Source organism: Nicotiana sylvestris, chromosome 1 (genome assembly GCF_000393655.2).
Source record: "Nicotiana sylvestris chromosome 1, ASM39365v2, whole genome shotgun sequence".
Classification (NCBI taxonomy): domain Eukaryota; kingdom Viridiplantae; phylum Streptophyta; class Magnoliopsida; order Solanales; family Solanaceae; genus Nicotiana; species Nicotiana sylvestris.
In genome coordinates, this window is record NC_091057.1 from 142,979,342 (window position 1) to 143,051,430 (window position 72,089).

A 72,089-nucleotide genomic window follows, 5' to 3' on the forward strand; every position below is an offset into this window, starting at 1 on the left:
GATGATTTATTCGACCAGCTTCAGGGAGCGAGAGTGTTCTCCAATATTGATCTCCGTTCAGGTTATCACCAGTTGAAGATCGGGGACCTAGATATTCTTAAGACAGCTTTCAAGACTCGATACGGTCATTATGAGTTCTTGGTGATGTCTTTTAGGCTGACCAATGCCCCAACAACGTTCATGCATTTGATGAACAGTGTGTTTCGGCCTTATCTTGACTCGTTTGTCATAGTCGTGATTGTTGATATTCTGGTATATTCGCGTAGTCAGGAGGAGCACGCTGAGTATTTGAGAGTTGTGTTGCAGAGATTGAGAGAGGAGAAACTTTATGCAAAATTATCCAAGTGTGAGTTTTGCCTCAGTTCAGTGGCTTTCTTAGGGCACGTGGTGTCCAGCGAGGGTATTCATGTTGATCCGAAGAAGATAGAGGCGGTTCAGAGTTGGACCAGACCATCCTCAGCCACAGAGATTCGTAGTTTTCTTGGTTTGGCAGGTTATTATTGCCATTTTGTTCAAGGATTCTCATCTATCTCATCGCCCTTGACCAAGTTAACTCAGAAGGGTGCTTCATTTGTATGGTCGAACGAGTGTGAGAAGATATTTCAGAAGCTTAAGACAGCTTTGACCACAACTTCAATGTTTGTTTTTCCATCAGCTTTAGGTTCATATACCATGTATTGTAATGCTTCAAGAGTTGGCATTGGTTGTGTATTGATGCAGGGGGGAAGATTTATTGCTTATGTTTCTTGTCAGTTGAAGCCCAATGAGAAGAACTATCACATTCATGATTTGGAGTTGGCTGCCATAGTTCACGTGTTGAAGATTTGGAGGCATTACTTGTATGGCGTATCTTGTGAGGTGTTCATTGATCATCGCAGTCTTCGGCACCTGTTCAAATAGAAGGATCTTAATTTGAGCCAGCGGAGGTGGTTGGAGTTGCTTAAAGATTATGATATCACTATATTGTACCATCCGGGGAAGGCCAATGTGGTGGCCGATGCTTTGAGCCGAAAGGCTGTGAGTATAGGGAGTTTGGCATATATTCTAGTTGGGGAGAGACCTCTTGTAGTTGATGTTCATGCCTTGGCAAATCGGTTCGTGAGGTTGGATATTTCATAGCCCAGTAGGGTATTGGCTTGTGTGGTTTCTCGGTCTTCCTTATATGTCTCATCAGAGAGCGCCAGTATGATGATCCACATTTACTTGTCCTTAAGGAAAGAGTTCAGCATGATGATGCCAGATATGTGACCATTGGTGATGATGGGGTGTTGAGGATGTAAGGCCGGATTTGTGTGCCCAATGTGGATGGCTTCGGGAGTTGATTCTGGAGAAGGCCCATAGCTCACGGTATTCCATTCATTCGGGTGCTGCAAAGATGTACCAAGATTTGAGGTAGCACTATTGGTGCAGGAGAATAAAGAAAGACACTGTGGGATTTGTAGCTTGGTGTCTCAATTGTCAGCAGGTGAAATATGAGCATTAGAGACCAGGTGGCTTGCTTCAGCAGATGGATATTCCTGAGTGGAAGTGGGAGAGGATCACTATGGACTTTGTTGTTGGACTTCCACGGACTTTGAGAAAGTTCGATGCTATTTGGGTGATTGCGGATCGACTGACCAAGTCCACGCACTTCATTCCTATGTGTACTACTTATTCTTCAGAGTGGTTGGCAGAGATCTATATTTGGGAGATTGTTCGGTTGCATGGTGTCCCAGTTTACATCATTTCAGATTAGGGCACTCAGTTTACTTCGCAGTTTTGGAGGTCTGTACGGTGAGAGTTGGGTACTCAGGTTGAGTTGAGCATAACTTTTCACCCTCAGACGGACAGACAGTCCGAGCGCACTATTCAGATATTGGAGGACATGTTGTGTGCTTGTGTCATTGATTTCAGAGGGTCATGGGATCAGTTTTTACCACTTGCAGAGTTTGCTTATAACAACAACTACCAGTCGAGTATTCAAATGGCTCCATATGAGGCTTTGTATGGGAGGTGGTATAGATCTCCAGTTGGTTGGTTCGAGCCCGGTGAGGCTAGACTATTGGGGACAGACTTGGTGCATGATGCCTTAGAAAAGGTGAAGGTGATTCAGGAGAGGCTTCGTATAGCGTAGTCAAGGCAAAAAAGCTATGCTGATAAGAAGTTTCGGGATGTGTCATACATGGTTGGCGAGAAGGTTTCACACATGAACGGTGTTATGAAGTTTGGGAAGAAGGGTAAATTGAGTCCTCGGTTCATTGGGCCTTTTGAGGTGCTTCAGATGATTGGGGAGGTTGCTTATGAGCTTTCTTTGCCACCTAGCTTGTCGAGTATGCATTCGGTATTTCATGATTCTATGCTACGGAAGTATATTGGGGATCCGTCTCATGTATTGGATTTCAGCACGGTTCAGTTAGATGATGATTTGACTTATGATGTGGAGCCAGTAGCTATTTTGGGTCCTTAGGTTCGAAAGTTGAGGTCAAAAGATATAGCTTCAGAGAAAGTGCAGTGAAGAGGTCGGCCCGTGGAGGAAGCTACCTGGGAGACCGAGCGGGAGATGCAGAGCAGATATCCTCACCTGTTTGAGGCTTCAGGTATGTGTCTTGACTGGTTCGAGGACGAACGCTGTTTAAGTTGGGGTGGATGTGACAACCTGGTCAGTCGTCTCATGAGTTACCGCTTCATTTTCCCCATTTCCGCTTCTTTATGCTTTGTTTATCCGTGTTATGTGGTATCGGGTTGGTCGGATCGAATCCGGAATGATTTATGTAAGATTTGAGACACTTAGTCTCTTTTAAGGAAGCTTTAGTTGGAAAAGTCAAGCGGATGTTGACTTATGTGTTAGAAGGCTCAGATACGGGTTCCGATGTTTGGTTAGCTTCGGGAGGTGATTTGGGACTTAGGAGTGTGATCGGAATGAGCTTCGGAGGTTCGGAGTAGATTTAGGCTTGAATTGGCGAAGTTGATATTTTGGTGATTTCCAGTTGGTAGGTGAGATTTTGATATAGAGGACGAATTCCTAGAGTTGCAGTAGTTTCGTGGTGTCATTTGGGATATGTGTGCAAAATTTTAGGTCATTCAGAAGTGGTTTGGTTGGGTTTTTCATCAAAGGTGGAATTCGGAAGATTTTAGAAAGTTTGGCTTGAATCCGACGTGTTTTGGTTGATTTGATGTTGTTTGAGGTGTTTTGAAGATTGATACAAGTTTGAATAAGGTATTAGGATATGTTTATGCTTTTGGTTGAGGTCTCGGGGTGATTTTGGATTGTTGACGGGGAGTTTGAAACTTTGTTGCAGCTGCTGAATTTGCTACTTCTGGTATTTCCGCACCTGCGGATTGGGGACCGCAAGTGCGATGCCGCGGGTGCGATAAGGGAGGTCGCAGAAGCGGAAATGCATGGGAAGGTAGGTACCGCAGATGCGGTAGATGGACCGCACCTGCGAAGGCACAGGTGCGGAATGTTGATCGTAGGAGCGGTTTTGGCCGTTATGTGAGGAACCGTATAAGCGGTTAGTTGGCCGCATATTCGGTACCGCAGAAGCCGTAAATTTGGCCGCAGATGTGAAATTTTTGGGCAGAAAATATAAATTGTGGCCTACGCGAATTTTGAGCTATTTCACCATTTTTACTTCGGTTTTGGAGCTTTTTGGACGATTTGAAAGAAGGATTTCAAGGGAACTTCATTGAGGTAAGGAATTTGGACCTAAAACTCATTCATATGCTATTATTACACGGATTAAAGCTAGAAATCATGGAAATAAAGGGTGAAAATTGGAAAACTAGGGCTTGGAAACTTAGACCTTTGATTGAGTATTTGAAGGACCATTTGAGGTCGTATTTCAGAACCTTTAATATGTATGAACTCTTGGGGAGATAAGGAATCTATTGATGTAAAAATTATCGAATTCCGAGACGTGGTCCCGGAGGTCGGGTTTTGGTAATTTTGGGATTTGTGTCGTATTTTGATTATTTTCGCTTGGGCTTCGTTCCCTTAGTATATTTTGATGTCCTCGTTCTGATTTTGGATAGAATCGACGCGAGTGGAGGCCGATTCGAGGGGAAAAGGCATCGCAAGCTAGAGATATGACCGGTTCGAGGTGAGTAATGATTGTAAATGATGTTCTAAGGGTATGAAACCCCGGACTTGCACATCGTTGTGCTATATTGAGGTGACACACACGCTTGACGACGAGCGTGGGATCGTGCACTATTGGTGATTGTGACTTAATCCATCCCGAGTGACTATTTTACCACGTATTTGACTGAAATCTATTTGCAATCATCATGATTTGGGCTGAGTGCCATATTTGGGCCTTGTGCCAACGATTTGAACCCTTAGGAGATTTTTGCTGGTATTTCTTCACTACTTTGACTTTATACTTGAACTCAATCATGTTATACTTCACTGTTTTCGTACTCAGCCATGTTTACTCCGTTTTAACACTTAAATGATCTTTTAAATGATAATCGGGCTTAGAATCACTATTTTACTGTTGCCCGAGTAGCTTGTGAGGATTTTGACTGATTAAGGTCGAGGACCTATGTTGTGAGGAAACATTTGATACTGATTATGAGGTCTAGGGCCTGAGACATGTATGCCACGACGTGGCTTGATTGATATGAGGCTGAGGGCCTAGTGATGATGCATGAGGTGGCTTGATATTGTGCTTGGGCCGTAAGGGGCCCCTTCAGGAGTCTGTACACCCCCAGCGAGCGCGGGTACCCATTGTGATGTGAGACTGAGCCCGAGGGGCTAGTATAGTTCTATGTGATTGTCCGAGGGGCTGGTATTGTTCTGAGATGTTGCCCGAGAGGCGAATTTGTTGATACTGTGCCCGAGGCGCGAATCTTTATGTGTTTATTTTCATAATTTACTGTCAATTACCTGCTAAATTGTTGAAAAAGGCTTCTCATGAAGTTAAATTAAATTAAAGGATTTTTACCTATCTTTCACTGGTTTTTACTGTTTTTAATGGTTGTACTGCTTCATTATAGCATGTTTTTGTGCCTTACGTGATTTCCTGCTTTGAGTCTTTATTTATGATTATTACTCTGAGTTGGAGTACTCACTTTACTCCCTGCACCCTATGTGCAGATTCAGGCATATCTGGCACCGCTCCCGAGTGTTGATCATTCCGGCTCAGGCGGATCTGAGGAGTCTCTAGGTAGTTGTTGGCGTTCGCAGCCCGGAGCTCTTCCCTATCTTATTCCTTTCTGTTCTTAGTTTTTGCATTAAACTCTGTAGTTATATATATATATATTTGGAGTATTCTGTTTTGTTAGATGCTCATGACTAGTGACACCCCGGTATCGGGCTGTGTTTCGGTTGTATTCCACGTATTATACTATCATTTGCTTAAACTTTAGTTTATTTATTCATGTTTAGACTATTTCTTAAATGCTTAATTGTTAATAATCGGATAATGGGAAGTGTCGGTTGGCCTTATCTTCACGAGAGGAGCCATTACGACCGGGTCCGGTTTTGGGGTCGTGACATATAAGATCTTAGGTCTAAGGGTGATGTGAAAATTTTCAGTAAGTCCAGTTAGAGATTTGAAACACGAATAATTGGCGTGGGATATGAAGAAGAAAATCAGTTCAGTAATGAGGGAAAATTATATAATTGCCACAAGGAATATGTCTAGCATGTGTAAGAAATACAAAGTGAGTAGTATGATCACCGAGCTTAGTTATTGATGATAAAGTGATCACAGAAAAGCTATAAAATCATGCCTATTTATGTGTTAAGAGGGTAGTGCCATTGCACGAGACTCTAAAATTTAGAGTACATGTCAAATACTAGTTCATAATAATACTATAAGTGTTTTCAGGAAGTGCTTAAGAAGATAATCATGTGTGGAAAGTATAGCTCATGAAAGAGGTAGATAAGAGGACTATGTTGAAAGAAGTTCACTGCTTAGTCAAGGTAAGAGTTCGACTTTCGGACACCAAAGATAGTGGAGTTGTTGTCTTGAACAGGACCTGTTCCTCCTTAGTAGCCGAAGTGTGACGACCCGGTCGGTCATCTTAAGAATTAATGCCCCGATCCCCTATTAACTACTTTCCCCAAGTTTATTTCTGCTATTTCGATTTTCCGAGATGTTCGGTTTTGAGTTTCGGAGAGTTTTGGGACACTTAGTCCCTAAATGAGAGCTTAAGTGTTGGAAAGTTGACTGTAGTCAGAACAGTGTGAAGAAGGCCTCAGAATGGAAATATGATGGTTCTGTTAGCTCCGTTGGGTGATTTCGGGGTTAGAAGCGTGTTCAGATTGTGTTTTGGAAGTCCGTAGCTAATTTAGGCTTGAAACGCCGAAAGTTGAATTTTTGAAGTTTTCGGTTTGATAGTGAGATTTTGATCCGAGGGACAAAATGGAATTCCGATAGTTGCAGTAGTTCCATCATGTCATTTGGGATGTGTGTGCAAAATTTTAGGTCATTCGGAGGTGGTTTGGTTGGGTTATTGATCAAAAGCTTAATTCGGAAAATTTTGGAAAACTTAGGCTTGAATCCGATGTGTTTTGGTTGATTTGATGTTGTTTGAGGTGTTTTGAAGATTGGTACAAGTTTGAATAAGGTTTTAGGATATGTTGATGCCTTTGGTTGAGGTCTCGTGGGTCTCGGGTGTGTTTCGGATGCTCAACGGATCATTTTTAGTTGTTAAAAAGTTGCAGAATTGCAGGTTCAGCTATTGCAGATATTCACTCTTCGCGTTCGCAAGTAGACCCTCGCGTTCGCGAAGAGGCAGTAGAGGTTAGTGAAATTTTAGCCTTCGCGTTCGCGAAGGGCTGGATACTTGTGAACCGCGTTCGCGATTGGGCTTCGCGTTCGCGTAGGAGGAAAATTGGCCCAGTAGAATTTACTCATCGCATTCGCGATTAGAGAAACGCGTTCGCGAAGGCTTGTCTGGGTAAATCATTGCGTTCGAAAGGGCCTTGTCACGTTCGCATAAGAGGACTTTTGGTCAACATCATTTTTGTGCTTCGCAAACGCGAGGCCTTGACCGCGTTCGCGAAGAAGGAATTAAATGCGTGGGCAGAATTTTTAAAAAGTTTATTTCGCGAATTTTAGCCTAGGTTCCTCCATTGTTAGGTGATTTTGAAACTTTTTGAAGAGGGTTGAAGAGGGATTCAAGGGGAATCACTTCGAGGTAATATTTTTGACTTCATAACTCGTTTTTATTTGATTAAGGACCTAATTAGTGGTGAAAATTTTTGGGAAAAATGAGTAATTAGGGTTTGAGTTTAAGAGACCTTTAAATGAGGATTTGAGGTGTCATTTGGACTCCGATTTCAATATTCTTTTTATGTAAAGACTCATGAGAGTACGAGGTTTCTAAAAATGTAAATTTTACTCGATTCCGAGACATGGGCCCGAGGGGCATTTTGGTTATTTTACCTAATTTTGCGTATTAGCTTAGAATTTAATTGTAGAGTCAGTTACTTGAAGTGTTATTTACATTATAAAATTGAATTGAATAGATTTGGGCCATATGGAGTCGAGTACTCGTGGCAATTTTTGAGCCGGTTCGAGGTAAGTGGCTTGTCTAACCTTGTGAAATGTGACGACCCAAAGGGTCATCACCGTAATTCTTCCTTGTTCCGTGCTTCCGAGGCCTTGAAAACTTCGCTTTTAGTTGCCTCGATATTGCGTGCGCAGTCCGGACGCGAAGCCGGAAAGCTTTTATGTTGAAATATGCGAATGTTGCGAGAAATTTGATGAATTTTGATATTTAATACGCATAATATTGACATTGGTCAACATTTTGGGTAAACGGACCCGGACCTATGATTCGACGGTCCCAGAGGGTCCGTAGAAAAATATGGGACTTGGGCGTGTACCCGGACTTAAATTCCGAGGTCCCAAGCCCGAGAAATGAATTTTTGTGTGAAATTGTTTTCTGAAATTAATTAAGGAAAATGAAGAAGAAAATTGATCAGAAAACTGTGGTATCGGGCTCGTATTTTGGTTCCGACGCCCGGTACAAGTCTTAAATATGTTTTAAGCACTATCTGTAAAGTTTGGCTAAAAACGGACGTCATATGACGTGTTTCAGACTTAAAATGGGGAATTTGAGTTTTTATGAAAGTTGAAAGAAAATCATGTGTTTGAGGCTTGATCCTATGTATATGATGTTATTTTGGCGATTTGATCGCACGAGTAAGTCCGTAAGATGTTTTAAGGTTGTGTGCATGTTTGGTTTGGAGCCCCGAGGGCTAGAGTGAGTTTTGAATGGGGCCCGGGAGGTCTTGGACTTAAGAAAATGTAGGTTCAGGTGTTGCAGACACCAGCGCGGCCGCGGTCATTTCCGCGCGGTCCGTGCTGGTGCCGCACGGCTGCGATGCCTTTCTGTGCGGTCCGCGTGGCTGAGTCTGAGGGTAGGGTTCAGGTTAACCAGCACGGCCGCGCACCAAAACAGTGTGGTCCGCGCTGGAAGGGTTCAGAGAAGCCCCAATTTTTCTCCCACTCGGCGCGGCCGCAACACATTCTTGTGCGGTCCGCGCCATGTCCTCAGAAAGGTATACAAGTCCGGAAAATCTTAGTCATTTTTCACTTTTCAAAAACCCAAAACCTAAGAGGCGATTTTCCAAACAACGTTTCTTCTTCAAAACGATTGGTAAGTGATTTCTAACTCATTTTCTTCATTTCTTAACATCTTTTAACATGATTTCAACGTCAAATCAAAGATTTTCATGGGTGAAATTGGGTGTTTTGGGTAGAACCTAGGTTTTCTACAAATTGAGGAGTTGGACCTCAATTTGGGGTCCGATTTCAAAACAACTCATATATTTGGATTCATGGGGGAATGGGTAACCGGGTTTTGGTCCGAACCTCGAGTTTCGACCACGTGGGTCCGGGGGTATTTTTGACCATTTTGGGAAAAACCTTGTAAAATTTATTTTCATGCATGGGGAGTGATTCATTTAGTAATTATTAATGTGATTAAGTAACTTATGACTAGATTCGAGCGGATTGGTGGTGGAATCAAGAGGTAAAGCTATACTAGAAGCGTGAGTTGAGTTTGGAGCATTCGAGGTAAGTGTTTGTTCTAACTTTGGCTTGAGGGAATAGGATTAGGATGATATTTGCTACTTGCTAATGTGGAGTACGGTGTATAGGCATGGTGACGGTTATCTATGCACTGGAGTCTAGCATGACCGTGAGTCTTGATTGCTTTTAATTCGAATAATGTGACACAAGCTCCTTTTTTATTTGATAAGTTTCATATAATGTGAACGGTTGAGGAAGAATGATTTAAAAGGAGAATGTGTTGTGAATACTCCCTTGCCGGGATGTGTAGACTGATATATATATTCTCCCTTGTCGGGATATTTTGGGTTGTTAGCTGTACCCTTGCCGGGTTAAAGGTATTGAGTTGTTATTCTACCCTGAAGGGGTCTACTATATGAAGTCAGATATTACGATCTATATTATGGGATCGTGTGGCACGCCGTCCACTTATATATGATATTATAGGATCGTGTGGCACGTCGTCCACTTATATATGATATTATGGGATCGTGTGGCACGCCGTACACTTATATATGATATTATGGGATCGTGTGGCACGCTGTCCACTTATATATGATATTATGGGATCGTGTGGCACGCCGTCCACTTATATATGATATTATGGGATCGTGTGGCACGCCGTCTACTTATATATGATATTATGGAATCGTGTGGCACGCCGTCCACTTATATATGATATTATGGGATCGTGTGGCATGCCGTCCACTTATATATGATATTATGGGATCGTGTGGCACGCCGTCTACTTATATATGATATTATGGAATCGTGTGGCACGCCGTCCACTTATATATGATATTATGGGATCGTGGGGCACGCCGTCCACTTATATATGATATTATGGGATCGTGTATATATATATATCATGGAAACCGGAGTTTCTTCTATTTATTTCCGATATTTCATTTTTATCTGTTACTCCCTAATAGCATGTCCCCTCCCAGTTTTACTTTGTATTATCTTGTTATTATTTTCTTGCACTTGTTGTATATATATATATACAGGTTAATTATGGAAGGTACTGTCTAGCCTCATCACTACTTCGCCGGGGTTAGGCCAGGCACTTACCAGCACATGGGGTCGGTTGTGCTGATGCTATGCTCTGTGCATTTTTGGTGCACAAATCAGGTAGCAGCTTACGGACCGCAACAGTAGGACTTCTGGGAGCTATCTTCAGTCCAGGGACTCTCGAGGTAGCCTAGCTGGCATTCGCAGGCCGAAGTCCCTTTCCATGTTTTTTTTGTTTGTTTATCTTGTATCAGACAAACATGATGTATTTTCCCTTCAGACATTGATTGTAGTATTCTGTAGTAGTCCGTGAGCTAGTGACACCAGACTCTGGGTAGCATTTTGGTTCAAACTTCCGCACTTTTGGTTTTCAGTTGCTTTAGATTTAAAGTCTTCCGCTTAGATTTTGTCTCGTTTATTATATTGTTTGAAAGAAAGCAGGAAAGGTGTTTTAAATATTTGGCTTGCCTAGCTCCGATAGTAGGCGTCATCACGACATCCGATGGTGGGAAATCCGGGTCGTGACAAGTTGGCATCAGAGCACTAGGTTACTTAAGTCTCACAACTCACGGACAAGCTCAGTAGAGTCTGAGGTATCGGTATGAAGACGTCTGTATTTATCCCGCAGAGGCTACTAAGTTAGGAAAACTTCACCTTGTTCATTCTTGTCGTGCGATTCTGTTTCTCAAGTATTGATTGTCTTTCCACTCTGTTCTTTCACAGATGGCGAGGACACGTGCTTCCTCTTCTACCGCGCAACAGCCTGAGCCCCTAGCAGCAGCCCCTATAGGGGCAGAGGGCGAGGCCGAGGCCGTGCCCTAGGCCGAGGCCGGGGCAGAGCTCAGCCCCGAGCAGCATTTCTAGCGACGGAGCCTCAAGTCGATTTTGAGGAGAAGGTTCTGGTCCCAGCTGTTCCAGTGGGCCCAACTCAGGTCCCATAGGGTTTCATAGCCACTCCAGTGCTTCAGAACGCTTTGGTCCAACTGGTAGGCTTTGTGGAGGGAATTTCTAGAGCGAGTTTGCTTCCCGTAGCTCTAGCCACATCTCAGGCTGGGGGAGGAGTTCAGACTCCCGATACTCGTACTCCAGAGCTGGTAGCTCCTCAGGCTCAGGTTCCAGCAGTTCAGCCAGCCGTGGCAGTTCAGCCAACTGTGGCAGCCCAACCAGGTATTGCGGCTCAGTCCAGCGATGATATGGCTATGTCCGCGGATGCTTTGTGGAGGCTTGATCGTTTCACCAAGCTCTTCACAACCACATATAGTGGCACCCCCTCAGAGGATGCTCAGGATTTCATATTCAGCTGTCATGAGGTTCTACGGACTATGGGCATTGTAGAGACCAATGGGGTCGACTTCGCCACTTTTCGCCTGGCAGGATCCGCCAAGACTTGGTGGAGGGATTTCTGTTTAGCCAGGCCAGCAGGGTCGCCATCATTGACCTGGGATCAGTTTTCAGAGTTATTTCTGGGGAAGTTTCTTCCAGTTACTCAGCGAGATGCTCTTCGCAGGCAGTTTGAGCGTCTCCAGCAGGGTCATATGACGGTCACCCAGTATGAGACCCGGTTCATTGATCTTGCTCGTCATGCCATTGTGATACTCCCCACCAATAGAGAGAGGGTGCAGAGGTTTATTGATGGGTTGGCCCAGCCGATCCGTGTTCAGATGGCCATGAGTGCCAGTAGTGAGATTTCATTTCAGGAGGCGGCAGATGGTGCCCGCCGGATAGAGATGGCACTTGCTCAGGGAGGTGGTCATGGGTCTGATAAGAGGCCCCGTCATTCTGGTAGATTCAGTGGTACCTCGTCTGGAGGTAGGGATTCTTATGGTAGAGGCCATCCTTCGAGGCCCTTTCAGTCAGCTCTCCAGGCTTCTCATGGTACACCAGGTGGTCGTGGTTCTCAGCCGCAGTATTCTGACCAGCAGCTCTTCAGTTCACCATCAGCACCTATCAGTGCACCACCACTTCGTTTTTCTCAGCAGCCGAGGGCTTGTTGTACTTGCGGCGATGTGAGTCACATTGCCAGATATTTCCCTCGAGCTTCCAGCAGCTCGTAGCAGCAGGGTTCTCGCCCGATGATCCAGGCACCAGTTGCCCCACCGCCTGCCCAGTCGGCTAGAGGCGGGGGTAGAGGACATAAATGTAGAGGTAGAGGTCTTAGAGGTGGAGCTCAGACCGCTAGAGGTAGGGGTCAGCCAGCAGCAGATCGTCCCAGGGATATGATTCAGGGAGGTGGGTCCCAACCCCGTTGTTATGCCTTGCCAGCCAGGCCAGAGGCTAAGTCATCAGATGCTGTGATTACAGGTACTATTCTGGTCTTTAATAGGGATGCTTCTGTGCTATTTGATCCCAGATCTACGTATTCATATGTGTCATCCTATTTTGCACCCTATTCGGTTATGCCTAGTGACTCGTTGAGTATTCCTGCTTATGTGTCAACACCGGTGGGTGATTCTATTATGGTCGACCAAGTTCATCGTTCTTGTATCGTAGTGTTTGGGGGTCTTGAGACCCGTGTTGATTTGTTGCTTTTGGACATGGTCGACTTCGATGTTATATTGGGGATGGATTGGTTATCCCCGTACCATGCTATCTTGGATTGCCATGCCAAGACCGTAAACTTAGCCTTACCGGATTTACCCCGTTTAGAGTGGAGGGGGACTTCTGGTCATTGTACCCGTAGTGTTATCTCGTATGTGAAAGCTCGGCATATGGTCGAGAAGGGATGTTTGGCCTACTTGGCATATGTTCACGATTCTAGCGCGGAGGCCCCTTCTATTGATTCTGTGCCTGTTGTTCGGGAGTTTCCTGAGGTTTTCCCTTCAGACTTGCCGGGTATGCCGCCCGACAGGGATATCGACTTTTGTATTGATTTGGCCCTGGGCACTCAGCCTATTTCCATTCTGCCATATCGCATGGCCCCGCCAGAGTTGAAAGAGTTGAAAGAGCAGCTTCAGGACTTGCTTGATAAGGGTTTCATTAGACCTAGTGTTTTGCCTTGGGGTGCGCCGGTGTTGTTTGTTAAGAAAAAGGATGGTTCGATGAGAATGTGCATCGATTACCGGCAATTGAACAAGGTTACAATTAAGAATAAGTATCCACTGCCGAGGATCGACGATTTATTCGACCAGCTTCAGGGTGCGAGGGTGTTTTCAAAGATAGATTTGAGATCTGGCTACCACCAGCTAAAGATTAGGGCGTCTGATGTCCCTAAGATAGCATTTCTCACTCGGTATGGGCACTATGAGTTTTTGGTCATGTTATTTGGGTTGACCAATGCCCCAACAGCATTTATGGAATTGGTGAACCGAGTGTTCAGGCCCTATCTGGATTTGTTTGTGATTGTTTTCATTGACGATATTCTGATATACTCCCGCAGTCAGGAGGAGCATGAGCAACACCTCAGAGTGGTTCTTCAAACCCTGAAGGATAGTCAGTTGTATGCTAAGTTCTCAAAGTGCGAGTTTTGGTTGAGTTCGGTCGCATTCCTGGGTCATGTCTATCAGCAGCAGGTATTCAGGTAGACCCGAAGAAGATAGAGGCAGTCAAGAACTAGCCTCGACCAGCTTCAGCTATGGAGATTCGGAGTTTCCTAGGGTTAGCAGGTTACTACCGTCGGTTCGTAGAGGGGTTTTCATCCATTGCAGCCCCTATGACCAGATTGACCCAGAAAGGTGCCCAGTTTAGATGGTCGTATGAGTGTGAGGCGAGCTTTCAGAGGCTCAAGGTAGCTCTGACCACGGCACCGGTGTTGGTTTTGCCCACAGGTTTAGGGCCCTATACAGTCTATTGTGATGCATCTCGCATTGGACTGGGTGCAATGTTGATGTAGGATGGCAAGGTCATTGCCTATGCTTCGAGGCAGTTGAAGGTTCATGAGAAGAACTATCCAGTGCATGATTTAGAGTTAGCAGCCATTGTTCACGCATTAAAGATTTGGAGGCACTATCTGTATGGTGTGGCGTGTGAGGTGTTCACAGATCATAAGAGTCTTCAGTATTTGTTCAAGCAAAAGGAGTTGAATTTGAGGCAGAGGAGGTGGTTGGAATTGTTGAAAGATTATGACATCACTATCTTATATCACCCGGGAAAGGCCAATGTGGTGGCCGATGCCTTGAGTAGGAAGTCAGCCAGTATGGGCAGTCTTGCTTATATTCCGGTCGGTGAGAGACCGCTTGCTTTGGACGTTCAGGCTTTGGCCAATCAGTTTGTGAGGTTGGACATTTCTGAGCCTAGTCGAGTATTAGCTTGCACGGTCGCTCGTTCTTCGTTATTGGAGCGTATCCGTGATCGGCAATTCTATGATCCCCATTTGTGTGTCTTGAGAGACACGGTGCAGCGTGGAGGTGTCAAGAAAGTAACCTTAGATGATGATGGCTTATTGAGATTGCAGGGGCGAGTTTGTGTGCCCAATGTTGATGGGGTTCGAGAGTCGATCTTAGCGGAGGCCCACAGTTCTCGGTATTCTATTCACCCGGGCGCCGCGAAGATGTATCAGGATTTGAGGCAGCACTATTGGTGGTATAGAATGAAGAAAGATATTGTTGCATATGTGGCTCGTTATTTGAACTGTCGGCAGGTTAAGTACGAACATTAGAGGCCCGGTGGTTTATTTCAGAGGATTGAGCTTCCCGAGTGGAAGTGGGAGAGGATTACTATGGATTTTGTTACTGGACTTCCGATGACTCGGAAGAAGTTTGATGCGGTTTGGGTTATTGTTGATAGGCTGACCAAGTCGGCGCATTTTGTTCCTGTTGCAGCCACCTATTCGTCTGAAAGGTTAGCCGAGATTTATATCAGGGAGATTGTTCGCCTTCATGGGGTGCCGCTATCTATCATTTCGGATCGGGGTACGCAGTTTACCTCGTATTTCTGGAGAGCGGTTCAGCGAGAGTTGGGCACCCAGGTTGAGTTGAGTACAACATTTCATCCCCAGACGGACGGTCAGTCCGAGAGGACTATTCAGATTCTTGAGGACATGCTCCGAGCCTGTGTCATTGATTTTGGAGGCTCGTGGGACCAGTTTTTGCCTTTAGCAGAGTTCGCCTACAACAACAGCTACCAGTCCAGCATTCAGATGGCTCCGTATGAGGCGTTGTATGGTAGGCGATGTCGGTCTCCAGTTGGATGGTTTGAGCCGGGAGAGGCTCGATTATTGGGTACGGATCTGGTTCAGGAGGCCTTGGACAAGGTCAGGATTATTCAGGATAGACTTCGTACAGCTCAGTCCAGACAGAAGAGTTATGTAGACTGCAAGGTCAGAGATGTTGCTTTCATGGTTGGTGAGCGGGTATTACTCCGTGTATCGCTTATGAAGGGCGTGATGAGATTTGGGATGAAGGGCAAGCTCAGCCCTAGGTTTATCGGTCCATTTGAGATTCTTGATCGTGTAGGAGAGGTGGCTTATAGACTTGCCTTGCCACCTAGCTTGTCAGCTATGCATCCCGTGTTTCATGTATCTATGCTCCGGAAGTATCGCGGAGATCCATCGCACGTGTTAGATTTCAGCACTGTCCAATTGGACAAAGATCTGTCATACGAAGAGGAGCCGGTGGCTATTCTAGACCGGCAGGTTCGACAGTTGAGGTCGAAGAGTTTTCCTTCGGTGCGTGTTCGGTAGAGAGGTCAGCCTCCTGAGGCATCGACCTAGGAGTCCGAGTCCGAAATGCAGGGCCGTTATCCTCATTTATTTCCCGACTCAGGTACTTCATTCTTTTGTCCGTTCGAGGACGAACGGTTGTTTTAGAGGTGGAGAATGTGACGACCCAAAGGGTTATCACCGTAATTCTTCCTTGTTCCGTGCTTCCGAGGCCTTGAAAACCTCACTTTTAGTTGCCTCGATATTGCGTGCGCAGTCCGGGTGCGAAGCCGGAAAGCTTTTATGTTGAAATATGCGAATGTTGCGAGAAATTTGATGAATTTTGATATTTAATACGCATAATATTGACATCGGTCAACATTTTGGGTGAATGCACCCGGACCTGTGATTCGACGGTCCCGGAGGGTCCGTAGAAAAATATGGGACTTGGGTGTGTACCCGAAATTAAATTCCGAGGTCCCAAGCCCGAGAAATGAATTTTTGTGTGAAATTATTTTCTAAAATTAATTAAGGAAAATGAAGAAGAAAATTGATCAGAAAACTGTGGTATCGGGCTTATATTTTGGTTCTGACGCCCGGTACAAGTCTTAAATATGTTTTAAGCACTATCTGTAAAGTTTGGCTAAAAACGGACGTCATATGACGTGTCTCGGACTTAAAATGGGGAAATTAAGTTTTTATGAAAGTTGAAAGAAAATTATGTGTTTGAGGCTTGATCCTATGTATATGATGTTATTTTGGCAATTTGATCGCACGAGTAAGTTCGTAAGATATTTTTAAGGTTGTGTGCATGTTTGGTTTGGAGCCCCGAGGGCTAGGGTGAGTTTTGAATGGGGCCCGGGAGGTCTTGGACTTAAGAAAATGCAGGTTCAGGTGTTGCAGACACCAGCGTGGCCGCGGTCATTTCTGCGCGGTCCGCGCTGGTGCCGCGCAGCTGCGATGCCTTTCTGTGCGGTCCGTGTGGCTGAGTCTGAGGGTAGGGTTCAGGTTAACCAGCGCGGCCGCGCACCAAAACAGTGCGGTCCGCGATGGAAGGGTTCAGAGAAGCCCCAATTTTTCTCCCACTCGGCGCGGCCGCAACACATTCTTGTGCGGTCCGCGCCAGGTCCTCAGAAAGGTATACAAGTCTGGAAAATCTCAGTCATTTTTCACTTTTCAAAAACCCAAAACCTAAGAGGAGATTTTCCAAACAATTTTTCTTCTTCAAAACGATTGGTAAGTGATTTCTAACTCATTTTCTTCATTTCTTAACATCTTTTAACATGATTTCAACGTCAAATCAAAGATTTTCATGGGTGAAATTGGGTGTTTTGGGTAGAATCTAGGTTTTCTACAAATTGAGGAGTTGGACCTCAATTTGGGGTCCGATTTCAAACCAACTCATATATTTGGATTCATGGGGGGAATGGGTAACCGGGTTTTGGTCCAAACCTCGAGTTTCGACCACGTGGGTCCGGGAGTATTTTTGACCATTTTGGGAAAAACCTTGTAAAATTTATTTTCATGCATGGGGAGTGATTCATTTAGTAATTATTAATGTGATTAAGTAACTTATGACTAGATTCGAGCGGATTGGTGGTGGAATCAAGAGGTAAAGCTATACTAGAAGCGTGAGTTGAGTTTGGAGCATTCGAGGTAAGTGTTTGTTCTAACTTTGGCTTGAGGGAATAGGATTAGGATGATATTTGCTACTTGCTAATGTGGAGTACGGTGTATAGGCATGGTGACGGTTATCTATGCACCGGAGTCTAGCATGACCGTGAGTCTTGATTGCTTTTAATTCGAATAATGTGACACAAGCTCCTTGTTTATTTGATAAGTTTCATATAATGTGAACGGTTGAGGAAGAATGATTTAAAAGGAGAATGTGTTGTGAATACTCCCTTGCCGGGATGTGTAGACTGATATATATATTCTCCCTTGTCGGGATATTTTGGGCTGTTAGCTGTACCCTTGTCGGGTTAAAGGTATTGAGTTGTTATTCTCCCCTGAAGGGGTCTACTATATGAAGTCAGATATTACGATCTATATTATGGGATCGTGTGGCACGCCGTCCACTTATATATGATATTATGGGATCGTGTGGCACGCCGTCCACTTATATATGATATTATGGGATCGTGTGGCACGCCGTCCACTTATATATGATATTATGGGATCGTGTGGCACGCCGTCCACTTATATATGATATTATGGGATCGTGTGGCACGCCGTCCACTTATATATGATATTATGGGATCGTGTGGCACGCCGTCCACTTATATATGATATTATGGGATCGTGTGGCACGCCGTCCACTATATATATATATATATATATATATATATATATATATATATATCATGGAAACCGGTGTTTCTTCTATTTATTTCTGATATTTCATTTTTATCTGTTACTCCCCGATAGCATGTCCCCTCCCAATTTTACTTTGTATTATCTTGTTATTGTTTTCTTGCACTTGTTGTATATATATCTGTACAGGTTAATTGTGGTAGGTACTATCTAGCCTCGTCACTACTTCGCCGGGGTTAGGCGAGGCACTTACCAGCACATGGGGTCGGTTGTGCTGATGCTACACTCTGTGCATTTTTGGTGCACAGATCAGGGAGCAGCTTATGGACTGTAACAGTAGGACTTCTGGGAGCTATCATCAGTCCAGGGACTCTCGAGGTAGCCTAGCTGGCGTTCGCAGGCCGAAGTCCCTTTCCATGTTTTTTTTGTTTGTTTATCTTGTATCAGACAAACATGATATATTTTCCCTTCAGACATTGATTGTAGTATTCTGTAGTAGTCCGTGAGCTAGTGACACCAGACTCTGGGTAGCATTTTGGTTCAAACTTCCGCACTTTTGGTTTTCAGTTGCTTTAGATTTAAAGTCTTCCGCTTAGATTTTGTCTCGTTTATTATATTGTTTGAAAGAAAGCAGGAAAGGTGTTTTAAATATTTGGCTTGCCTAGCTCCGATAGTAGGCGCCATCACGACACCCGATGGTGGGAAATCCGGGTCGTGACATGGGGGGACCCCCTCCCCCTAGGATATGATATATTTGATAATTGAAATGCCTTTTACGTGAGGTGATGAGCACGTACTTGAGCTAATTGTTGAAAAATCCGGTTTTTTCCTTAAGTATTTCAATTGAGTTCTTTTTCATGTTTTATTCTACCTGTGAATTTAGCCTGTTACTTGTTTAGAAAAGCATGTTTAGTTGACTTAATTGCCTATTTGCTTAAACTTCCTTAATTGCATTACATGAAGCATGTTAGGCTAGAATTAATTGTTTACTTGGTACAAAATTTAGCTTAATTGGGTATTCTTGTGTTCCTGCTGTGTGTTTTTACTTTGGAATTACGGGATGGCATCCCGGAAGATCCCCTGTATGTATTTATGATCTGAACTAAGGTGTGGGATACCAAGAGTTCCCTGACACATATATTGAGGATACCAAGAGATCCTCGGGATATCAAGAGATCCCTAGCATATATTGAGGATACCAAGAGAACCTTGGGATACCGAGGGATCCCTAGCATATATTGAGGATACCAAGATCCTCGGGATACCAAGGGATACCTAGCATATATTGAGGATACCAAGATATCCTCGGGATACATTGAGGATACCAAGAGATCCCAGTTATCATCCTTGTTATGAGTGGTACTTCCTTGTGGTTTGCCTTCATCTCTGTTTCCGTTATTGTACTCTTATTATCCTGTATAGATTCTTACTGTAGATTCTCAATTGCACTGCTTATCTTATCCTGTCATCTTTATATTTTATTTAACCTCAGTAGGGCCCTGACCTTCCTAGTCACTACCCAACCGAGGTTAGGCTTGGCACTTACTGAGTACCATTGTGGTGTACGTATTCCCCTTCTGCGCATGTTTTTCATGTGCAGATCCAGGTACTGCTACTCAGGCCTATCATACTTGAGGAGACGACTGCTCTAGAGACTTCGAGGTACATCTGCCACGTCCGCAGACCGAGAAGTCCCTTTCTATTCCTGCTTTTAGTATTTTAGCCCTTCTGTATTTTTCTGTTCTTATTAGACATTCCGGAGTTAGAGCCATGTAGTGTTTTTTTCTCATCTTGTGGATCCGTGAGTTTCCGGGTTTTGGGATAGTGTATCATATTTCGAGAAGTTATGTATATATGCCGAGCGGCATTTAAATATTGTTTCCTTCTGTTTTTTCAGCTTTAGATTATTTATTCCGCAAGTTAGTTCATTTTTCGCATTTGTTAGGCTTACCTATTCGTAAAGACTAAGTACCGTCACGACAGTTCACAGAGGGAGAACTGGAGTCGTGACACGAAGTGAAGGAGAAATGGCTTGAGGATACCTATTTGTTGCAGCTGAAAAAAAGGGATTCACATGCATAAGATGATGGCTTTTGAACAAGGGGGAGATGATGGTACTTTGAGTTACCAAGACAGATTGTATGTTCCAACCATAGATGGACCTAGCGAGGGAGGAAGATGTTAGAAGCCCGAAATTCCAGGTATTCCATCCACCTAGGTTTCCCAAAGTCGTATCATGATCTTAAGGAGATTTATTGGTGGAACGACATGAAAAAGAAGGTTGCAGACTTTGTGGCCAAGTGTCTGAATTTTCAGCAAGTGAAAGTCGAGCAGCAGAAAACTAAGTGTTTATCTCAGAACACACATATCCTTTAGTAGAGATGGTAAATATGGACCTTATAATAGGATTATCTCGATCATTTTGAAAGCATCATTTTTATGGGCGAAGGTATAGATTGCCAATTAGTTGGTTCGAAATTGGCGAAGCAGAGTTGTTGGGACCAGATTTGGTCAATCAGTTTATAGAGAAAATCAAGTTGATTTAAGAGCATTTGAAGACAGCTCAGAGTCGCCAAAAGTCCTATTCGAACATACAACATAGAGACCTAGAGTTTCAAGTTGATGATTGGGTGTTTCTAAACGTTTCGCCTATGAAAGGTGTTATAAGATTTGGGAAGAAAGTAAAGCTCAATCCCAGATACATCGGCCCATATAGGATCCTATGAAGGATTGGGTAAGTATCTTATGAGTTAGAATTTCCACAATAAATCACGGTTGTACACCAGTATTTCATGTATCATGTTAGAACATTCAAGTCAATTCAGTACTCAGATACTCATGTCAATCTAGTACTCAAATATTCATGCCAGCTTAATACTCAGATATTGATGTGAGTTTAGTGATCAGATATTCACGTCAGTTCAGTACTCGATTATTCGTGCCAGTTCAGTATTCATATATCCACGTTAGTTCAGAATTCGTGTATCTATAACAGACAAGTGTTCATGTATATGTATCATGTTATGCATATTATTATTCCCTATGGAGCTAGTGTTATGCTCTGTTAGCTGGTAGGTATTTTGGAGAAATGTCGGAGGTATCTAACCTTCTCATTCAGGCCTTATATTACAATCTCCATGTATTTCAGTATTTAGTCAATTTAGTAGCCATTCAGTCTAGTACCTCATCAGTTCAGTAATCGTGTATTCATTCAGTTTAGTATGCAAGTGATAATGAAAGTTCATGTTCCCACCAGACCCATTTAAGGTCCAGAGTTAGCCGAAGATACAGCCAGGACAATCATTCGAGGACGAATGATCCTAAGGGGGAGATAATGTAACACCCCATAAATTTGAATTAGTTGTGGATGCATTAAATGAGTATTAATATGATGGTTATCAATTGGTTATGATAATAAGTGTACAAGGCATATCATAAGTGATTTGGGGTCCAAGGAAAGACCTAAGTCTAAGCCAAGTTGGAAAATTACATGATAAATTAAAATTCTAAATGAGCAGGCACAAGACTATAATTTGGATGAGCATATCAACATTTACATAAGGTTTTATCTGATTAACAACCTATAAAATGAAAGATCTTCGAGTGTAGTTTCTAACGCTTCAAATGTTCGTCATTTGGACACTCTTACCAGAAGTTATGACCAAATTACCAAACACTGGCAGAATTTTACACTACAGCGCCGCCTCATGCGTCGCACCATGCGGCGTGGCTGTGTAGATTAACAAAACACTGCCAAATTTCGTTTCTAGGCATATTTTTCATTACCGTGCAGCCCCATGCGCCGCAGCTGTGCAAATCTTGTTTTTTTTAACCCGGCCCTATTTTGATATAAAACCTTCTAGAGTTATTTTTCCCACTTTATTTGGACGAATTTTAGGGTTTTCCTCCACTCTCTCAAGACCTCCAACCCGTCCCATCTTCAAGGTAAGGAATCTCCATTATCTTGGTATGAATTCCATCATTTATACACTAGTATTAATGAAATCTACATATAAAATACTTAGATCTTCAAGGGATTTCTTCAAGAACTCAAAGGAGGGTTTTGCAAGATTTCTTCCAAAAAGGTAATCCTACACCCTTAGACTTGCATGTATGGATTTATTGAGGGAATATAAGTATGAAAAGTATTGGAACTCTTGGTATGGTGAGTGGAAATCATAAGTTCCCAATTTGATTATACAACTATTATAGAGATTGAAAGATATTTATTTAATGGAACTTTGTTGGTTGGGTGTGGATGGATGGTCATATATGTGTTTTTGGAAGTTATAAATTGGCTAATAATGATGGTGGGATAAATTATTGATGAATGGTGGTAGTTAGATGAACTAATTATATGGTGATGAGATGTAAAGATTTATGCCTACAAGGTGTTTAATAATATGCCTAAATGGCTTAAGTTATAGAATTTGTTACTAATATTGGGTTTCATTGAATGTTGCTATTGTAGATTGAAGGTTCTTAGTATTGTGGATCATTGTAGTATCACTAAGGGGCGAAATTAAGGTATATGAGGCTAACTCTCTATGTTTGGGAACGTTAATGATTCTCCCTACACTACGTTTCTTTTACGACGTTACTAATTGCATAAAAAATAGAGTTTAGCCTAGTTCCTTAAATAGTTGTAGAACTTCTATTCTCTAGCTTCATAACTCGTTCATGACTTTCATTCTGAACGTTGTGAGCTCAGTGCGTATTCAATATAGACTTGAGTTTGATGCCCCCGAGTCTTAGTATAGATTAGTCAATATGCCATAAACAGTTGAAATTTCAGTGTTCAAAATCAATTTAAGAATACATGTCTCAGTCTAGTCCTATTTAGTATTCCAGTATTATGTAACTTAGTGTGATCCAGTATTCCAGTATTATATACCTCAGTGTGATTCAGTATTTCACTATCATGTATTGTAGTGTGATTCTCAGTTCCTCATTAAATTCCTGAATATTGAACACCTGTATTTGGGCCTGAGGTCATAGTTTATGCTTTATGCATGTTTGGGCCTGAGGCCGTAGTTTATGTTTTATGCATGTTTGGTCCTGAGGCCTTAGTTTATGCTTTATGCATTTTTGGGCTTGAGGCCATAGTTATGTATACGTATACTTGGGCCAGAAGATGTAGCTTGTGCACATATATATTGGGCCCGAGGCCGTATCTTATTCAGATAAACAGGTTGTTCATCATTCAGAAGAGGGAGTATTCGTATCCTTACTTCCTTTGTTCAGTTCAATTATTGATTATCATTTCAGCTATAAGTTATCATTTCATTTACCAGTTATCAGTTCAGTTATCAGTTATCAGTCATCAGTTATCATTTCATTTTTAGTTTCAATAATTATCATTTCAGTTATCAATTATCAATTATCAATTCTCAGTTATCAGCTTAGTTCCGTTTCAACATTTATAATTCTTTCTTTCAGTTGCTTTACATACTAGTGCAATTCAAATGTACTGACGTCCTTTTTACCTGGGGCCTGCATTTCACGATGCAAGTAATGATTTACAGGTTGTTGATTCAGAGTGCTAGGATTTTCGTACCAGCTATTTGGTGATCCCCAGTTCTTTCAGGGCATTATCATTACTTTACAGTCTTTCAGTGGTTACAGATAGACAGTGTTTTCAGTACTTCAATAGAGGCTTCATAGACTAGAGTAACAGCTAGACAGAGTCGTAGGCTTTTCATATTAAGGTGTGTTGACTACAAATATGTTGCAAAATTGTATTAGTATTTCCACACTTTGATTGTTTTATCATTCAGACTTTCAGTATATCAGCATGTGTTAGTTTATCTTCTGCATTTAGTGTGTTATGATATCACATGTTGATTCAGCCAGCCAGTTGGTTCGCTCGATCATATGTAGACAGGCACCGAGTGTCCTGTTACGTCCAGGCCCAAGCTCGGGGCGTGACATTACTATGTGTAACTAAAATTTACCTCTTCATCTTCTTTAATTGATTTAATCAAAAAGATTTTAATATCTTTTGGTCAAACAACTACGAAGAATGTTATGTGAATATTCTCTGCTTCTCTCGCCTCTGCTACGTAGTGTATTTTTGTACTAGTAAGTATTTTGGTTGCTTAAAAGTTTTGTTTCTTATTTGGCTATTTAGTCTGCGTTTACCCTATTATATTCAGTCTCCTCTCCTATTCCTAAATGGAGTAGTACAAAATTTTAATATGTTACTTCAATTTTATATTATTGTCGCATAAATTATTCTAGAAACTAATAAATTATTTTGAAGATGAAAATCTTGAACAAAGTTTATATAAAAATGAAACTTATCCTCTATTATAACTCGTAAACATTTTTCTTTGTAAAATTGTCCATCTGCATAAATTAATTAAGTTCTCCTCAATTTTACTACCGAATATTGGCCAATAAAAATGAAGAAATTTTATTTTTATATCTAAAATCTCATTAACAGTCCTCTTTATTTTTGCTTGAAAGTTGAAATATACAGAATATTAATGCATAAATCCGTAATAACAACAATTTATTTTAAAGCACAAGTGTGAAGCATAGTTTAGGAGATTTGGCAATTATATCTTAATTTCATTTATTTTAGATATTTCCTTTAAAATAACAATTTTTTAGTAATCTACCAAAACAAAAAACAATTTTGTAGTAATCAATTTCCTATTATCTAATATGCATCTCCAATTCTTCTTGCGTAATCAATTGAAATGTGAATAGGCTTTCTCAATTGAGGTAAACACCAATTATGCACAAGTAGAAATAAAAGCAACCGAGATAATACAAGCATAATACCTTATCTACACTCGTAATTCTATCTCTAAAATTAAATTAGACATGACAAAGGGCAATGTCTTAAACTTGAGAGAGCGGTTTCCAATTGTAGGGCAAATTTCAGCTTTGAAATTAGAATCAAAAGCCCTATAACCATATAGCGACTCTCGCATTGAGAATCCACAAACTATCGAGTCTTTGAATGCAAGTTATACCCGAAATCATTAGATATAAAACACGTCTGTCTGGGCGTCACGTACCACATTGTTAAAAAAAACTGTTACCAAGCACAACGTTCACAACTTCAATTGGATGCAAGCCATCAAAATAGACATGGGCATTCGTCTTTGAACAACCATTTCCTCCCATTTTGCATAAACTTCCAGTTCCACCTTCTTCTATTGATGCAAGTCTGTAGCTTTTAAAGAATAGCTTTTTGCTAGTGATACTCAACTGGTGCTGAGAACGACTCAACTGGTGCTGAGAACGAGTGGAAGATTTTGTGACCATATTAGTTACTCCTATTTTCAATAAATTACTATGTCTAAGTGACTTTCATATTACTTAGGTAAAATTAAATAATTTTTCGTTAAAAAAATATTTTAATTGTTTTTGTCACTAACTTCTTCTTCTCTGTATAATATAAAGGGTCAAATCTATGTCAATCCCATCTCGGTGATTAGTTAAGTGATTCTAATTTGACAAACTAAATTTATAGAAGTTCGGGAGGACTCTTAAAAGAGGTACAAAATGCATATATAATCATCATTCAAATGTATGCAGCTAAACAGAGATGTTTAGATGCAACTCTTATCATTGCATTGTTCTGATGTTGTTATTTATTATTCGTTGGTGTAGGACATATTTACTGCTGGAACTGAAACTTCATCTACTACAGCTATTATTTGGGCAGTGTCAGAACTGATGAAGAACCCAAACGTCATGGCCAAGTAATGTTGTACGGTGGGCCGGGCTGGGATCGGGACCGGACCGGGTCCGCGGTTCTAACGGGCTAAATGGGTCTGGTGGGCCGGTCCTTAGTGGTGCAAAAAGTCTGTGGCGGGCCGGGTATGGTAAAAAAGCCCACGAGCCCGGGACCGCTAAGCCCGGGACCGGCTAGCGGGTCTGGGCCGGTCTTACCGGGCCTAACGGCTACTTTAAAAAAAAAAAAAAACAACGGTCAAAAATTAAAATTATAGCCGTTGGGCTGCAATTTTGACCGTTTGGAAGTTTAAAAAATAGTCATTTGGCCTTCAAACTTTATTTTAACCCCAAACTTTATATAATTACACTTTTTCCCAATTCTCAACTATAAATACCCCCTCATTCTTTCATTTTTACTCACTAATTCATCAATCTCTCTACTATAATTGCTTGTTTTATTGTTGAAATTTCGTGAAAAATTGTGAAGTTGGTGAATTGAAGTATTCAAGTCTTCAATGATTTTCAATTTTCAAGAAGTTGTTCGGCAATTCGGTAAATGCGTTCCAACTCTTAAGTTTTAATATTATAGTTTTGTTAGTTTTATTTAGTATAATTATAATTAATATGGCATTTTCTTTGAAAAATATTTTTGGTGGTAAGGGTAAAGCTAAAATTGGTGAAAGTAGTGGCCAACCTACTACCCTTCCCCCGGCTCCCCGACCCAGACCTGGTAGACGTCCTGCTGCTCCTATTATTCTTGATAGTGATAACCCCTGTTTTCAATTTTCTGATAGTCAATTTTGCCATAATGTTGCACCAGGTCAAAATTTAGATGATGAAACTATGAATGCTCTTTATCCTAATGAAACTATCTTTGAAAATGATGAGGAAAATGAGGATGAAGATGAAACCCAACCGGATTTAGATGATATACCTACTAGTCCTGTTAATAACCCAACTGATGTACCGTCCGACCCACCTGTAGAAACCCCTAGTTTTAATAGACAACCTTCTAAACGCCTAGAAACATCATTAGTTTGGAATTTTCTTACTCAAGTAAGAGAACAAAATAAGGCTAAGTGTAAAACATGTGGGAAATGCGCATAAATATACTGGAGACCGTAGTGGCACGGGTAGTTTGACTAGGCACATAAAAATACACCCTAGAGATAAAGCTAGATATTTACAAATGAAAGCGCAGCTAGAGGGAACACATGTAGATTCTGATGTTAACCCTAGTACAGGTTCAAATCTAGTTCAACCAGGAATTAACACTGTGACCGGAGGTATTTTATATTACGATCCAAATAGAGATCGTGAAGAATTAGCAAAGATGGTTACCGTTATGTGCTTACCCTATTCTTTTCCCTCTAATCCTAATTGGGTGCATTATATTAGAAGAGTTTTTAATCCTACTTATAAAGGTTGGCCTCGCGCAACAGTTAAGAGCGATATTTATAAATATAAACATGAATATGAACAATATTTGCGGTATTTATTTACTCATATAAGTAATCGGATTTCTATTACTACTGATATTGGTAGAAGTGGTAATGATTGTGATTATCTAACTGTTACAAGTCATTGGATAGATGAGGAGTGGACAATGCAAAAACGCATTATTGCGTATAGAATAATTAATTCATGTCACACAGGTAAGTTTATAGCTAACACTGTTGCAGATATTTGTAGATATTTTTGCTTTAGAGATAAAATAATGGCAATTTCTATGGATAATGCTTCTAGTAACACTAGTGCTATAGGCATACTTACAACAACACTAAATCCCGCATTTAGGAATATATTCCATGTTAGATGTATTTGTCATATTTATCATTTAATTGTCGGTGATGGTATGCGAATTTTAAATTTAGAAATTGAAAAGGTTAGAATGACTCTTAATTGGCTTTTTTATTCAAACCGTAGAAGTAGACTAAGAGAATATTTTAAAAAATGTGATGAATATGGCCTTAGAGAAAGAAAGGTTCCTAAAGCTTGCCCGACTAGATGGAATTATATGTACGAAAGTTTAGTAGTTGCATATGAATATAGAAACCCAATTAATGCAACGTTTAATGCTCGGGTGGGTGGTGAGGATGATGATGAAATGCTTACTACTCAATATTGGACGAATGTTAAAATTCTTATAGATTTTTTAGAACATTTTCAAATTGCTACAAATGCATTTTCTGGGCAATATTATCCTACTATTTCAAACTGTTTAGTTTATATTGCAGCACTATGTGATTTGTTTGTTGAATTTTCGGAGGGTGGGAAAATTTATCAACTTGCTATAAATGCAATGAAAGAAAAGTTTAAAAAATATTTTTTCCCTATCCCTCCTATTTATGGTGTTGCTGCAATGTTAAATCTTACAATGAAATTAGGAGGTCCTCATTTTTGGTACTCAAATATTTATAAGGCTTTAGATCTTTCAAATGAGGAATTTGCTACACTTGCAGATGCAAAAGTCTCAATTAAAATTAATGCTCAAACAATTTATAATGATTATCAACTTGCCTTAGAGCATGCTAGGTCAAATGTTCCAACCCCTACTTCGTCTAGTTCACAATCGTCTAAAAGAGCTGCGGGCTTAAAAGCACTTAAATCTTGGACGGTAGATTATGGTGTACCTTGTACTTACAATGTAGATTATGGTGTACCTTGTACTTTGACATATCTTCTTTTAGTTTTTTTCCCTTTTAATGGTGGTATTAGTACCTTGTTGTGCTCATTCCATTGGGGGGAGGAAGACTAAGAAAGATATACCATTTTTGGTAATAAAAATTATAAGACATGCCCTTGAATATCTTTTTGCAATATTTTTTTGTCTTTAACTTGCAATTATTTATAAGCTATAATATATATACATAACATACAATATATACTACAAGAAAATATATAAGGTAATATATATACATAACATACAATATATACTACAAGAAAATATATATATATATATATAAGGTAATATATATACATAACATACAATATATACTACAAGAAAATTTATAAGATAATATATATACATAACATACAATATATACTACAAGAAAATATATAAGGTAATATATATACATAACATACAATATATACTACAAGAAAATATATATATATATATATATCACATTATAAGAAATTATATTTGAAAATATATATACATAACATACTATATATAGTATACTATATATACAACAAAACAAGATTTTTCAAAATTCAAAATGAGGGCCCCACCCCCAATGACCACCAACGGCTATATTGCACAAATAGCCATTTTTTTTAATTTACAAAACTAACCTTCTCTAACACTATAAATACCCCCTCCTTCTTCTTCATTTCAATACTCAATACTCATTTCTCAATCTAAATTTCTCTCAATCTCTCAATCTCCAATTTTCAAGACTTCAAGTCTCAATCTTAATTTTCAAGTTACATCATGCCTCGTTCGGAAAGAGTGCGCTTATTTGTTTCGCACTACTATGAAGTGCTTGAAGAAAATGAAGAAGGCCAAATATTAAAATGCAAGAACTGTGGAAGAGTCTTAAATTTTCGTTCAGGGTGTACCACAGGCATTTTAAGGAGGCATATAACGTATTGTGTTGATGGTATTTATCCGCAAATTCGTCTTTAAGATATTTCAACAATTTGTGTTATTTTAAAATTATTAGACGTATTTATGCTTCATGTTGTACTTTCTTATTAATTTATTATGCATGGCAATTTAGTTTTACTATTGTTTTGTTATTTTACTTTTTCGTCAAGCACTTTAATAATTAGATTTCTACATATATATTATTTATATAGACATGATATGGTTTACAAGAAATTGCCTTAAACAAAAAAATAAATAAAAAAAGCCCGGAAATAAAAAAGCCCGTTAGGCCCACTAAGCCCACGAGCCTGACCCGTTTAGCCCAGGACCATATGGGCTTAGGCCCGTCACGGGCTGGTTCCATCCGTTGAGCCCACGAAGCCCGGGACCGTGAGGCCCGGGACTGCCAGAGCCCAGGCCCGCTAAGCCCAGGCCCGTTAAGCCCGGCCCGTTAAGCCCATTTAGACCCAAGCCCGGACCAGAATACAACATTATGGCCAAGGCACAAAGTGAAGTGTGACAAGCCTTCAAAGGGAAATCGAGTTTTGATGAAGAAAATCTTGATAATTTGCCTACCTAATGTTAGTGGTTAAAGAAACATTAAGGCTACATGCTCCAAGTATAGTGCATAGGGAATGTAGGGAACAAACATGTATTGATGGATATACAATACCTTCTAAGGCCACAGTACTAGTTAATACATGGGCAATTGGAAGGGATCCAGAAGTTTGGCATGACCCTGAGAGTTTTATACCAGAGAGATTTGAGAATTCTTCTATTGACTATATAGGAAATCACTTTGAGTTTATTCCATCTGGTTCGGGAAAAAGAATTTGTCCAGGAATGCATTTTTTTTGGTAACTAACTTATTTTTATTAATCACCAAAGAAATATTTACATTCCCACAGCTTAGCTCACACGGCTAGCTATCTCATTAGGCGACTACAGGATACTAAACAGTCATTTCCGACTAAGTTCCAAAATCTACCTATTGAAGAAATTCCAGAACAACAAAAAAAAAACCTATTCAAACTGAAGACTATGTAGATAGGCTTTGGCTCCAGGAGGTATACACACATTACATATGTAAGCAACCTCCTTCGCAATAATTTGCCATTGTCTGCTTCTTTTTTCAAAAACTCTGAGGTTCCTTTCAATCCAAATCTAGTACAAAGCTTCTGCAAATACCATTTTGAACACTTGTGCCTGCTGAGATTTACCTTTACAACAGGTGATGATCCACTGGTTATGTTGCTGCCAATCTATGATTCTAGGACATTGAAGTTGCATCCATTGAAGTAGTTTGGTCCAGTAGTGTATTCACACTTCCAAAATAAGTGTTCTCTATTTTCCTCCTGCCTTTGGCATACACATTGCGTATCCACATTAAGCCCCCATTTACACAACCTATCAGAGGTTAATAGCTTTCCATGCATCATGAGCCACATTGAGAATTTAGCTTTTGGTTGCACAACATTGTTAAACACTAAGCTTTTCCACTCCACTCGACTGTAATCACCAAGCAGAGTCAAGTATATTTGCTTGATTAAGCTTTTCTTGAGTGATTGCGTATATTGTTGATTCTCTAGAACTGTATTGGCCTCAAATACTTTCCTGACCATCCAACAAGCTTGTTGTGGTATTGTCCAATTGGTGAAGTTATGCCCCTTAATATAGTAGGTGTGAATCCATCGAATCCACAATTTGTCCTGCTTATGCGCTAGATCCCAACAAGTTTTGACTATTGCTGCACGATTCCAAATCCTTAGGTTGGTGATGTTGAGTCCCCTCCAGCCCTGGGCAAACACATTATATCCCAAGCAACCAAGTTTTTTTTTTTGTGTGTGATTACATTGCCACCTGACCAGATATAAGATCTGCATATTCTTTCAATCAATTTCACCACCTTAGTAGGAATCACAAATAGTTGAGCCCAGAAAGCCTGAATTTCAAACAAAACACTCTACAGTAACGGTACCCTCCCTGCAGAGGACAATGTCTTTGCAGTCCAAGAAGTGATCCTTGCAATCATCCTGGAGAGGTTGCCACTGTAGTATACTGAGTTTCTTGTTGATAGCGGAACTCCAAGGTACTTGAAGGGTAATTCTCCAGCTGTGAATCCTAATTGCTGCAGTATCTGCTTCTTATGCTCTGTAGGAACTCTACCAAAGTAGACTTCACTTTTGTTCAAGTTTGCTTGCAGCCCAGATGCCTGTGAGAATTCCAGAAAAGCAGTTTGGTTTAGCTAATTTTAGATATCCTTTGGCTCGGCTTCTCTACCACTTTAACTGGGAGCTTCCATATGGAACTAGTTCGAAAGATTTGGACATGAGTGAGAAACCTGGAATGAGTGCAGCGAAAGCTAGAGATCTGTATTTAATTGCCAAAAACGATGAATGTTTAGATGTCGTGCTTTAGTTTGGTGCTTAATTGCCCTGGAAATGAGCAAAGAATAAGCTCCACAACTGGTTTTACATTTTTGGTTCAAAAGGTCAGATCAAAGAATCTGTTCTGCCATTTGTGTAATATGTAATTATATGACCACATTTTTGTTTCTCTTTTCTCTGCTTCACAGTATTTGGTTGATTTGGTAGGACAAGGCAAGACTCGCCAGTTCTACATGGAAGATGGTTTTCTGAAAGTGAAAGGGAACCGACTTTATGTTCCTAAAGGAGGAGATCTACGAAGGACTCTTCTAGCGGAATGTCATGATACTCTGTGGGCCGGCCATCCCGGTGAAGAACGCACCATGGCGTTACTTCGCCGTGCATATTATTGGCCTCAAATGGCCGATGACGTTGCTCAGTATGTGAAGACTTGTCTAGTATGCCAGAAGGACAAGTCAGACCGCTTAACACAGGCGGGACTTTTGGAACCACTAGCTGTCCCAAAGAGACCTTGGGAAAGTGTTTCCCTGGATTTCATCACCGGATTGCCCAAGGTCGGGGATCTAACAACTATCTTGGTTGTGGTAGATCGGTTTTCCAAATATGCTACCTTTATTGCTGCCCCACAATATATATCAGCAGAAGATACAGCTCGACTCTTCTTCTCTCATGTCGTCAAATATTGGGGCCTACCCAAAGATATTGTTAGTGATCGTGACTCACGCTTCACTAGCAACTTTTGGACCCAACTCTTTAAGTGTCTTGGGTCGAAGCTGAATCACAGCTCAAGTTTTCATCCGCAATCTGATGGCCAGACGGAGCGGTTCAATGGTATGTTGGAGGAATATTTGCGTCATTTTGTAACCGGATCGCAGAAGAATTGGGTGAAGCTTCTGGATGCTGCTCAACTGTGTTTCAATTCACAAAAGAGCTCTAGTACAAACAAAAGCGCTTTTGAAATTGTTACCGGACAGCAACCGCTACTCCCACACACCGTCAATGCACCAAATATGTCTAAATCTCCTCGAGCTGCTAGCTTCTCTAAAGAGTGGAAGCAAAATTTGGAGATAGTGCGGAGCTATCTTGTCAAGGCTCAAAAGCGGATGAAGAGGCATGCTGATCAGAATCGTCGCTTTGTTGAATACCAAGTAGGAGACAAAGTGATGGTCAAAATTCCAAAACGTTACTTATTTGCAGGGGTCCATGACCCTCGCTTATTGCAAAAATATATTGGACCCTTGTCCATTGAAAGGCGTATTGGGAAAGTTGCATACCGGGTGGATACCCCAGCTTGGTGGAAAATTCATCCTGTTTTTCATGTCAGCCTCCTGAAACCTTTTCGGGAAGATACAGAGGATCCTTCAAGGAGCCAGCTCACAATACCCAGTATTCGAGGGCCCAATTCAACCGGGAAGAGGCGTGTTGAAGCTATCCTTGATGATAGAGTGATTCATGCCTCAAGGAAAGATCACCAGGAGTTCTTGGTGAAATGGCAGGGCTGTGATACAGAGGAGAACACTTGGGAGAGGGGAACAAACCTCAAAGCCTACAAGAGCCTAATTGAAGATTATCTTGCAAGTAAGGCGCCGAGGACGTCGCCAACTCAGGTGGGGGAGAATGTCATGGGCGGCTTTCCAGCCGTGCCCCATGACCCCTTGGGCGCGCCCCGTGGCGTCCTAGCAAGCCTTCCAATGCCTAGCGCCACGGACGGCCCCGTGGTCTTGGTCGCGCCAAGTGACAAGCGCGCATGTGCCTCTGTCGCCCCACCGATATCCCTCGCCAGCGCCCAACCGCAGGCAGATGCCAACAGCGCCGCGCGCGCAGACAATGCCGCGCGCGCAGATCCTGATGCCAAAGACTATGCTGCCGACAACGGCCATGTTTTCTGCCTTATAGCAAACTAAGTCTTTTTCATTGTAAATATAGAGTAGTTTTATTCCATGTAATTTCATTATGTTTCTCTAGCTTAATCAAGTCTAGTCTTGTAGCTTTGGATTATTTTTTTTAAGCATTATTAAGGGGGACCAAACAATCAAAACTTTCTAGCAAGCAAACAATTCTCTGTACTGGTGTCTCTCCCCCTCGACACCGCATTTCCTTTCTGTAATAGCTTTCATTAATGCAATCAAGCTTTCTTTCATTCTCAATTCTCATTCCTGTTCTCTCAATTTCTCTTGACATTGGTTTTCCCGTACGGCACTGACAATCTAGTCTAGCGTACGGAGGGGACCTCAGTTGGCGGACAGCAACTGCACTGACATCAGTTGCTTAGCCTTACGTCGCCCTTCCAAGGAATCTCAGGAAGGCGCCGCGTAACAGTTGGTATCAGAGCCTAGGCTCGACATCGGACGAGGGAACGCATTGCCATTACCACCATTTCTGACCATGGTGAATCATGGGGACCGCATTGCGGCCCTTGAACAGACGGTTGACGGATTACTGCCCATCATGGATACGGTGCCTGAACTAAGAACCAGCCTAGGGCAAAGGTTGGATGACCTGGACCGCAGGGTGCTCCAGGCCGAAGTTGACATAGAAAACATCAGTCGTGACTCCGAGGGAGATCGGCAAACGGCAGCCACAGAGGCAGCCGAAATTTTTGGCAAATTCGAGGGACTCCAACAGGAGCGTGCCGAGGATTTAGCTTACAGGGCACAAGAGGCAGATAGGGTGACTGCCATGCAACAAACTATTGACGACTTGACAGACAAGCTCAATGTTGTCAATGCTGCCTTACAGGGCCTACTGCGAGGCGGTGGAAACCAGGTCGGGGGCGCTGCAAACCCCACCTCCGCGACACAAAAATTGAAAATTCCTGAGCCAAAGCCATACAGTGGAGCTAGGAATGCCAAGGAAGTGGAGAACTTCATTTTTGATGTCGAACAATATTTTGATGCTGTTGGGGGCCTAGAAGAAGCCAAGAAGGTAGCAACTGCTGCCATGTATCTTCAGGGTGATGCTAAACTCTGGTGGCGGGTGAAATACGAAGCTATCAAGGCCGGTGAAGATGCTCTCGAAACATGGGCAGAACTGAAGGCAGCCATCCGCCTACAATTCTTCCCCGAGAATGTTGAATACAATTCAAGGAGAAAGCTACGGGAGCTCCGTCAGACCATATCCGTGCAGGACTACGTGCGGGAATTCTCCGTGCTCATGCTAAGCATACGCTACATGGGGGACAAAGACAAGCTCTTCACTTTCCTAGAAGGGCTGAAACCTTATGCCCGTATGGAGCTACAAAGACAACGGGTAGATACCCTGCCGAAGGCGATCCAAGCAGCTGAATGCCTTGGGGACTATCAAATGGAAGCTCGGAAGGATAGGCCTCAACCGCCTGCCCGATCGGGATTCAAAAGGGGCCAGTCTAGCAATGGTGGCCCTAGCAGAAGTGGGGGAGATCGGAGCTCAACCAAACCTAAGGCTCCCTCTACAGGTAGCAACAGTGATGCGTCTAACAATAATGATAGGGAGAGGAAGCCTCCTTCAGGATGCCGTCATTGCGGCGGACCACATTGGAACAATGAGTGCACACAGGCACAGATGAACGCCCATCAGACTTTTGATGATGGGACGGATGACGATTCAGACGATGCAGATCAGACTGAACCAGTAGGTGCCTTCAATGCAATTGTTGGCTCCATTTCTGAGGCATTATCAGAGACTAGTGCTGGTATCCGTAAGAAGAAGGACCCATGTCCAGTCACCAAGAAAGGGAAAAAGAAGGCGGATGATGAGACTCCTCTTAAGCACGAGAGGACCTTAATGTTCGTTGAGATGAAGGTGAATGGCAAGCCCATTCGGGTCATGGTAGACACGGGTGCTACCCACAACTACTTAGCCTCGACTCAGGTGGAGCGCCTTGGTCTAGTTGTAGGGAAAGGTAGAGGCCGTGTCAAGGCTATCAACTCACCTCCCCAGCCAGTGGGTGGAATAGCCAAAGAAGTACCGGTGAAGCTTGGCCCTTACAAAGGAAAATTCAACCTGCGCGTGGTGATCATAGATGACTTCGAGTTGACAGTTGGATTGGAATTCCTGAGGCAAACCAACACCATGCCTGTACCGTATGCTGACATGTTACTGATGATGGGAGCAAACGGGGCCAAGCCCTGCGTTATCCCGTGCATGCCCATGAAGATGGCCGTTGAAAACATCTCGGCCTTGCAGTTGAAGAAGGGGGTCAAAAGAAACGAACCTACGTTCCTGGCAACCCTCTGCATCGAAGATGTAGAATGCTCCTCGGGTCCCATTCCTGAACCCGTGAAGGAGCTACTACTAGAGTTTGAAGATGTCATGCCACAAGACATGCCAAAGCGACTACCGCCTAGGCGCACTGTGGATCATGAAATTGAGCTGGTGCCGGGCGCGAAGCCACCTGCCCGGGCGCCTTACAGAATGTCACAACCCGAACTCACCGAGCTTCGGAGACAATTGACGGAAATGCTAGACACAGGGATTATCGTGCCCTCCAAATCCCCATACGGGTCCCCTGTGCTATTCCAAAAGAAACATGATGGTAGTCTACGACTCTGTGTGGACTATCGGGCTCTAAACAAAATTACTGTGAAGAACAAGTACCCTATTCCGTTAATGGCAGACTTGTTCGATAGACTGGGTGGTGCGACAGTGTTCACCAAAATAGACCTAAAGACAGGTTATTGGCAAGTTCGGATTGCTGAGGGTAATGAGCACAAGACGACCTGTGTGACAAGATATGGGTCGTACGATTTCCTGGTTATGCCATTCGGCTTGACTAACGCCCCAGCTACATTTTGCACTTTGATGAACCAAGTCTTCCGAGAGTACATTGATGAATTCGTGGTGGTCTACTTGGATGACATTGTGGTATATAGCCAAACATTGGAGGAACACCTGATGCACTTGCGGAAGGTCCTAGCTCGATTGCGGGAGCATGAACTATATGCGAAGCTATCTAAGTGCTCCTTTGCTCAAAAGCAAATTGACTTCCTCGGACATGTCATTGGGGAAGGGCGGATCAAGATGGACCAGCAGAAGATTCAGGCAATCACAGATTGGCCGCCGCCTAAGGATATCCACGCCTTGAGGGCATTCCTTGGTCTATGCAATTTCTATCGGCGATTCGTGAAAGACTACTCCCTCATTGCAGTACCATTGACAGAACTCCTCAAGAAGGTCACGCCTTGGGAATGGGGACCCAAGCGAGCGGAGGCCTTCAACGCATTGAAAGCGGCTATGTCTAGTAGCCCCGTCTTGGCCCTTCCTGATCTGGCCAAGCCATTCGAAGTACAAACAGATGCATCTGACTATGCCCTCGGTGGCGTCCTGCTACAAGAAGGGCATCCTGTAGCATACGAGAGTCGGAAGCTAAAAGATGCAGAGCGGTGCTATGCCGCCCATGAGAAAGAATTATTGGCTGTCGTCCACTGCTTGCGCCTCTGGAGGCACTATCAAATGGGAACCCTATTCGTGGTCAAGACAGAAAACACAACTGTTAGTCATTTCATGACCCAGCCGAAGTTGAATGGTCGACAGGCCAGGTGGCAGGAACTCCTAGCTGAATTCCACTTCAACCTGAAGTACCGAAGTGGGAAGACCAATCAAGTTGTTGATGCGCTCAGTCGGAGAGCTGATCTAGCATCGGTGTTCTTACTCGCCACCCTAAGGGGGAGCGAAGTAGCCACCTCCATCAAGGACCAGATACAAGATTTACTCATCAAAGACCCTGCTGCACAGTATTTGGTTGATTTGGTAGGACAGGGCAAGACTCGCCATGTTCTACATGGAAGATGGTTTTCTGAAAGTGAAAGGGAACCGACTTTATGTTCCTAAAGGAGGAGATCTATGAAGGACTCTTCTGGCGGAATGTCATGATACTCTATGGGCCGGCCATCCCGGTGAAGAACGCACCATGGCGTTACTTCGCCGTGCATATTATTGGCCTCAAATAGCCGATGATGTTGCTCAGTATGTGAAGACTTGTCTAGTATGCCAGAAGGACAAGTCAGACCGCTTAACACAGGCGGGACTCTTGGAACCACTAGCTGTCCCAAAGAGACCTTGGGAAAGTGTTTCCCTGGATTTCATCACCGGATTGCCCAAGGTCGGAGATCTAACAACTATCTTGGTTGTGGTAGATCGGTTTTCCAAATATGCTACCTTTATTGCTGCCCCACAATATATATCAGCAGAAGATACAGCTCGACTCTTCTTCTCTCATGTCGTCAAATATTGGGGCCTACCCAAAGATATTGTTAGTGATCGTGACTCACGCTTCACTAGCAACTTTTGGACCCAACTCTTTAAGTGTCTTGGGTCGAAGCTGAATCACAGCTCAAGTTTTCATCCGCAATCTGATGGCCAGACGGAGCGGTTCAATGGTATGTTGGAGGAATATTTGCGTCATTTTGTAACCGGATCGCAGAAGAATTGGGTGAAGCTTCTGGATGCTGCTCAACTGTGTTTCAATTCACAAAAGAGCTCTAGTACAAACAAAAGCGCTTTTGAAATTGTTACCGGACAGCAACCGCTACTCCCACACACAGTCAATGCACCAAATATGTCTAAATCTCCTCGAGCTGCTAGCTTCTCTAAAGAGTGGAAGCAAAATTTGGAGATAGTGCGGAGCTATCTTGTCAAGGCTCAAAAGCGGATGAAGAGGCATGCTGATCAGAATCGTCGCTTTGTTGAATACCAAGTAGGAGACAAAGTGATGGTCAAAATTCCAAAACGTTACTTATTTGCAGGGGTCCATGACCCTCGCTTATTGCAAAAATATATTGGACCCTTGTCCATTGAAAGGCGTATTGGGAAAGTTGCATACCGGGTGGATACCCCAGCTTGGTGGAAAATTCATCATGTCTTCCATGTCAGCCTCCTGAAACCTTTTCGGGAAGATACGGAGGATCCTTCAAGGAGCCAGCTCACAATACCCAGTATTCGAGGGCCCAATTCAACCGGGAAAAGGCGTGTTGAAGCTATCCTTGATGATAGAGTGATTCATGCCTCAAGGAAAGATCACCAAGAGTTCTTGGTGAAATGGCAGGGCTGTGATGCAGAGGAGAACACTTGGGAGAGGGGAACAAACCTCAAAGCCTACAAGAGCCTAATTGAAGATTATCTTGCAAGTAAGGCGCCGAGGACGTCGCCAACTCAGGTGGGGGAGAATGTCATGGGCGGCTTTCCAGCCGTGCCCCATGACCCCTTGGGCGCGCCCCGTGGCGTCCTAGCAAGCCTTCCAATGCCTAGCGCCACGGACGGCCCCGTGGTCTTGGTCGCGCCAAGTGACAAGCGCGCATGTGCCTCTGTCGCCCCACCGATATCCCTCGCCAGCGCCCAACCGCAGGCAGATGCCAACAGCGCCGCGCGCGCAGACAATGCCGCCAAAGACTATGCTGCTGACAACGGACCTGTTTTCTGCCTTATAGCAAACTAAGTCTTTTTCATTGTAAATATAGAGTAGTTTTATTCCATGTACTTCCATTATGTTTCTCTAGCTTAATCAAGTCTAGTCTTGTAGCTTTGGATTATTTTTTTTAAGCATTATTAGGGGGGATCAAGCAATCAAACTTTCTAGCAAGCAAACAATTCTCTGTACTGGTGTCTCTCCCCCTCGACACCGCGTTGCCTTTCTGTAATAGCTTTCATTAATGCAATCAAGCTTTCTTTCATTCTCAATTCTCATTCTTGTTCTCTCAATTGCTCTTGACATTGGTTTTCCCGTACGGCACTGACAATCTAGTCTAGCGTACGGAGGGGACCTCAGTTGGCGGACAACAACTACACTGACATCAGTTGCTTAGCCTTACGTCGCCCTTCCAAGGAATCTCAGGAAGGCGCCGCGTAACAGTTCTAATGCTTGCTTCCGCTGCGCATGTTCTAACACAAATTAGCCTAGTCCATTCAAGAATGTTAAATTGATACTTCCATCAAAATGGTACAGCTAAAACTTCTTTCCATGTATGTTGGCTGTAAATTTACCAAAACCCAGAATTACCAGATTGATCCGACTTTCTGCATTAAATTCTTCAAGCTCCAAATTGGGGCATCAGACAAAACATTTAGGAAAATGGTTACCGTAAAATGGTTTTTGGAGGATAAAACAGAACATTTAGGAAACAAGTTGGAATTGTTATTTATCAAGGAATCTGACCCGCTACTTTTCTGAAAGTCTCCATATCATTTTCTTTGTAGATGGAATTGTCAATTTTGAATAACTAATGTTTCCATCACCATAGCGATCTAGTCTTTTGGAATTCTATTAAACACATTACACACTAAGAAACTTGTGTGATGAATTAGCAACATATAAAATTCCAGAGCTCACTCACGTAGTTAAAATTGTGTGCCATTTTAACACAATTTAAATCCTCTAATTTCATCTGTTTAGGAAAAAAGACAAAAAAATGAAAAAAGGAGTTAGCAGATCAAGGCATAAGCAGCAATATGCTATTCTACAAGACATTATGCTATTCAAAACAGAAGATTCTCTATTGTACATTCTTTAGAGGACATTTAATTTACAGTTAATTTACTTTGATAGCAGTAATAAAGGCCAGAGTTACAGTGTGATCGAGGCACTGTTTCTTCCAACTATTTGTTGAAGAATCTCCTTGCGTTCATTATTTTCTAGAATATTTCCGGAAGTTTGTTCTTAAACTTAGTACTATTATTTTTCTAATTCTATGGTTTCCCCTGATATTTTCAGATTCCTCTTTATCACAAAAGATGAAACTATTAAGAAGCCGGTTGTTTCTAAATTGGTTGACAAATGACCGGGCGCTAACATGGAAACTAGAAGTGAAGCAGATAAGTCATATTAATGAAACCAAAGATTTCTGAAACCTAGCAGATCAACCATACTAACAAACTCAACTGCTGAGTAGCATTTATGAATCTTTAACAGAGCTTGCAGTTTGAAAATCGACTAGCACTTAACATTAGTGAATGAAACAGAATCGAACTCTGCCAGTTTTACTAAGGTATGTATTACAAACTGATGTCACTCATCAATCACCAAAAAAAAAAAGCTTACAACAAGTCGCCTTTCTTTGTAAGGAGCATTGATCAACTATGACCATATATAAAACTTTATTTTATTCAACCAAAAAGGGCTGCACCTGAGATCATCTTCATCACAGGCTGCCTACGCACCCCCAACAAATTCTAAAGAGGGATCAAGCCCACACGTAGTTCTTTTACATACACAGTATTCAATTGTATTGTTTTTGATCTAACAAGGGGCTGCATCTGATCATCTTGGTTGCAGGCTGCCTACGTACCCCTAACAAATCCTAAAGAGGGATCAAGCTCACACGTAGTTCTTTTACATACATTACAAATCAATTATCAATCTGAGTATCTACTTTCAGTATCACCAGCAGCCTTCACTAACTTCTTCAGATTCTCTTCTCTGATTATTGCATCAATGTCCTATGATCAGATCACGGTTATGTGGTTGTATCTTGAATGCTATCTTCTGCTGCGGTCTGCGTAAAATGATCTTTAGCTTCTTAGCTGTCTTTGTTGCTGGATGGACATTGTCTTCTACTTTGGATGAATTCAGGAACGGGTGGTTCAATAGCATGTCGGCTATACAGCGTGAACTGGGATTCTTGAATGCTATCTTCTGTTGCGGTCTGTGTAAAATGATCTTTAGCTTCTTAGCTGTCTTTGTTGCAGGCTAGACATTATTGTCTGCTACTTTGGATGAATTCAGGAACGGATGGTTCAACAGCATCTCCGCTGTCCAACGTGAACTGGGATTCTTGACCAGACACCTCTTCAAAAAATCTTGTGCTTCGTTCGACAACTTTGCATTCTGAAACATTGGTTCCTCAAACCCGATTCTGTATAAAACATTCGAATCTTGACTATCTTCATCTGATTCCCACAGCGGTGTCCCCGTCATCAACTCGTAGACAGTGCAACCAAGAGCCCATATATCAACTTCTGGTCCGTACTTTTCGTCAACCACGGATTCTGGTGCCATATACCTTTCAGTTCCTCTCAGTCCCTGCTTTCCTGTTCTGCTCTGTTCCAAAGTCATAGAGAGCCCGAAATCTGTGATCTTGGCTGTTTCATCAGAGCCCGCAAGAAGAATGTTATCGGGCTTGATGTCGCAATGAATAACTCCTCTGCTATGTATGTGAACGAGCCCTAAAACAACATTCCTCGTGTGTTTTCTAACTTCAAACTCTGACAGTCCTTTCCTGAGTTGTAGTTGTGAAGACGACCGGCTAAGCTTCCTCCGGAGGCATATTCGAGAAGTAAGTTGTAAACGGCGACGCCATCTTGTAGTTCAATATTAGGTCTGAAACAGTGAATTACGTAAGGCGAGTCTGCAAACATGGTGAGGAATGCCTCTTCTTCTTGCAACGATTGAGAGCGATGGGGTAAGCAAGATTTTATGGCGATGAGAGGTGGAAGACGCTCTAACGTGGGAGGTTGATTATCGGAAGTCGAAGCTAAAGAAACAACTCCAAATCCACCTTCACCCAATGTTCTCACACTCTTCCACAAGAGTGAAGCCATTTCTGAAAGTAATTTGTGAAATATCACGATTTAATTCGTGAACGTCTGCTGCTGCTGCTTCGTACTCTTATATTGTAAGGTGAAGTTGTCCCAATCCTTTATTAAGTAGGATTCTACTTTTGTTTCCTATTTTTACTTTCCATGTTTCTGTTACGGCCCTATTCTTTTTCTCAAATCCACGTATTTAAATTCCACTCCTCTCCGGCAACAATTCTTTTTTTTTAGCACTACTAACTCTATTTTTATAAAATTCCATAACCGTCCTTTTGATTTTTAATATAAACGTATATACCACTTTCAAGGAAATTCTTGCAGTGAAGAATGGAATCAAGAAATTCAACTTTTTCTTGATACATACAGAATTTCTGATAGAAATGGATATGAAGGCCTTCCCAAAGATGCTCCACATAAATGCAAAAATTATTCTCAATCTTCAGCTTCTCAGATGGGCACAATGGTTCTCTCCATACAAATTTCAAGTCAAGCACCTGAAAGGAAAGGATAATATTCTCGTAGATTTTCTGTCTCGACCGGAAGAATTCTCAAAGAGATTTTCCCTCGCAAAAATGAAGTCAAAACAGAAGCTAATCAGCCACATCTTCATGTTTTCAAATGTACCATGAACAAGTTCATTGAAACCAACAGATCATCCACCGGAGTTGTGCAACCTCATGGATCCCTTTGATCCATCAATTTTAATGGAAAGAAGAACTTATTATGAGCTCCAAGTTTTCCGACAACATGGAGGATCCATCCTTAAGCCTTATGGGGTCAATCCAGAATATCCGTTCTGCCATATATTCATAGCTAAAGCTAAGGATTTTCCACAAGAACTATTATAGTTTTTCTGGTACTTATGCCATCAGTATTATATTTTCATGGAATTCAAATGCAACGCCTTCAAAGTTTTTGATAACATTGCACCAGCTCTAAAAGTATTTTTGCTATGGTTCAAACATAAAAGATATTGGATAAAATGTTTCAACGATTCTTACACAACAAAGGTATTCATGTTCCATAGGCCAATGAAGATTATTAATGGAAAAGTCCAGGTGAAGCAGAGGCATCATTCTGGTGGAAATTTTCCGTGTCCATTTTATCAATGGAGGAAGAATATAGCGAGGCACAAAGAATCCTTTTCCAGCAAAATAGGTGCATCCCGAGAGAGATATGGCCAAAAGATTGGGCAAGCTGGAATTATACCAACACTCATCCTCACTGGGAAAGAGACCGGGAAGCAGCAAAAGAGTATCAAACCCCATACGAAGTCATCCGAGAAAGGATCACTCACAATATTTCCAGATTAAAGTTGCGGATTACATCTCTCAGTCCAAAGGAGAAAGAACACAGCGGAGAAGGACCGTCAAGTTCCAGGCATTACTACACAAGATCTTTGAAAAATGCCTAGAAGACAACCCTAGAATCAATGAAGGATAATTATCTAAATCCCTACTAATCCCACCCTAATCCAACATTACCCACCAAAAAACCCTCAAAAATCATCTACCCATGCCATGACAAATTTTCACATCTTTCCATACTATCCGGGCACCACTTCCACTTGTTTTCACATGCTTCCACATGCTTCGTCACATGCAACACCCTACTTTCACATGTAGTCACATGCTCCCTCATACTTTCACATGCTACACCATGTATATTTCACCCCTTTCACATGTTTTCAGGAGCTTTTTAGTTATTTTGCCTTAAGTCTTTCACATGCCAAGAAGGACCCACATGTAGATAAGTTTGTCATGTAAGATAGGTTTATTTATTATGTAAGTTTGTCTTGTAATAACCTCCTAGTCCTATATAAAGGAGGCCTTGTAGTAGTTGGAAGATCATCTTCTAACATTTGTAAATCTTTTGTGATATATTACATATGAGTGCTTTCTAAATTTTCCTCTTGTTCTTTCTTTCGAATGGATGGAAAGGCCGGTCCATGTATGAAAATAGAGTAAGTATACTCTTTGAAAGTTAGCTTATTGTAGTATGAAAGTTTTCTGAGTTATAAACACCTAACGTTGGTTATAGTACAAAAGTTTTCTGAGTTGTGTAGCTTGGAAAACCATCCCTTATGGGTTGTAGAAGCCAGCCCCTTTGTAGGAAAACTTTTGCGACTATAAAAAAATTAATTGTTTGTGTAGCTTGGCAAGCCGTCCCTTATGGGTTGTTGAAGTCAGCCCCTTTGTAGAGAAACTTTCGTATCTAAAATTTAGTTTGCTTTCTTGGAGTATCTTGCTCTGTTCCTTATACTGCGGTATCAGAGCCCATCCTTTCGAAGGGAGGAACAGGTTACTAAATGTGTCTGAGTTATTTCCATCATCATCTTCCTTTGAAAAAATGAATATTTCACCTGCTCTATATAAAACCGTGTCCAAAAAATATGATTACCTCTATGAAGTAGATATCCTGCCCGACAAAAAGTATCCTCCACTGAACTACCCCTCATAAACCCCTACACAGCTTTTGCCAAAAATTCATTTGCACCCTGGACCCAAATTCGTTCTTTAGTTCAACACAGACCAAAAGGAGTCAAAGAATATGTTGTTGCCTCAAAACTTGACCAGCATCCTATTCTTGCCACTCGAGAGGAGCAATTTATCACTCTTCAAATCCTGGATGATTTTCCCAGACAATGGTGAGATCATGGTTTTACCCATATCCATTTTGGTGCTATCTGAATCGCTTAAACATATCACGGAAGAAAAGGTCAACCTGTTGTAGCTCACATTTCTCTTCTAGATACAAGATACTTGGAGTACCAATATGCAAATTTGGGTACTGCAGAAGTTACACTGTATGCCGAGACTGTCTTCATAACTATCTTTCCAAATTTCAACATGTCCCTTTATGATCCATACTTAACCGAAGCTCTAAAAATCCAAGTCCAAATCCAAGGAGCCCTTCAAGCCAAAGATTCTATCCAAGCCATTCTTATTCACCAAATGGCGTGGCGAGTCCAAAATCACGCTATGGATCTTTGCCTTCCCAGAGGAGAAAATGTTTTACTCTTAAATATTGATGCTACCAAAGTAAACACCATGTGCACCCAAATACCCAGACAAATTTCCAGAGATGAACTTGTAAAAATTCTTCCTGAATCCTGGATCACAAATTATGAAAATTTAAGAAATGACAAAACCATTTGCATAAGCTTGACCATTCCCATCTCAAAAAGCCCAATAAAATCATCTTCTCTTGCCAAATGATTCAACCCAAAGATACAATAGATATATACCCTAAACATGATGGAGATTTCTTTTGGAATATACAAAGAATCATGGAAGAACATGACTGGCGTCAAAATTTTGACAAAGAAGGAAAAAGGCTTGGTGGTTCAAATGTCCCTTTACGGGACACTGCCCTTGGGGTCTTAATTGCGACTGCCAAAACTGTTTGGAAGATCCAATTGGAGAATATAATGAACACCACCAGTGTCATTGGGAAAGGTTCGGCCTCAACAAAACCAAACAAAAATCCAAGAATAAGGGGAAAATCACTGAAAATCAATTTCGAGCCAAATATGCAAATAAAGATCCTTCAATTGGCTCATTAAACCGTCCATGTAAATATGAATTTCTTGTCAGTTACAAACCCCAGGAATGGCCAAAATTACCAGAAAAATTCACTCCAAGCTGGGAGGATAGTGAAACCACACCCAAACCCAAATCACCATCAGCTCATACGCCAGAATCCAAAAAGCCACTTGAACCTGAAACTTCACTAACTCAAAAACCCACAAATCCCACACAACCACAGATATTCATGCTAAGTCCTTCAAACTCCAGTCATACCCAAGATTTTCCTTCACTTCAACCTTTTGAAAAAGAGGGTATAAGCCATGCTCCAAAAATTCCCAAGAAAAACATAGTGAGAAAAATCCCCAACAAGTGAAATCGAAGCAACAATGAACTAGCAATCAGAAAACTCCATCTGCCAAAATAAGGTGTTGAGAAACATTGGCAACACCATAAAGAATGTGAACCATACACAAAACAAAATGATGAGCAAAGTGGAAACAATTGAGAAAAAGATGGAACAGACATCGTCTCACCATGTCGGACTAATCAAGGCCTTGGAACTAAGATTGGAAAATTTACAATATGAGATTTGTCCACCAGGAACTTCACTTTTCCAATTCTTCCAACAACAACAAAAGGAGACGATTTCCATTAGAGAACAAATTCAACTTTTGAGAAATGACCACTTTGAGACACAAAAGGGGCCAGTTTTCCCCTCAAAACCGACCTTCTTCCCTATGTCTCGACAAGAATATTCCCTACGTAAATTAGACTACACCTTTTCTACTTTTCCGTCTACCTCACAAAATCCAATCTCTTTCACCCAACCCTTAAAAGAAGAACATGATTTTGATATCGCAAAAATGATTTGAGAAAGGAAAGATGCCCTTGCAGCACAGAAACAAACCAAGAAAAGGCGTGACCAAGGAGAAAGTTCAAAAGGATCAAACCTCGAAAATTTGATGATTTTTTACCAGAAGGCTCCAGACCTCTATATCTCCCAGCCAAGATGCATATAAGAAGAAGATACTCCATGGTCGGAATCTCTAAATTCATCAGATGATGAAACAATGGAAGATAGCTCTCAATCAAGCAATGAATCCACAACAAACTCTTCTGAAAACGACAATCCCCCAATATTTGTAAACCAGCCAAGAGACCCAGAAGTATCTGAAGTAGATGAGGAACAAGAAGGCATGACATATGAGCCAATACCAGAAAGAAGATATGAGCCCATGGCGTGGTTTCCACACTTTCACCTTAGATGACGTCAAGGTTTCAAGATGGACTCAAAGGATCCAAGACTTCAATACTTAGATGGTGACCAAAAATTTGGTGGAACGAGAAAAGTATATCATCCTGTCAGAACTCACTTCATGGTTCTCAGGAGTCCTCAGAGATTGGTAGAACTCACTTGCTTCAAGACAAAAATACTTTTCTTACTTCCCAAGATTTTGCCTTCAACATCAGGATCCTACATAAAGTTTTCTGTGGAGATACTGGCCAAATACAGGAGAAAATATGAAGACAACTCTTCCAGATGAAGTGTGTGTCATTCGACAGAAATGACATTGACAAGTATTTTAAAAAAATGGCGAATATATACTTTGAAATCGGCGGAGACATCAATCTGAAGCAAGCCTTTGTCTCTTCCCTTCCAAAGCTGTTGGCAAGCCGAACCATGACCATCATTGAAGAAACGTTTCAGTCCATAACAATCCAATAAATTGGTTACATCAGGCAAGCTATTTTCGTCGCATTGGATGACATTTGTACAAAGCGCTCAGCCCTAAAGCAAATTATTCAGCATAATCTACGCTTGACAAAGCATGCTACAAATCTGATCTAATCACTGGATCAGGATGTTCCTACCACATATCTAGGCGACAGAGAGAATTCAAGAGGTTCAGATGGCCAAGAATTCCAGATGGAAAATCAAGGTCCAAGAGACGCACAAAATATTTCAGACACAAAAGGCCATGAAATTTTCACAAGAAGAACATATGCTTTATTTGCCATAAGATTGGACATTTCGCAAAAAACTGTCCCCAATCAAGAAGATCTGTCAAACTCCTTGAAGATATTGAAGATTACACTGGCATACATCTTGGAAAAGAGGAGGACCTTTAATCCATATTCTCTGTGGATGATGAACCTAATGAAGAAACTTTATTCTCTCTTGATGTCTATGAAGATCAAGGCAATGATCACTACTAAATTTCAGAACCAGTTATCGAAGCCCAAGAAGAGATTAATGCTTTTGTAGTTGTTCCTTAAGTAGAGCTCAAGGTCTATACATCCAAATGGGATAAACCAACTCGAGTTATTGCTTTCATCGACACCGGAATTGATTCCTCACTCATAAATCCTGTGGTTCTCTCTGAAGATCAATGGGTGCCACACTTTAAGGATTTTAATACTGCATCAAATGGAATCCTGACTAGCACCGTCATCACAAACATCCGGTCACGATTGAGTTCTTTCCAGGATTGAAGTACATAACCAAGCTGATAGGGTCTGATGTACCAGGAAAAGATCTTATTGTTGGATTCGACATTTATAGACAACTTAGAGATCAACTCCAGATCAAGGCTAATGGGATAGTTTTTAAAAACCAGTTCAAACCTTATTATGAGATTCCAAGGCTATTCCAAATCACCAATGACGAACAAATCAAAGAAATTGAGCAAAATCTCATTGAATATTCATGTGCTGAATCAGACAAGGATTTCATGAAGAAAGGGAAAAGCCCATTATGGAAAAACAAAGAGTTTTTTATCAAGCTCCCTTTCAAGAAAAATGAAAACATCAATCCAACAAATGCCAGTCATTCAGGTATGAATCTAGATCATCTTCATCTTGCAAAGAAAATATGCGAAGAACTTTTGGAATTTGATCTAATAGAGCCGTCAGATTCACAATGGGCATGCGAAGCATTTTATGTCAACAAAAGAGCTGACCAGACAAGAGGAAAACTCAAGTTAGTTATTAACTACCAACCCCTTAACCACTTCCTCCAAGATGATAAATTCCCCTTCCCAAATAAACTCACTCTTTTCTCCCACTTAGCCAAGTCCAAATATTTTTCAAAGTTTGATCTAAAATCTAGATTTTGGCAATTGTGAATACACCCTGAAGAAAGACCTAAAATGGGATTTTGCATCCCCGATCATCACTTCCAATGGAAAGTCATCCCTTCAGATTAAAAATTGCACCCTCTTTATTTCAAAAGGCCATGATAAAAATCTTCCAGCCCATCCTCCATACCTCCTTAGTTTACATTGGTGACATCTTGTTATTTAGTGATACATTGGAAGAACATGTCAACTTACTTCGTCAATTTAATGCATTGGTAACACAGTACGGGATCATGCTTTCTACAAAAAGATGGTTCTTGCAAAAGGAGATCGATTTTCTCGGAATGCATTTTGTCAAAGGTGAATACAGTCCAGGACCACATATATGTCATGAATTACTCAAATTTCCGGACACCAACCTCACAACAAAGAAGATCCAACAGTTCTTGGGTGTAATAAATTATGTAAGAGATTTCATCACAAATATCTCTACATACATTTCACCGCTTAGAGAAATGCTCAAGAAAAATACTCCATCATGGGGAGAAAAACAGGATGAAGCAGTCAGAAAAATGAACGAGATATCTAAAAATGTCAAGTCCCTCTACATCTCTTCAGATGGAAAGAAGATACTGCAAACTGATACCAGCAATGAATATTGGAGTGCTGTTCTATTTGAAGAAAATGATGGTCAGAGGAAAATATGTGGATACGCCAGTGAAAAGTTCAGAGATGCCGAGCAGCATTATCACTCCACTTTCCAGGAAACTTGCAGTAAAGTATGGAATCAAGAAATTCAACTTTTTCTTGATACATACAGAATTTCTAATTGAAATGGATATGAAGGTCTTCCCAAAGATGATCCAGATAAATGCTAAAATTATTCTCAATCCTCAGTTTCTCAGATGGGCATAATGGTTCTCTCCATACAAATTTCAAGTCAAGCACCTGAAAGGAAAGGATAATATTCTCGCAGATTTTCTGTCTCGACCGGAAGAATTATCAAAGAGATTTTTTCCCGCAAAAATAACGTCAAAACAGAAGCTAATCAGCCATATCTTCATGTTTTCAAATGTACTAGGAACAAGTTCATTGAAACTGACAGATAATCCACCACAGTTGTTCAACCTCATGGATCCCTTTGATCCATCAATTTTAATGGAAAGAAGAACTTATTATGAGCTCCAAGTTTTCGACAACATGGAGGATCCATCCTTAAGCCTTATGGGGTCAATCCAGAATATTAGTTCTGCCATATATTCATAGCTCAAGCCAAGGATTTTCCACAAGAACTATTATAGTTTTTCTGGTACCTATGCCATCAGTATTATATTTTTATGGAATTCAAATGCAACGTCTTCAAGAATTTTTATAACATTGCACCAGCTCTTAAAGTATTTTTACTATGGTTGAAACCTAAAAGATATTGGATAAAATGTTTCAACGATTCCTACACAGTAAAGGTATTCATGTTCCATAGGCCAATGAAGATTATTAATAGAAAAGTCCAGGCGCAAGTAGAGGCATCATTCTGGTGGAAATTTTCCGTGTCCATTTTATCAATGGAGGAAGAATATAGTGAGGCACAAAGAATCCTTTTCCAGCAAAATAGGTGCATCTCGAGAGAGATATGGCCAAAAGATTGGGCAAGCTGGAATTATACCAACACTCATCTTCACTGGGAAAGAGTCTGGGAAGCAGCAAAAGAGTATCAAACCCCATACGAAGTCATCCGAGAAAAGATCACTCACAACATTTCCAGATTAAAATTTGTCTTGTAATAACCTCCTAGTCCTATATAAAGGAGGCGTTGTAGTAGTTGGAAGATCATCTTGTAACTTTTGTAAATCTTTTGTGATATATTACATATGAGTGCTTTCTAAATTTCCCTCTTGTTCTTTCTTTCGAATGGATGGAAAGGCCGGTCCGTGTATGTAAATCGAGTAAGAATCTTTTGTGATATATTAGAAAGCACTCATATGTAATATATCGCAAAATATTTTATACAGGGACCAACCTTTCCATCCATTCGAAAGAAAGAACAAGAGGGAAATTTAGAAAGCACTCATATGTAATATTCATAAAATATTTACAAAGGTTACAAGATGATATTCCAACTACTACAAGGCCTCCTTTATATAGGACTAGGAGGTTACTACAAGACAAACTTACATAATAAAATAAACTTATCTTACATGGAAAACTTATCTACATGTGGGTCCTTCTTGGCATGTGAAAGGGGTGAAATATACATGGTGTAGCATGTGAAAGTATGAGGGAGCATGTGACTACATATGAAAGTAGGGTGTTGCATGTGACGAAGCATGTGGAAGCATGTGAAAACAAGTGAAAGTGGGGCCCAGATAGTATGGAAAGATGTAAAAATTTGTCTTGGCATGGGTAGATGATTTTTGAGGGTTTTTTTGGTGGGTAATATAGGATTAAGGTGGGATTAGTAGGGATTTAGATAATTATCCTTCATTGATTCTAGGGTTGTCGTCTAGGCATCTTTTCAAAGACCTTGTGTAGTAATGTCTGGAACTTGACGGTCCTTCTCCGCTGTGTTTTTTCTCCTTTGGATTGAGAGATGTAATCCGAAACTTTAATCTGGAAATATTGTGAGTGATCCTTTCTCGGATGACTTCGTATGGGGTTTGATACTCTTTTGCTGCTTCCCGGTCTCTTTCCCAGTGAGGATGAATGTTGGTATAATTCCAGCATGCCCAATCTTTTTGCCATATCTCTCTCGGGATGCACCTATTTTGCTTGAAAAGGATTCTTTGTGCCTCGCTATATTCTTCCTCCATTGATAAAATGGACACGGGAAATTTCCACCAGAATGATGCCTCTGCTTCACCTGGACTTTTTCATTAATAATCTTCATTGGCCTATGGAACATGAATACCTTTGTTGTGTAGGAATCGTTGAAACATTTTATCCAATATCTTCTAGGTTTGAACCATAGCAAAAATACTTTACGAGCTGGTGCAATGTTATCAAAATCCTTGAAGACGTTGCATTTGAATTCCATGAAAATATAATACTGATGACATAGGTACCAGAAAAACCATAATAGTTCTTGTGGAAAATCCTTGGCTTGAGCTATGAATATATGGTACAATGGATATTCTGGATTGACCCCATAAGGCTTAAGGATGGATCCTCCATGTTGTCAGAAAAACCTGGAGCTCATAATAAGTTCTTCTTTCAATTAAAATTGATGGAAAGGGATCCATGAGGTTGAACAACTCCGGTGGATGATCTGTAGGTTTCAATGAACTTGTTCCTGGTACATTTGAAAACATGAAGATGTGGTTGATTAGCTTCTGTTTTGACTTCATTTTTGCGGGGGAAAATCTCTTTGAGAATTCTTCCAGTCGAGACATAAAATCTGCGAGAATATTATCCTTTCCTTTCAGGTGCTTGACTTGAAATTTGTATGGAGAGAACCATTGTGCACATATGAGAAGCTGAGGATTGAGAATAATTTTTGCATTTATCTGGATCATCTTTGGGAATGTCTTCATATCCATTTCTATTAGAAATTCTGTATGTATCAAGAAAAAGTTGAATTTCTTCATTCCATTCTTTACTGCAAGAATTTCCTTGAAAGTGGAGTGATAATGCTACTCGACATATTTGAACCTTCCACTGCTGTATCCACATATTTTCCTCTGGACATCTTTTTCTTCAAATAGAACTGCACTCCAATATTCATTAAGGGCATCAGTTTACAGTATCATCTTTCCATCTGAAGGGATGTAGAGGGACTTGACATTTTTATATATCTCCTTTATTTTTCTGACTGCTTCATCCTGTTTTTCTCCCCATGATGGAGCATTTTTCTTGAGCATTTCTATGAGCGGTTAAATTTATGTAGAGATATTTGGGAAGAAATCTCTTACATAATTTATTACACCCAAGAACTATTAGATCTTCTTTGTTGTGAGGTTGGTGTCCAGAAATTTGAGTAATTCCTGACATATATGTGGTTTGGATTGTATTTACCTTGGACAAAATACATTCCGAGAAAATAGATCTCCTTTTGAGCAAGAACCATCTTTTTTGCAAAAAGCATGATCCCGTACTGTGTTACCAATGCCTCAAATTGACGAAACAAGTTGACATGTTCTTCCAATATATCACTACATAACAGGATGTCATCAATTTAAACTAAGGACGTATGAAGGATGGGTTGGAAGATTTTTATCATGGCCTTTTGAAATAAAGAGGGTGCAGTTTTTAATTCGAAGGGCATGACTTTCCATTGGAAGTGATGATCAGGGATGCAAAATCCCGTTTTGGGTCTTTCTTCAGGGTGGATTACCAATTGCCAAAATCCTAATTTTAGATCAAACTTGGAAAATATTTGGCCTTGGCTAAGTGGGAGAAAAGAGTGAGTTTATTTGGGATGGGGAATATATCATCTTGGAGGAAGTGGTTAAGGGGTTGGTAGTTAATAACTAACCTGAGTTTTCCTCTTGTCTGGTCAGCTCTTTTGTTGACATAAAATACTTCGCATGCCCATTGTGAATCCGACGGCTCTATTAGATCTAATTCCAAAAGTTCTTTGCATTCTTTCTTTGCAAGCTGAAGATGATCTGGATTCATGCCTGAATGACTGAATTTTGTTGGATTGATGTTTTCATTTTTTTTGAAAGGGAGCTTGATAAAAACTCTTTGTTTTTCCATAATGGGTTTTTCCCTTTCTTCATGAAATCCTTGTGGGATTTAGCACATGAATATGTTCAATGACATTTTGCTCAATTTCTTTGATTTGTTCGTCATTGGTGATTTGGAATAGGCTTGGAATCTCATAATAAGGTTTGAACTGCTTTTTAAACTATCCCGTTAGCCTTGATCTGGAGTTGATCTCTAAGTTGTCTGTAAATGTCGAATCCAACAATATGATCTTTTCCTTGTACATAAGACCCTATCATCTTGGTTCTGTATTTCAATCCTGGAAAGAACTCAAATGTGACCAGATGCTTTGTGATGACGGTGGTAGTCAGGATTCCATTTGATACAGTGTTAAAATCCTTAAAGTGCGGCACCCATTGATCTTTAGGGAGAACAAAAAGATTTATGAGTGAGGAAGAAGCTCTGGTGTCGATGAAAGCAATAACTCGAGTTGGTTTATACCATTTGGATGAATAGACCTTGAGCTCTACTTGAGGAACGACTACGAGAGCGTTGATCTCTTCTCGGGCTTCGATTACTGGTTCTGAAATTTGGTAGTGATCATTTCCTTGATCTTCATAGACATCAAGAGATAATAAAGTTTCTTCATTAGGTTTATCATCCACAGAGAATATGGATTCAAGGTCCTCCTCTTTTCCAAGATGTATGCTAGTGTAATCTTCGATCTCTTCAAGGAGTTTGACAGATCTTCTTGATTGGGGACAATTTTTTGCGAAATGTCCAATATTATGGCAAATAAAGCATCTGTTCTTCTTGTGAAAATTTCCTGGCCTTCTACGTCTGAAATATTTTGTGCGTCTCTTGGACCTTGATTTTCCATCTGGGATTCTTGGCCATCTGAACCTCCTGAATTCTTTCCGTCGCCTAGATGTATGGCAGGAACATCCTGATCCGGTGATTAGATCAGATTTGCAGCATGCTTTCTCAAGCGCTGGATTGTGCTGGATAATTTGCTTTAGGGCTAAGCGCTTTGTACAAATGTCATCCAATGCGACGAAAATAGCTTGCCTGATGTAACCAATTTGTGGGATTGTTATGGACTGAAACTTTTCTTCAATGATGGCCATGGTTCGTCTTGCCAACAACTTTGGAAGGGAAGAGACAAAGGCTTGCTTCATATTGATGTCTTCGTCGATTTCAAAGTATATCTTCACCATTTTTTGAAAATGTATGACAATGTCATTTCTGTCGAATGATACACACTTCATCTCGAAGAGTTGTCTTCGCATTTTCTCATGTCTTTGGCCAGTATCTCCGCAGAAAATTTCTTGTAGGATCCTGATGTTGAAGGCAAAATCTTGGAAAGTAGGAAAAATATTTTTGTCTTGAATTCCAAGTGAGTTCCACCAATCTCTGAAGATTCCTGAGAACCGTCAAGTGAGTTCTGACAGGATGATATACTTTTCTCCTTCCACCAAATTTTTGCTCACCATCCAACTATAGAAGTCTTGGATCCTTTGAGGCCATCTTGAAACCTTGACGTCATCTAAGGTGAAAGTGTGGAAACCAGTTACAACTGGTTTTGACGCCATGGACTCATATCTTTTTTCTGGGATTGGCTCATTTGCCATGCCTTCTTGTTCCTCATCTACTTCAGATACTTCTGGGTCTCTTGGATGGTTTACAAATATTGGGGGATTGTCATCTTCGGAAGAGTTTTTTGTGGATTCATTGCTTGATTGAGAGCTATCTTCCATTGTTTCATCATTTGATGAATTTAGAGATTCCGACCATGGAGTATCTTCTTTTGATATGTATCTTGGCTGGGAGGCATAGAGGTATGGAGCCTTCTGGTCAGAAATCATCAGATTTTCGGGGTTTGATTCTTTTGAACTTTCTCCTTGGTCTCGCCTTTTCTTGGTTTGTTTCTGTGCTGCAAGGGCATCTTTCCTTTCCAAACCATTTTTGCGATATCAAAATCATGTTCTTTTTTTAAGGGTTGGGTGAAAGAGATTGGTTTTTGTGAGGTAGATGGAAAAGTAGAAAAGGTGTAGTCTAATTTAGGTGGGGAATATGCTTGTGGAGACATAGCGAAGAAGGCAGGTTTTGAGGGGAAAATGTCACGCCCCGAACCTGGGCCTGGACGTAACACGACATTCGGTGCCTGACTACATGCGACCGAGTGAACCAACTGGCTGGATGAATCAACATGTGATATCATAACATACTGAATGTGGAATATAAACTAATACATGCTGATATACTGAAAGTCTGGATGACATAAATCAAAGTGCGGAAATACTAATACAATTCTGAAACATATTTGCAGCCAACATGACTTAACATGAAAAGTCTGAGACTTTGTCTAACTGTTACTCTAGTCTATGAAGCCTCTAATGAAGTACTAAAAACACTGACTGTCTGAAAATACCGATGACTGTAAGGTAATGATATTGCCCCGGAAGAATTGGGGATCACCAAGTAGCTGGTACGAGAAACCTACCGCTCTGAATCATCAACCTGTAAATCATTACCTGCATCGTGAGATGCAGGCCCCGGGAAAAAGGAACGTCAGTACATTTGAATTGCACTGGTATGTAAAGCAACTTAAAGAAATAATTATAAATGCTAAAACTGAAACTAAGCTGATAACTGAGAATTTATAACTGATAACTGAAATGATTACAATTGACACTCAAACTGAAATGGTAACCGATATCTGATAACTGATAAGTGAACTGATAACTTGTAATTGAATTGATAACTGATAACTAAACTGATAACTGGTAATTGATAACTGAAGGGTAACTAATAATTGAACTGAAAGGAAGTAAGGATATGAATACTCCATTTTCTGAATGATGAACAACCTGTTTATCTGAATATTAAACTGCGACCTCAAGCCCTATATATATATATATATATATATGTGTGTGTGTGTGTGTGTGTGTGTGTGTGTGCACAAACTGCGGCCTCGGGCCCAAGTATATGTAAACATAACTACGGCCTTAGGCCCAAAGATGCATAAAACATAAACTTCGGCCTCAGGCCCAAAGATGCATAAAGCATTAACTGCGGCCCCAGGCCCAAATATAGGTGTTCGACATTCAAGGATTTAAAATTAGGAATTGAGAATCATACTACAATACATAATAGTGAAATACTGAATCACTCTGAGTTACATGATACTGGAATACTGGATCACACTGAGTTAGCTAATACTGGAATACTGAATCATACTGAGTTACATAATACCGGATTACTGAATAGGACTTGAATGAGACATGTATTCTTGAACTGATATGCTGAGTAAGCTATACTGAGACTTAGGGACATCAAACCCAAGTCTATATTGAATACGAACTAAGCTCACTACTTTCAGAATGAAAGTCATGAACGAGTTATGAAGCTAGAGAATAGAAGCTCAACAACTAATCAAGGAACTAGGTTTAACTATATTTTTGAGGTAATCGATACATCGTAAAAGAAACGTAGTGTAGGGAGAATCATTAACATTCCCAAACATAGAGAGTTAGCCTCACATACCTTAACTTTCTACTCTTGAGCGTAATATAACATTCGCCAACCCCTTTCAACTTCAATCTATATCAATACAAGTCAAAGGGATTCCATATTAGCAATAATACTCATGTTTTGGTCACTTAGGCATTTTCTCAAACACTTGGTGACATAAAGCTTCATAGTCCTTATTAATGGTGTTTTTACACTCAATAACCCATTCTCTTGCTCCCAAATAAATTCTAAAGTCTCAAATGGTTATAATCAACATTATTCTTTATCACCCATAAGGTAAACAACACCCTTAACCAATAATCAACAATCAATAACCCAAACCTACAGCCATTCATGTTTTTCTATCAAACCCATCAACTCATATCTTATGAACTAGAGTCTATAACCATTAATTCAATGATAGAATCAATTAGAGGGTGAAGATATTATCTTTTTGACGTTCAATCTTCTTGAATTCGAATTCTAGGGTTTTTTCTCTCAACAATGATGCCCCAATCGAATATCTAATGATATGAAGAGTTCACCCATGTTAATAAGATGTTGGGAAATCAAAATTATCTTAGAATCACCATTAGAACTTACCTTGGGTGGTGGAGGGACCCTTAAGGAGTTAGGTTTTTGAGAGCTTTCCTTTCTAGGGCAAGTTTTTATGTTTTAGGGCTGTGGGGGACAAAATAGGGCTAAAAATGACTTCCCAAGTCGTCCACCGCGACCCAGTTGGTACGACCGCGGTAAATCACTGGGACACTGCCTCACCACCGCGGTCGCAGTAAAACGCGGCAGGATCGTGGTGGTTACACACCATTCTGTAAAACGGGTATAACCTTTTGCACAAAGCTTTGTTTAGGCTTCACAATATATCGTTGGAAAGATATTTCAAAGGCCTACAACTTTTATGCTTTGAGTTTTCCCAAATTCCTTTCAAATTTCACTAAAACCTGCTGTAACACGGACCTTCTACAAACTTACTTGATTTTGTCAAATCTTATGCACCTCACTTTCCATCTTGATTTTGAAACAACTATTTTCAGCCATAATCATCCCGATGGGACTTCACATGTCAAAAATATAACCTTACTATTCCTTTAACTCATTCATACCTAAGCCGAATATACGGGGTGTTACATTATCTCCCCCTTGGGATCATTCGTCCTCGAATGATTGTCTTGACTGTAACTTCTGCTAACTCCGGACCTTAAACGAGTCTGGTGCAAACATGAACTTTCATAAACATTTGCATACTAAACTGAATGAATACATGACTACTGAACTTTTGAGATAGTGAACTGAATGACCACCATATTGACTGAATATTGGTTTGCCATGGATACGTAAATACTGAACTAACATGGATATATTAATATTAAACTGGCACGAATATTCGAGTATAGAACTAACATCAATATCAGAGTACTAAGCTAGCATGAATGTCTAAGTATTGGACTAACATGAGTAGCTGGGTATTGAGCTGACATCAGTATCTGAGTACTGAACTAACATGAGTATCTTAGTACTGAACTAACATGAGTGTCTGAGTACTGAACTGACATGAGTATCTAAGTACTAAACTGTCATGAGTATTTGAGTGCTGGAAACTTGAATGTTATAACATGACACATGAAATACTGGTTGTACTACCGTTAACTCTAGTGGTAACTCCAACTCATAAGCTAATTGACCGATCCTTCACAAGATTCTATATGGCCCAACATAGCAGGGACTATGCTTCCCCTTCTTTTCAAATCTCATAGCGCCTTTCACAGACAAAACTTTCAGAAACAACCAATCATCAACTTGAAACTCTAGGTCTCTATGCCGCACATTCGAATAGGACTTTTGGCGGCCTGAGCCGTCTTCAAATGCTCTTGAATCAACTTAACTTTCTCTATAGTCTGATAGACCAAATTTGGTCCCATCAACTCCCTTTCAGCAACTTTGGACCAACCAATTGGTGATCTACACCTTCAGTCATAAAAATCATGCTTTCAAAATGAGCAAGATAATCCTATTATACGGCCCATATTTACCATCTCCATTCAAAATATGTGTATTATGTGATAAAACAATGGGCTTTCTGTTGCTCGACTTTCACTTACTGATAATTTGGATACTTTTCTATAAAGTCTACAATGTTCTTTTTCATGTCGTTTCACCAATAAATCTCCTTAAGACCATGATACATATTTGTGGTACCTGAGTAAATAGAATACCTAAAATTCTGGGCTTCTAGCATGATCTTCCCTCTTTAAGTCCATCTATGTCTAGAACACACAATTTGTCGTGGTACCTCAAAGCACTATCATCTCCCCTTATTCTAAAGCTATCATTTTATGCCTGTGAATCCCTTCTTTCAGCTATAACAAGTAGGGATCATCAACTATTTCTTCTTCACTTCACCTACTAAGGGGGATAAGTTCTGTTCTAGACAACAACTCCGTCATCTTCGGAATCCGAAGTCGAACTCCTATCTAAGATGGTGAACTTCTTTCACCAGAGTTCTCTTATATACCTCAATCATGAGTTATACTTCCCACACTTGATTATCTTCTTAAGCACTTCCTGAAAACACTTATAGAATTAGTGTTAGCTAAGTCTATACTCCGAAAATTAGAGTCTTGTGCAATGGCACTACCCTCGTGGTACATAACTGGCATGTTTTTATTGTTTTCTGTGATCACTTTATCATCAATAACTAAGCTCGATGATCATTCTACTCACTTTGTGTTTCTTATACATGCTAGGCATATTCCTTGTGGTAATTATACAATTTTCCCTCAATACTGAATTGATTTTTTTTTTCATATCCCATGCTAACTATTCGAGTTTCAAATCTCCATCTGGACTTACTGATGGTTTTCACATCACCCTTTAGACCAAAGGTCTTATACTTGTGGATCCGTTTCCTTTTTGTTGGGATCCAAATAACTTTCTTCATTTTCTGCAATTCTTTGCACTCTACGTCATGACGACTCATCTTTCAACTTACTTTTGAGAACTTTTTCTTACTAGGAAAAACGAAATTATTCACTTAACGGAAAGTTAATGTATTCACAACTATCATATACAATCTTAATGATTTAACTCTACTCACACTGTCAATCCTGGAGAAACCATATTACGAAAATTCCTAAAGGCTATTCTTCTATAGTTTTCTCTCACACTGCCTAGCTGATTTTTTTCCCACTGCCACTGTACTTCGAGTTTAACTTAAACTCTTTGGGTTCTAACACATGCATTCGGTATTTCAAACTGCCATCCACTCACTAGAGATAACCTGGCTAAGTGAATCAAATTGTACCTCTAGTAGCTCTGCTGAAATTGCTAATTTGTTGTATCTACTCAACACTAACTTAATATCCTTTTTCTAACAACCTGCTAGTGTCATATTTTCTTCTCCTGCTTTGAATAACTAAAATGAAACATAAGGTTACTCCTAAATTCCCACATCATCTGACCATATTCTTTTGTCGTGCACTATCATTCTTTTTGAACTATGTACATGGATCACACCTAGGGGAATTTCATTTGTCTTAAATAAATTAGAATATCTAACTCCAAACTTTCTATACACTTCAAAATCATATCAGATTATAAACATTCGGGGTAAACACTTAGTCATATAACTTATGGGGAATTATCATATCCTTTATCTCATAATAATAGCTACTTCTTATAGCAATTCACTAACATGGTACTTTCTAATTCGGATTTGAATAAATCTAAACAACTTAAAATCGTTCCCTGAAATTCACTATTGGCTGCTCTTAGTTCTCATTGCATGCATCATATCATCTAGTCATTTGCATGAGTTGTACGAAATCACATCTTTGGTAATAACAAACATTTCTGACTCCTAGGTATTTTACCCTTAGGCTCTTTTCTCTCCAAAACTATAGTGACCAATGTTAGGGTCTGCCATCTGAACTATCATCATCCAACTTATGGCTCCATTTCCAATAATTAAAAGAAATTTCTCTCTGAGGTAAAACACATACGATTACCATAGACAAACTTATTCTTCAGAGTATACCATCATATAATAAATCACTTACTGCACCATCCAGTGAGTCTTGGTCTTAATCCCTAAAACATGCAGAGATTTTGCTATAATCACTGTTACTTACATTTTCTTTGAGCATCCATATGCATCAAAGTATACTCACAAGTCTCCAAAAATTTGGATACACTGAAAATTGGAGATATAGTAACTGAATAACAAACAACTGGTATACTGAATAACCATAAACCTGCTAACTGAAAGACTGTATAACTGGTAACTAAGTTAAACTGATAACCATAAAACATACTGACTACTTTTGTATTTTTTGATAAGGTTATGCTCCAATCTGTACTACTATCCATTGCATCCCACTTTTAAAATCCTCTAAAGTCTCATATTTACCAACATGTATTCCATGATTATACCCCAATGGGTAATTATCCTCTCTAGGACCTTACGTTTCTTATGCGCGTCGCTTGGGAATCCAATACATTTGGAATTCGATAGGAAGAGAAGGTTACCTTTTGCTATAAGCTTTATGGCATGATCTAGAGTAGAAAGAAGTGAGACAATCCTCGATGTCATGGTAGTGGACCATTTATATGAGTGGCCGACACACACATATAAAGAAAACTCCACTGGGCACGGCTTCATTGACTCCCTAGGACACTTGAACCTAGTGCTCTGATACCAAGATTTGTCATGCCCCAAACCTGGGCCTGGACGTAACACGACACTTAGTGCCTGACTACATGTTGTCACACCTCCTTTTTCCGTACCCGAGAGGGTACAAGGGAGTTTTTTCCAATTAAAGGACAATCGAAACGGGATTGGTTTGTTTATTTCAGAGTCGCCACTTGGGAGTTTTAGGGTGTCCCAAGTCACCAATTTTAATCCCGAATCGAGGAAAAGAATGACTCCATATTACAGTCTGCGTACCAGAAATCCGGATAAGGAATTCTGTTAACCCGGGAGAAGGTGTTAGGCATTCCCGAATTCCGTGGTTCTAGCACGGTCGCTCAACTGTTATATTCGGCTTGATTATCTGATTTTATACAAATATGAACTTATGTGCAAATTTTAACTTTTTACCGCTTTCATAATTGTTATTATTATTTTCTACAAGGAATTGCAACGTTGTGAAAATATATCCCGAACCGCGTTACAATCAATGTACCCGTGGTCGTCGACACATTTTGACTCTATTGAGATTTGGATTTGGGTCACATCAATGTGCACCCGTGTTTAAGAAGGTTAAATTATTAAAGGTGCGCCTAAAGCAACTAGCGTATTGTTATTTTGGGAAGGCCGTAAAATTCGCTAAACGGCCTGTCCCGAATTCTAAGTATTTTAATATATACATTTAGAGGGCCCCGCAGCTTGTGCATTTTTGTTTGTCGAGGCTCGTCTCATTTTTATTTAAAAGGATAAACCTACAGTGACTATATTTTCCTATTAAGTTCGTCTCTAAAATAAAAGAAAATCTCTTAATTAATTACATGCTAAAAACGTAACTTATTAATTATTAGTTTACGGCTAATGCGAATGGAAAATTGCGACCGAGTTTGTACAAAGAAAAACTGCTTTCATTCTATATTCTATTATTCAATAATACTAAAACGTGAGATTGACACACCATAATATCAAAACAGATTAACTATTCTTTGATTAATTTAAACTAACATTATTAGATGAAGAAGTTATACATATGTGACATCGTTACTAATTTAATCAATCAACTACATTTTTATACAAAGAAAAGAAAATTATATTCAACCACAAATCTAAACAGGAGGAATTCAACAGGAACAAAGCCTGATTAATATTTCATTTTTGCTTCAAGCCGAGATTGTACAAATGTGTACCTGGAAACAGCAGTACAAGAACAAAAGAAGGAGAAGTCAGCAGCAGTAATAACACAGCAACAGCAGATTCAGCAACACCGCAAACCAGTACAGTAGGAATAGCAGAAAACCCAGGAGACTATAAACGACTCCAAGTATAGAGAAGAAGTAAAAGGCAGGAAGGTTCTGACTATTTCAGATCTTAAGCGAGGCAATGAAGCAGTAACTATTCTTTTTCAACTTCAAAACTCTCCAAAATGAATTCTGCCCCTGTATATTCAGTGTATCCAGAATGTATATCGGGTGTATACTTCTCACTCCGCCCCCTCTTTTTTTCTTCTCTCTATCTAGTTTTTCCTCTCTTTTTTTCCACCCTTCTTCCTAAATTTTCTCTTCTATTTATAGCAAAATTTTCGAAATTTTCAGATTTGTTTTTTATTATTTTATTATTTTTTTAATTAAAAGAAATCCCACTTACAAATTGCTTTTATTTTTTTAGAAAAAGAAATCCCACCTTTATTTACTTTTATTTTTAAAATTCCAACTTTAATTACTTTATCTTATTTAAAATCCCACTTTTTATTTTTTTAAAAGAGAATCTCACTTTATTTAACTTTTCTTTAAAAAATAAACCACTATCTTTTCTTTTTCTTTTAAAAATGCTACTTTCAATTACTTTAAATTTCCTATTCGAGGGCGGATGAACCCAGAATATTCTATTCGAGGGCGGATGAACCCATCTTCAAAAACTTGGAATTGTCTTACCTCCGACTGTCTTTCTTAGAATCGTGTTGTCTAGCTATCTCTTAAAACTTGAATTGATTTCCTCGTTCTTTCGAGAAAATTTTCGACAAATGGCAGAAAATTTTCTGTCCCAGTGTTGGTGGTTTCCTTGTGGCATGTTTTTTCGCCATTAACAAGATTTCCTTTTCCTGCTTCAAATCAAAGAAAATTTGTTAGTTTTAACACATGGTGAGTGGTCGTGCCACTCCTGCTGGGGATGGTTTTTCCCTTTCCCTCTTCCCCGCTCTGTGCTTCATTACGCTATCAAAACTTGCTGGGGATGAATTTTCCTTTTCTTCCTTCCCCACTCTGTGTTTGCGACCAACTTCTTTTCACTTTATCGCCTTATCTTTGGCCTATTGTATTCGCCTTTTGCTTTGCATCATTTTGGCAACTGGTAGTAAACTCTGAAAAATCCTTTTCAAAAACAAACTGTTGGGGAGGTAAAATCTTTAAACCAAGAAATGAAAAAGTGAAGAATTTCAAAAATAGAAAAAGAAGAAGTCTTTCTGAACAAAATGTTGGGGAAAAGGAAAGAAAAGAACTTATCTGAATGATATAACTGATCCCAACGATCATGTCACGCATTCCGGATTAATCAACCCAGTCTATTTGTATCAATCAACCCTTCGGGCGGCCTCATGTTGCTGGGGATAAACAGGCACTCAACTTTTTGCCAAATGTGGATCCTTCCCGCCAATCTTGTCTTATCGCCTCATAGTGCCCTTCGAGGGGTTTTCACTAATAAGACTCTCTCATTTCTCTCAACTCCCGCCGCCTTATGGTGCCTGTGAAGGTTTTCACCGATAAGACTCTCTCATTTTATTTTATTTTTCAGCTGGGGATTGGAGTGATGCCGATATGACTCTCTTTTTGGGGGATTCTTTCGGCTATCAATTCATTTCCAGCTTATGATCTTCTTTTTTGCTGGGGATCAGAGTGTTATTCCCGACTTCCATTTGCATTGACTTAACACTTCTCAGTTACTGATCGGGAGGTCTTTTTGGACATCAATAGGGGTTTTTGTGTATGGCTGAAAGGAGAAAGGGTATCCAAAGTTCAAAAATAATTTTTAGGGGTAAGATAGTACAACTCTTGGAATCAAACTTTCTTGCCAAAATTACAAGCGCCAACTTTTGCCCCAGTTTTTCTTGCTTGGAGATTTTTATTTTGTCACACTATGTTATCTTATGCACACTATGACCGAGCCGTGAGGCGCCTACGTATCCTCTTCGAGGAATCAGGTCAAACGTAGTTCCCAATTCCTTTGTTTTTTTTTGTGACTTTTCTTTTGTTCTTATTATCATTACTTTTTTTTCATTTTCATTACTGATTCCAAAAGAGGGGTATGAAAGAATAAATAAGGCTCAAAAGGGGAAGCAAAGGTTAAAGTGTTTGGATAGAAGAAAGAATTGCCTCCGTCATTTCATTCTCTGATAAATGCTAAATACAAACAAACAACAATTACAATCATACATAATATCTCTTAACTGCGTCAGAATTGATAGCCATGTCGACGCATTTCCCTTAGATATTTGTTGATCACAAAGCGTCATTGGGCTTGCTCTGTTTAGATTGCAATAATCAACACACACCCGGATTTTCCATCTCCTTTTTTTTACACTGGCACCACATTAGCCAACCAATCAGGATATCGAGCGACCCGAATAACCTTAGCGTTCAGCTGTTTGGTTACTTCTTCCTTAATCTTCACACTTACGTCGGTTTTGGACTTCCTCAATTTTGCTTGACGGGGTGAAATGCTGGGTCAGTGGGCAATTTTTGAACCACTAAATTGGTGCTTCAACCCGGCATGTCGTCGTATGACCATGCAAAATGTTTTGAATTCAGTAAGTGCTTTGATTAGTTCTTCCCTGATGTTTGGTTCCATATGGACGCTTATCTTAGCTTCCCTGATGTCATCCGCATCCCCTAGATTGACAGCTTCCGTGTCAGTTGGGCTCTTTTTTCAAATTGGCTCAACTCTCTGTTAATTTCTTCGAAGGCTTCATCCTTATCGTATTCCGACTTATCATCACAATCTTGTACTATAAGTTCGAAATCAAATTGATTTTTTAGACTAGGTTGAAGATCCGTCGTGCATGCCATGTCATTAGAACCAGTATAAAGAGAACTGTTCAGAAGAGAAAAATAAGAAGAAAAATTAAAACAAAATAAGGAATGAGAAAAAAAACTTTCACTTTATTAAAATACGGGATAGCAAGGTTTCACACTTTGGCGAGCACAAGAAAAATCTGGATTACAACCCTGGAATAATCCAGACAACAAAAAAGAAAATCAGAGCCCACTACCAAGACTCCCTTCGTATAGGAAGAGGAGTAGTCGTTCAATTGTTGATTTTTGCTTTCAACCCCACAAACTGCACATCTGCCTCGTTGGACCCTTTTCCAACACCATAACTGGCTTGTCATCCACCTTTTCCAACTATACCACCGCTTTTCCACTGGTTAACATTTCTTTTGAACCGACACGGATCATCATCACTGTTTGTAAGGGTTTCTTTAGCTCCCCTCCTTCGTGCACTAGCTCAATCATGTGGGTTTCAAGGTGTGCCAGCAACGGGTTCTGATTGATGTTGGGCGCCTCTGGTGTCTGAAACTCAATCTTGTTGGTGTCAATAAGATTTTGTACTGCATGTTTCAACTTCCAACACTTCTCGGTATCATGTCCGGGAGCCCCCGAACAATACTCACAGTTTACCGAGTGGTCCATATTTTTGGGAAGGGGATTTGGCAATCTGGGCTCAACAGGACTCAACAAGCCTAACTGCCTTAATTTGTGGAACATGGCAGTATAGGTTTCTCCCAACTCAGTGAATGTTCTTTGTATTCTTTCATTTCTGAAAGCCTGATTTCCCCGAAAACCTGCCCCTTGAGGGTTCCTATAAGCTCTTCGCGGTGGATAGGTATTTTGCGATGGTGTATGTGTGTTATGGGGAGCCGGTGCGCGCCATTGCGGGCGAACCGAAGGCTGAGTGTATGTTTGGGCTTGGTGCACAGAGAAGTGTGGTTCTTGAGGTGGATAGTAGTATTGTGGTGGGCTGTATATGTAGTTTGGCCTGTGGGGTCTGGGTTGGTTGTAGTATGGTTTACCAGACCTGGACCAACTGCTTGCCTCAATCGTGGCAATTTCTTCTTTCTTCTTTCTTCCCAGCGCACCTCCCGTGCCGCTCTGAATAGCCTGGGTTTTTGCCTTGAGTGCTAAGTAATTCAAAATTTTGTCAGACCTCAGACCCTCCTCTATCATGACCCCTATCTTTACTACTTCATTGAAGGATTTCCCAACCGTCGTCACCAAGTGACCAAAGTAAGTTGGATCCAGTGTCTGCAAGAAGTAGTCCACCATTTCTCCCTCTCTCATGGGAGGATCAACTCTGGCTGCTTGCTCTCTCCAGCGGAACCCGAACTCGCGAAAACTTTCCCCGGGCTTCTTCCCGGTCCTCAACAATGTGAGACGGTCAGGGACTATCTCGAGATTGTATTGGAAATGACCTGCGAAAGCCTGCGCCAGATCATCCCAAGTGTACCATCTGCTGGAATCCTGCCTGGTATACCATTCGAGTGCCGATCCGCTCAGACTTTGGCCAAAATAGGCTATCAGCAGTTCATCTTTACCGTCTGCCCCTCTCATTTTGCTATAGAAACCCCGCAAGTGTGCCATGGGGTCACCGTGCCCTTCATATAAATCAAACTTAGGCATCTTGAACCCAGCCAGGAGTTGGACGTCCGGGAAAAGGGCATAGGTCTTTGTAGGCCACACTGACCTGGTTTCCCAATTCGTGCAGGTTCCTGAAGGACTGCTCCAGGCTTTTGAACTTCCTCAATACCTCCTCTTGTTCTGGGACTTTAACCGGCTTTTCAATCTCTGTCGGTACCTCCAAGTGTGGATTGTAGGCATGTGGTTCGGGGGCATGGAATGTGGGCTCAGGGGGATAGTATTGCGTATCGTGAGCCTGAAACAATGGCTCGTTGGAGGATCTTTGCAACGTGGCTGGCGGAGGTGCCCCGACGACGGGGACGATTGGCGGAGGAGGGTTTTGTTTGGGTGGTGGAGCTTGGGGATTATAGGAAGTATCCCCTTGGTAGTATTGGGCAACGGGGAAGCTCGTTGAAGGGCCGGGTAAAGGGTATTTCGGTGTGTGTCCCGGTGGGGAAGTAGGAGTGACGAGTGGTTCGGGCCCCTTTTGCGCCTTAGCCATGGCTAGCTGCATTTCATGCATTTCCAATCTCATTTTTTCTATATTGGCCATCGCCTCCTTCAGCATCTGATGTGCCGCCCCTTCCGACTCAACACTATTTTCTGAGCCAGTCATGCTTTCTGGTATAATCCCTTTTGATCTTGTTTGATAATGGTATGGTGCCAGTACGCTTTAACAACTAACTGTTTGGATTTGGACAAACAACAAACTTGTTAGCGTTAAAGTTTTAACAGATATTGCAATTGCATGTTGGGGAACGCAATTTTCTTAGGCAGTTAACCATTTCTAACATGTTTTTTTTCTACCGCGTGCATCCTCCCGCGTGAAACCCTTCATTCCACCCTTTTTTATTTATTCTTTGTGCCTTTTTTATTTATTTACTTTCTTTTTCTTTTTTTCTTTTTTTGTTGTGGTCGAATCTTATGGAGATTGCCTACGTATCATGCCCCCGCATGAATCAGACCTTGCGTAGTTCGGACCACTAATAGATAAACAATAATGAACATTTTTTTTTCAATTTTCATATTAAAACAAACTGGGTTTCAAAGGTTTGAAGATGACCTACAAACTCGAAAATCAAACAACCCACATATTCTAATCAAAAGATTTACAAACTCAAAAACAAACGGCCAGCTTCCTTTCCCCGTTTGTCAAATGCAACCAAACGGCTATTTTTGCAAATGTTGCCCCTTCCAAATCTCACATGAATTTTGAGGCTGGGGAGGATTATTTTGACACTTTACAAACTTGTCCATTCTTTTACGAAAATAACCTTTCGACAACTGAAAGATACTCTAAGGCTATTTCGGCGAGAACAGTTTAAGACGCGGCCGGAGCTGGCTCGGTTTATTATGACAAAATTCAAACGGTATTCACCTGACCGCTGACTCTTTTTTTTTTTTTCTTTTCAAAATTATGAAAAAAACTGGTGTTGCAAACACGGCCCTTCAGCGCCTCGGGGACGAAGATTTCTAAGGCTGTGTGGGTCCACTAGACAAAAAATCCTAAACATGACCCAAAAGGTGGCTGTTTATGCAAAGTCAGCCTTTCGGCGTCCCTTTAGGGAACATTCGGCTATTTATGACAAAACAACATCACCTGACTTATTTATGACTCTTTTTATCTATTTTCAAATTAGAAAACTCAATATTGCAAGCACGGCCTTTCAACGTCTCGGGGACGAAGATTTTTAAGGCTGAGTGGGTCAACTGGATCAAAATCCTAAAATGACCCAAAGGTGGTTGTTTATGCAAAGTCAGCCTTCCGGCGTCCCTTTCGGGAACATTCGGCTATTTATGACAAAACAACATCACCTGACTTATTCATGACTCTTTTTATCGTTTTCAAATTAGCAAACTCAATATTGCAAACACGGCCTTTCAACATCTCGGGGACGAAGATTTTTAAAGCTGAGTGGGTCAACTGGATCAAAATCCTTAAATGACCCAAAGGTGGCTGTTTATGCAAAGTCAGCCTTCCGACGTCCCTTTCGGGAACATTCGGTTATTTATGACAAAACAACATCACCTGACTTCTTTATGACATATTATTTTTATTATTATTTATTTATTTTTGGTTATTTTAGCAAAAATGGGGGTTGGACCCGATGAGGGTTGCCTACATATCTCACATCCGGTGAGAATCAAACCCGCGTAGTTCGGGCCTCGTGAATAAGTAAATGAACTAATTTTTTTTTATTGGAACTGTGAAAGAACTGCTCAAAGGAAGTATATATATATTTTTTGATTGATTTCTTTTTGAAAGAAAAACTTGTAAAAATTCCTTTTCTTTTGATTTGAATTTTGAGAATTTCAAAAGTAAAAGGAAGTTTTTTTTTCGAATTTCCATTTGTTTTTTTTTATTCTAAAGAAAAAAAATATTTTTGGAATTTTACTTTTGATAAAAGAAATGCTTCTAAAAAATATTTTTTGAATTTTGAATTTTCTTTTCAATTTTGAAAGAAGAATCAAAATATTTTCGGATTTTTTTTTCTTAAAAGAAAACATTTTTATTATTTTTGTTTTATCAACAATGGAAAATAAAGATATTTATATTATTTTTTGCAAGACATATCTTTTTGGAATTTTATTTTGAATTTTCTTGGCAAGACAAATACTCTTTGCAACAAATAAAGATATATATATCTTTTGGAAATAAAAAAAACTTTTCGGATTTATATATATATATATATATATTTGTGACAAATAATGAAAGGCTTTTTTTATTTTTTGCATTTTCATAAGCAAATAAATAATAAAAAAAACCATTTTAAAAATAAGACTCTTTTTTATTTTCATTTTCATGGCAAGACAAACTATATATTTTTTCTATTTTTTATTTTTGAAAAACAAAAACAGAACAACGACTTTTTTTTCTTTTTTTAGCTTTTAATAAAACAAACTAATAAGACATTTTTTTTCATTTTCTTAAAATTTCGGCAGAGTTTTGATAGTATTTGGGCATTTGTTTTCTTTTCAAAAATAAACAATCAATTCCCTAACCGCTATTTCATTTTTTTTTCAATTTCAAAATATTATTCCTGATATTCACAAGTCAGTCAGCACACAAGTCCGAATCAAATAAATGCGCAAGTAGTAGCAAGTAAGATACATCAGGATGGTCATTTTCATTTTTGGTACACCTGTCCTAGACAGACCCAACCCCTGTGTTGGGCCTCCAAAGTCAAATGCACGTGATGCAAACAAACGTTCCTACTAGGGATTCGGCATGTGGCTTTGTTATACTAGGTTTAGAACCTGGGTGTTTGTTCTAGACCTGGCTTACCCGAGCGGACAGCTCGAGCCGAGGAGGAGGCGGCAGTCCGGGAATACAGAAGCTTCACCGGCTTTGCGACTTATCCAAACCTCGTTCTAAATTGGGACTTGACACTATACAGAAAAGAAGTCGTACGAAGTACACCCTTCTTCATGATTCAGAAGACTCAGAGAGAAGATGGGTTTCGGCACAATTTATATACAGTTCACATAATATCAAAGCGGTAAAAGCATCATTTAGCACATTAGGCTCAAACACATGTAAAAATCAGATAAAGCCAAATATAACAATTTATCTAAGCTCGAATTTCTAACCCTGAACCAGTGGTTCTGGGTGTTTGTCCCCAGCAGAGTCGCCAGAGCTGTCACACCTCCTTTTTCCGTACCCGAGAGGGTACAAGGGAGTTTTTTCCAATTAAAGGACAATCGAAACGGGATTGGTTTGTTTATTTCAGAGTCGCCACTTGGGAGTTTTAGGGTGTCCCAAGTCACCAATTTTAATCCCGAATCGAGGAAAAGAATGACTCCATATTACAGTCTGCGTACCAGAAATCCGGATAAGGAATTCTGTTAACCCGGGAGAAGGTGTTAGGCATTCCCGAATTCCGTGGTTCTAGCACGGTCGCTCAACTGTTATATTCGGCTTGATTATCTGATTTTATACAAATATGAACTTATGTGCAAATTTTAACTTTTTACCGCTTTCATAATTGTTATTATTATTTTCTACAAGGAATTGCAACGTTGTGAAAATATATCCCGAACCGCGTTACAATCAATGTACCCGTGGTCGTCGACACATTTTGACTCTATTGAGATTTGGATTTGGGTCACATCAATGTGCACCCGTGTTTAAGAAGGTTAAATTATTAAAGGTGCGCCTAAAGCAACTAGCGTATTGTTATTTTGGGAAGGTCGTAAAATTCGCTAAACGGTCTGTCCCGAATTCTAAGTATTTTAATATATACATTTAGAGGGCCCCGCAGCTTGTGCATTTTTGTTTGTCGAGGCTCGTCTCATTTTTATTTAAAAGGATAAACCTACAGTGACTATATTTTCCTATTAAGTTCGTCTCTAAAATAAAAGAAAATCTCTTAATTAATTACATGCTAAAAACGTAACTTATTAATTATTAGTTTACGGCTAATGCGAATGGAAAATTGCGACCGAGTTTGTACAAAGAAAAACTGCTTTCATTCTATATTCTATTATTCAATAATACTAAAACGTGAGATTGACACACCATAATATCAAAACAGATTAACTATTCTTTGATTAATTTAAACTAACATTATTAGATGAAGAAGTTATACATATGTGACATCGTTACTAATTTAATCAATCAACTACATTTTTATACAAAGAAAAGAAAATTATATTCAACCACAAATCTAAACAGGAGGAATTCAACAGGAACAAAGCCTGATTAATATTTCATTTTTGCTTCAAGCCGAGATTGTACAAATGTGTACCTGGAAACAGCAGTACAAGAACAAAAGAAGGAGAAGTCAGCAGCAGTAATAACACAGCAACAGCAGATTCAGCAACACCGCAAACCAGTACAGTAGGAATAGCAGAAAACCCAGGAGACTATAAACGACTCCAA

General features: G+C 40.4%; 1 protein-coding gene and 1 pseudogene across 1 annotated transcript; both read right to left on the bottom strand.

Annotated features, from left to right (window-relative positions):
* Positions 1 to 30,453: 30,453 nt before the first annotated feature.
* On the bottom strand, positions 30,454 to 34,448 carry LOC138875548 (uncharacterized). The gene is made up of 3 exons (XM_070154386.1): positions 34,269 to 34,448; positions 31,170 to 31,403; positions 30,454 to 30,987 (listed from the first exon to the last, which is right to left on the bottom strand). The coding sequence occupies exons 1-3, from the start codon at positions 34,446 to 34,448 to the stop codon at positions 30,454 to 30,456; spliced, it is 948 nt and encodes a 315-aa protein (XP_070010487.1).
* A 6,788-nt stretch (positions 34,449 to 41,236) lies between these two features.
* On the bottom strand, positions 41,237 to 42,087 carry LOC104217654 (mitogen-activated protein kinase kinase kinase 20-like; annotated as a pseudogene).
* Between the last annotated feature and the right edge of the window lie 30,002 nt (positions 42,088 to 72,089).

Bases quoted from the DNA above. Each gene is read 5' to 3' on its own strand.
- LOC138875548 (XM_070154386.1), bottom strand. From the start codon at position 34,448: ATGAAGTTCTCCACTTCCTTGGCATTCCTAGCTCCACTGTATGGCTTT. The intron at 31,404-34,268 runs GTTTGTTGCATG...GAATTCTCACAG, and splicing joins TGTCTGTCAAGTCGTCAATA to GCATCTGGGCTGCAAGCAAA. The intron at 30,988-31,169 runs GTACCGTTACTG...GTGTTTGCCCAG, and splicing joins CATTGTCCTCTGCAGGGAGG to GGCTGGAGGGGACTCAACAT.